The sequence below is a fragment of the Ictalurus furcatus genome, chromosome 1 (assembly GCF_023375685.1).
Source record: "Ictalurus furcatus strain D&B chromosome 1, Billie_1.0, whole genome shotgun sequence".
Classification (NCBI taxonomy): Eukaryota; Metazoa; Chordata; class Actinopteri; order Siluriformes; family Ictaluridae; genus Ictalurus; species Ictalurus furcatus.
This window is the reverse complement of record NC_071255.1, coordinates 21,635,333-21,692,238: the sequence shown is the minus strand read 5'-3', so window position 1 is coordinate 21,692,238 and position 56,906 is coordinate 21,635,333. Positions and strand designations below refer to the sequence as shown.

At 37.2% G+C, this 56,906-nt stretch overlaps 3 protein-coding genes across 4 annotated transcripts in view; 1 reads left to right on the top strand and 2 right to left on the bottom strand.

Annotated features, from left to right (window-relative positions):
* The first annotated feature begins 1,805 nt into the window (after window positions 1–1,805).
* sh3d21 (SH3 domain containing 21) lies at window positions 1,806–19,269 on the top strand. 2 transcript variants are annotated; one of them, XM_053632166.1, is made up of 17 exons: window positions 1,806–1,896; window positions 3,214–3,371; window positions 3,465–3,522; window positions 3,808–3,920; window positions 4,373–4,463; window positions 4,913–4,959; window positions 5,048–5,090; window positions 5,514–5,608; window positions 6,082–6,180; window positions 6,540–6,585; window positions 11,051–11,113; window positions 11,440–11,557; window positions 14,606–14,765; window positions 15,898–15,981; window positions 16,758–16,939; window positions 17,059–17,122; window positions 17,638–19,269. In XM_053632166.1, exons 1-17 carry the CDS (start codon window positions 1,893–1,895, stop codon window positions 17,668–17,670), a joined length of 1,458 nt encoding a protein of 485 aa, XP_053488141.1. In that variant the 5' UTR covers window positions 1,806–1,892; the 3' UTR covers window positions 17,671–19,269. The 2 variants fall into 2 exon arrangements, with proteins under 2 accessions (XP_053488141.1, XP_053488133.1); XM_053632158.1 differs by lacking the exon at window positions 1,806–1,896 and having other exon boundaries at window positions 2,036–3,371.
* Window positions 19,270–19,714: 445 nt separating this feature from the next.
* Window positions 19,715–33,730, bottom strand: eva1ba (eva-1 homolog Ba (C. elegans)). The gene is made up of 4 exons (XM_053632145.1): window positions 33,325–33,730; window positions 24,391–24,505; window positions 22,460–22,552; window positions 19,715–22,366 (listed from the first exon to the last, which is right to left on the bottom strand). Exons 3-4 carry the CDS (start codon window positions 22,524–22,526, stop codon window positions 21,924–21,926), a joined length of 510 nt encoding a protein of 169 aa, XP_053488120.1. The 5' UTR covers window positions 22,527–22,552; window positions 24,391–24,505; window positions 33,325–33,730; the 3' UTR covers window positions 19,715–21,923.
* Window positions 33,731–54,990: 21,260 nt separating this feature from the next.
* stk40 (serine/threonine kinase 40) overlaps window positions 54,991–56,906 on the bottom strand; it is a 17,705-nt gene continuing 15,789 nt past the window's right edge. Inside the window, exon 11 of the mRNA XM_053632132.1 lies at window positions 54,991–56,906. This exon is cut by the window's right edge and continues 6 nt beyond it. Within this exon, the coding sequence (XP_053488107.1) occupies window positions 56,694–56,906 (213 nt within the window). The 3' untranslated portion in view covers window positions 54,991–56,693.

The window sequence follows — 56,906 nt, the reverse complement described above, 5'->3', positions numbered from 1 at the left end:
ATATACTGTACAGCTTGATGAAGCAAGGGTTCAGAAACTAATGAAAAGAAGCTTTCAGCACATGAAAATAGATTTAATGATGATAGACGTATACAGTGTAGGCCTGCAAGCTTGGACAATATGTGTGTAAGTAAATGTCACCTCTGAAAATTATCATATAAGGAAAGAGTGCAGTGGAAACTTCATAATCCATATAGACATACTGTGTAAAGGAATCAGAATGGAACCCCCTAGTTAGGTTTAGACATGGTACAGTCTAGTGCTGGCTGATAAGAGTTACACTTTATTACATATTAGTTCATACACACACAGTGTTATGCCAAGTACAATGCAGATTTTATATAGTTGTTAAGTAGTTTGTCAAAATCCATCCTTCCTCCATTTTCTATACCGCTTATCCTACAAGGTCACAGGGGAACCTGGAGCCCATCCCAGGGAGCATTGGGCACAAAGCAGGGCACACCACGGACAGGGTGCCAATCCATTGCAGGGCACACTCACATACACATTACACACGCATTCATACACTAAGGACACTTTGGACATGCCAATCAGCCTACCATGCGTGTCTTTGGACTAAGGGAGGAAATCAGAGTACCCTGAGAAAACCCCCGCAGCATGGGGAGAACATGCAAACTCTGCACACACACAGGACAGCAGCAAGACTCAAACCCCCAACCCTGGAGGTGTGAGGCAAATATGCTAACAACTAAGTCACCAATGCGCCCTGTGTCAAAATCATGCATAACAAAGATAATATACAATAAACACAATTATATAAGTACAGTATGAACTATGAAACAATCTTTTAGTTTCGGTTTATGCCTTAGCTAGTTTGGTGTTGGGGGTTAACATAGATTTTGTTTTAATTTAATTATCTACAAGGTTCCTGTGTCTTAAATGCCACAACAATAGTTTGAATTTTTAGCACGTTCGCCTCACACCTCCAGGGTCCGGGGTTTGAGTCCCGCCAGGGCCATGTGTGTGCAGAGTTTGCATGTTCTCCCCGTGCTGCGGGGGTTTCCTCCGGGTACTCCGGTTTCCTCCCCCAGTCCAAAGACATGCATGGTAGGCTGATTGGTGTGTCTAAAGTGTCCATAGTGTATGAATGGGTGTGTGAGTGTGTATGTGATTGTGCCCTGCGATGGATTGGCACCCTGTCCAGGGTGTACCCTGCCTTGTGCCCGATGCTCCCTGGGATAGGCTTCAGGTTCCCTGTGACCCTGAAAAGGAGTAAGCGGTAGAAGATGGAGATGGATAGTTTGAATTTATCATGCTGCTGTTAATTAGTGGATATTTTTAAAATTTCCAGTTTTAAATGTTTAAAAACTTATTTCTTAAACAAACTTTTCCCCCCACAAAACCCTAGTTGTTTAACTGAAATACACTGTCAGAGCTTAGATTCAGTTCAGCAAAACTCAGAATGCATTTGACAACATGCAATAAATACTGAGGGTGAGAATATCACAGACCTAGATATCCAAAAAAAACAAACATGGGTAGACTTATTATATCATGTTTCAACTCCTTCTGCTTCTTTTAGCTTTATAGGTACTTCATACATTAATTCCAACAGAAACCTGTTACACCTGTTTGTCTCTCTTCGTTAATCTCTCTCTCTCTCTCTCTCTCTCTCTCTCGCTCTCTCCACCCCCCCCCCCCCCCCCCCCCATGCATATACACAAACAGAATCCGTATTTTAGCTTGTCATGACTAGCTAGGAAGACTGCCTCAGAGTTAATATTTGACTAAAGAAAGGACGACCGAGGCTGCCGTTGGTGTGTTTGTGTATCTTGTGCTATTGGTACTAGCAATTTGACATCACACAGAGCTCTGGCAGTTCCAGAGTCTACTGACACTAAACTAGAGGACTAATCAAAACATTTGGTGCAATGGGTAAGTCTCTACATGTTTATGGGTGGAAATGTTTAAAAGCAGGTTCTGCTTTTGTTTGGATAGAGTACAGTTTTTTTCTATAGTCAGTTCATGGACATTGGGTCAGTAAAGTATGTAAGACAGCTAAGGAACAGATTTTGTGGTCATTTTCAGATTGTTACACAGGTTGTAGATATTAAGATTGATATGATATGTCAATATTATTAGAACAGAATTGATCAATTATGGGTTATGATATGGAAATAAAAGCATTGATATAATGGAAATGTAATGAAAATGAAACCAATATAATGAAAATCTGTTTCTGTGTTCAGGTAAGTTTGTGTTCAGGTAATTTAGGTAATTACACTTAGTTGGACAATTTTCAATTTTCCTTGTTTGTCAGTTTTGTAAAAAAAATAAATAAAAATAATAACCAAACTATAAATAATAGCCAATGAAATAATAATGTTTACACACAGCAGTTAACAACAGCCTTGGGCATAACATAAACATTTGAAATGAAAGCATTTCTCTATGAAGTACACACACACACACAATGATTTCGAGTTTCATAATATTATGGTACCAAGACTCAGGATCTCTCGCTGTTCATATAAACCTATTTAAGTCCTAAACATTCACACTGTCAGAATACCCAAAACCATCTTTAATTAAAAAAGCCCTTAGTTTTGGATTTGTTTGTGAGTAGATTACTTCGAAGAGAAACTTTATTTCTGTCTTGTGGAGGTAGAATACATAAAAGTATGATGAGATTGTTGACTTTGTCCTAACTTCTTCCTGAATTTCACCTCTCCAAGTGACTCTATAAGAGTGGATATTTCCCTATAATGACTTCAATTAATAAAATGACAGCAGATAAGACACTTGCTATATTGTTAAGTGTATATAAAAACTGCCTGTAAAGTCTTTTCAGTAAAGACTACAGCTAGTGCAATCAACTCCTGAGTGAAACTCAACTTGGATTTACATGCCACATACCACATACCTTCTGGCCTGTTGAAACACATTGCTGTGCAAGCTAAACCAGCTACTTGTTTGAGACAGACAGTTTTGATTTGGCTGAAGGCATACTAAGATAACATTATTTAATACACCGGTGAACAGGCTACAACTGAAAACAACCTTTAATATATTGACTGAAAAAAAAAGAAAAGAAAAAAGAATACATTGTTTTTTAACATAGCAGCAATTATGGCCAAGGCATCAGCACTGAACAAGGGACTAAAATGAGCTTTAGCAACATGCAAAGTTAAATTGTTAGTACCACCATTGATATACTGATGGTAAAAACTCTATGCCCTATGTCTATGTCAGAGGTGCTGGTTCTATTAGACTTTGAGGGAACAATGGGGGATGAGATAACAGTGCATGCAGGCGATGTGGTGAAGAATGTGACAGTGTCCAGTGAGGAGGGCTGGCTGGAAGGAGAGCTCCGGGGAAAGAGAGGCATCTTCCCTGCTAACTTTGTCAAGGTCTGATCTGTTTTCTTTTGTTTCCTTGAAATTTTAAAGTCACAGATTCTTTTTGAATCATTCCTTACTAACTTTGAATTTCTGCCAATACAGGAGGTACCTATTTCCTTGAAAGGAGACAGTAAGAGGGAGCCACGAAGCATGAGAAAATGTATGTACTTTTTACAATACCATTTCCTGTATAGCCACAACAAAATACTTAAGCATGAAGTAGGTCAAAAGTGTATGCCATGACAACATGATAAACAGGTTTCCAACCAAGGTTTCACTTTGACCACATCCTATGACAAAAGCCAAGTAAGTGTTATTTATAACTGCATAAACTGTTCTATAAATAAAGTATTAAAATTTGAGACATTTGAGTTTTCTATTTGCTTGACAGAATGCTAGGGATTCTCTAGCATGTTATAACTTCTCTGGTTATTTATCATTCCAGCAAAGATGATGAAGGAGCAGTGCAGGAAATGTGAAGTGACTTATTCCTACACACCACTGCACCAAGATGAACTCGAGCTAGTTATTGGAGAGACTATAGAGATCATCAGAGAGGTAGTGTGCAACATGCTTCTCACTTAGATCATATTTACGAATGTAAACCAGTCTATCACAGGGCACCAGGCATGCACACACACACACACAACACACACACACACACACACACACACACACACACACACACACACACACACACACACACACACACACACACAACTAGCGCCAATGTACCATACAACTACTACTACCACTAACACCTAACACTGTTTTTGTATGGTGGGAGGAAACCAGGGAACCCAAAGGAAACCCACTGGGAGAGCATGTGACTCTACAGAGTAACAGTAGTGCCAATATTACCCACTGTAGCACTGTTTACATGTGTAGATGTTGAGATTTGCTGGTATAGTTGAGTAATATTAAATAAAAATTAAGTAATGAGTAATATTACATGAATATCTTCATGTTTTTTAATGGCTTTCCTGACTTGCTTGTGAATCTGCTCACAGATTGAAGATGGATGGTGGATGGGGAAAAAAGGTGGAAAAATAGGAGTGTTTCCATCAAACTTTGTGAAAGAAATTTTTGTCTGTCCAAAAGGTATGGTTATAGCTTTTGACATTATATGCAGTATGTCATAATGTGTTGTATATTTCAATCAAATTAATAAAGAAATGTAAGAAGCTGCAGGGTGCACGGTGGCTTAGTGGTTAGCATGTTCGCCTCTGACCTCCAGGGTTGGTGGTTTGATTCCCGCCACTGCCCTGTGTGTGCGAAGTTTGCATGTTCTCCCCGTGCTGTGGGGGTTTCCTAAGGGTACTCCGGTTTCCTCCCCCAGTAGACTGATTGGCATGTCCAAAGTGGACGTAGTGTGTGATTGTGCCCTGCGATGGATTGGCACCCCATTCAGAGTCTCCCCCACCTTGTGCCCAATGCTCCCTGGGATAGGTTCCCCCTGTAGGATAAGCGGTATATGTGGATGGATATAAGAAGTTGATATAAGAAGTTGCTACAGTATGTCTCCCTAAAGCATTTTTTATGATATGCAGATGTGAGAAGCAGAGCTAAACTCTCTGAGGCCATATTCATTAAAGAGGTACAGCACAGCACAGCACATTGTAGCATTGTCTAGAAGAAACTGTGGCACTGAAACAAACTTAATTGATCAGTCTGTTTCTTTACAGGGAGGACAACAGCAGAGAGCAAGTATACGTAAAAAGACAAACAGTAAGTTGATCAGGTACATACACAAAATGCCAGTGAATTTTTAAGATTTTATATAACTCTGTTGGGCCTGTTCTGATGACTTAATGTAATTTAAAATGTAGCTGTATTGTAATGTGAGCATAGGTGTATTCTGAAAACTGTTGGGTGATGCCTCCTGGGATTTCCCCAAATTACTGCATACCATTGGGGTGTTAACTTGAACCATCACACCATCAAATTTAGAACTCACTTGTTATGAACCAGTGCTTATGCATGATGTTGAATCTCTACCTGTTCCAAATGCATGTGCTGGATTATGTCTGCCACCATTCGCCTGGCTTGTGATGACTAACAAGCCATACATTTACAGCAACTGGTTTGGTGTACCACCACAATGTTGACCAGCTTGAAACGCTAGACATTCCTGTTTTTGTTGTCTGACAGTAAAAGAATGTTGCCAAGTCATGTTCGACTACACAGCCATTGCTGAGGATGAACTAGATCTAAAGAAGGGAGACATTGTCACCATCATCAACAAGGTCTGACATCTGAGATAGATTTAATTGATTGCATTACTGTCTTGGCCTGTGTGTCAGATGTTCAATTGTCACATTGCTGCCTGCCTCACTTCCTTGTTCCTATGAGTGGAAGGAACCATTGACTGCTAGTAATAATAAAAATGACATATATATATACACACACACACACACACACACACACACACATATATATATATATATATATATATATATATATATATATATATATATATACACACATACATATATATATATATATATATATATATATATATAGACATTTCATGTTGTGCTGGTTCAATTTATGTAATAGATTACCAAAGCAGTCAACATTAAATTACATTCTTTTATTACCCAATGTACTCCAACAGTATTGAAAATAGACTATTTCTTCATTCATTTGTGCTTCCTTATTTCCAGAGAAAGTGTATGTGTCTGAGTTTTACTTTTTACTCTTTTCTTCTATGCTGAAGGTCAGCGATGATGAGGGATGGTGGGAAGGTGAACTGAATGGCCGAAGGGGCTTCTTCCCTGACAACTTCGTCATGATAATCCCAGTGGAAGCTCTCCAAGTGAGTGGGTGGAGAAGTTCTCAGGCTAGCCCTGTGTCCAAGAATGGCAGTGTATCAACATTGTTTATAGGTTTTTACCAAAGTTTGTAGATTAGTTCAGTGTGTAGATTAATTCATTTATACATTACATTTTAATGCAAGTAAAAGATAGCATGCCACTTGTTTGTGTTCCCACAGTTAACTTTACTGTGGACTTTCTGTGATTGCATTTTTTCCTGTTATTTTAAACTTGTTTAATGGGAATGAATCAGAGACATCTGTTATAAGGAAAGCGGAAGTCAGTAACAAAATGTTTCCACTATGGAAAGAGCATTAAACCAAAATCCTCTAAATCCATTTTGTTGTATTTCCCTTGTCAGGAAAAAATCCAACCACCACTGAGACGTGGCACAGAAAAGCATCCAGGTAAGACAATTGCCACACTTCTAAATTGCAGATCTGGGAGGTTTTTTTTTTCTGGAATTATATGTTTTCATGTAGAAGTGATCTTAATGTTGAAGACTGAGTCATGTTGAGCTGTGTGTCAAGAAACAAATTTAATTCTCATAGGGTTTGATGTCATCTTATGGCATGTAGAGTATATCTTTAATTGTCTAAGACATGTTTACAGTGAGGCAAAACTATTGTAAATAACATGCTTAGAACAGATGCCAGTGTCCTTTAGAAATGTCTTTGTATGTGGTTAATGCTTTATTCAGTACTCAGTCTGTGAAAATTTCAATCAGTGTTAATTTATCATGTTATATTATACAATATTAAGTAATATAATATACAGAAAACACATACTGTATATCTTAGTATGATATAACTGCAAAATCAGTCGTTACATAAAATTAGGACAATCTAAAATATACAGAAGTATATAAAGATGAACTCAAACATGATCATCCCTCACAATCACTCACTCATTTGTTGCTGAGTTGTGGAGCCAGTAACCATTTAAGCTTTATTTATGGGACCTCCAGTTTATACTGTAAATATAGGCTCAGTCAAACAATTGTTTTTTTTTTTTGAAAATAATAAATTTTGAAAATTATTAATTACCATGCCATTTATGAATCAACAGTAGGCTTATCTGTTTCTGAATCTTGAACACAATGTTAAGTATGCTCTGTAATCACAGTATTGGAGCACATATGTATTTTTTTTATATATATAGATGCCTATTTGTGCACTCTAATGCTATTTAAACAACACCTTCAACATAAATATCATAAATGGACTCTTTAAGACACAATTCAGTATTTAGTGTAACCTAATATTTCTTAAGACACCTGACAAACTGGTTTAAACTCTCAGTTTGTCAAAAAAAGGATGTGAAATGCTCAGTGATAGCTGACACAACATGTACAGGAAGTGGGTTTTGTTTAACGCCGATAAGCTTACTAAAATTGCTAAGAACACCTGTGATTCTGAAGTTGTTTTTCTATTCATTACATTTGAAAAAGCAGGACTTCAAAAAGCTCATGCATTATAAACAATATGTCTACATTAACCTATATTTCAAATCCTCAAAATATTCCCTATTATTATTATTTCTGGAACATGCAGCTGTAAACAAACCAGCATTTCCTGCATTCTGAAAAAATCTGAACATCTTTTCTGAAGTAGCTCACAGAGAATCGCTTCACTCACGACAGTTTGACAGGAAGTTGTAAGCTTGTCTTAGGTCATATTATCTGAGTATAGGGGAGAAGAAGGAAGCATTTACAGGCATCTCTATGTTTAGAAGGTCAGGACAGATGCTGGAACCAAGACTTTGATTTCTTTTAGAGGGTATGTACAGACTGACTTATTGTATAGTATTTCTCTAATTTTATTTCAGTGCCTAGCTCTTACTGTTTTAATATAACTTGGTTAAGACTTCACAACACACAGAAGTGGATGGGATTGTGCACTGCACTTCTAAATGGTATTAAAGCTTTGATATTGTATGGATAAGTCTAACTAACTAGCCTTAAGTAGAAAACTGATGGTGTAAAGTACTTCCATGATATTATAAAATTATTTTCTGCATTTAACCTGAATGTATATCTGAGTTAAGGACAGACTTTCAGTAAATTGACTTTACTTTACTTTTGTCTAGTAAACTCATTATATATATATATATTTAGATCTCCAAACGAAATACAAAATAAAAGGCGTAGGCAAACATAGGCAACCTGAGTAAACACACAATACAGTTTTTATTATTATTTTTTTTTTATTGAAGCAAAACAAAGTTATCCTATACCTATCACCCATGTGAAAAAGTAACTGCCCCTTTAAACTTAAAATCTGGTTGTGCCACACCTAGCAACAATAACTGTGACCAAACACTTCCGATAACTGGAGATCAGTCTTTCACAGCACTGTGGTGGAATTTTGGCCCACTCTTATTTGCAGAACTGCTTTAGTTCAGCCACACTGGAGGGTTTTTGAGCATGAACTGCCTGTTTAAGGATAAAGGTGTATTTTGGCAAAATTCAAATGAGCCTTAATGTTCTTCTGTGTTAGCAGTGGTTTTCACCTCACCACTCTTCCCAGTGTCTTTCTGATAGAGGAGTCATGAACAGTGACCTTTATTGATGCAAGAGAGGCCTGTAGTTCCTTTGATGTTGTCCTTGGCTCTTTTGTGACTTCCTGAATGAGTCGGTGCTGTGCGCTTGGAGGAATTTTGGAAGGATGGCCACTTCTGTAAAGGTTCACTACTGTGCTGAGTTTTTCCATTTGGAGATAATGGCCCTCACTGTGGTTCTTTGGAGTCCCAGAGCCTTTGAAATAGCTTTGTAACCCTTCCCATACTTATGTATTTCGATCACCTTATTCCTCATAATTTCTGGAATTTCTTTCGATTTTGTAATAGAGTGTTACTGGGTAAGACCTTTTAACCAACTTCATGCTGTTGAAAAAGTTCTATTCAAGTGTTGATTTGATTGAACAGGGTTTGCAGTAATCAGGCCTGGTTGTGTCTGGTCCAACTGAACAACATTATGAATGCAGTTTCATAGATTTGGGGAATTAGTAATTACAGGGGCAAATACATTTTCACACAAGCCCAGTTGGTATTGGATAACTTTTTTGCTTCAATAAATAACATTATCATTTAAAATGGTATTTTGTGTTTACTCAGGTTGCCTTTGTTTTATATTAGTTTTATTTCGATTTCTGATTTATTTCAGAAACAATTTAGCAAAAAGTTTTTTAGTACAAACTTTGTTACAGATTTTTTATTTTATGAACTCTACATTATTCATTACAAAAAAAAAACCAAAAAAAACATTTAGATTCCCAAACATTAGTTTTCTAGCACTAAATTAAATGTTATAGAAAAATGTTTGTCATTAAAGAAAGCAGCATATTATGTAAGACCACTTTTCAGACAAAAACACAATGAAGGCTGCTGGGTTTTGCTGAAAAAATAAGAAGCAAGTGTGACAGTCAAAGTCTACAGAAGAACTGTGGCTAGTTCTGCAAGATGTTCAATAAAACTTACCAACTAATTTTTTTTTTTAGAAAACTGCACAGATTGTACTGGAGACTAATATTTTAATTTAAATTGAATTTTTCAAGCCAAATAATTGAAGGCATCTTTGCTCTACAGCATTTCTTTGCATGTGCAAACACATTTGCACATTTATATTTATATATATATATATATATATATATATATATATATATATATATATATATATATATACATACATACATACATACATACATACATAAATATGACCTAAAACATCAACAGATTTTCAGACAAGTCCTAAATGTAGACAATGAGAACCCACTTAAACAAATGAAACAAGCATAATATACATGGTCATTTATTTATTGAGGAAAATTATCCAATATTACATAATATTTTTGTCTCATTTGTTTAATTGGGTTTTCTTGGTCTACTTTTAGGACTTGTCTGAAACTCTGATGATGTTTTAGGTCTTATTTATGCAGAAATGTAGAAAATTCACAAACTTTCAAGCACCACTGTACACACCATAATGAAGTAGAAGAACAGTGTATTATACCACATAGTACTATAATAATTAATGGCCTCAGGTAGCATATTTATTAAGGAATCAAGGAATTAACAATGACAAATGAATTTAAGTACTTTTACTGCTTCATGAGAAATTATTAAAGTGTGGCTAAAATGCTTATCAGATCACAAATAATTATGAGCACAGTCACAAAGCTTTATGAATGTGGCAAGTGTCATATTGTTTTCTTAAGTAATTTCACCTTTCTGCTCTTTGTTTGCAGAAAGGGTACCAACATTTTTTCTATGGGATTTGAAGAAAATCCTGAATACAATTGAACAGAGAATGTTAAATTATCCATTAGCTCGACACAGGCTATCATTAAATCACTACAAATTATTTCACAGTTGACCTGTGAATAGGACCCCCAGTGGCCCCACTTTGGGAACATTTATTACCCTTGTAACTACAGACATTTCCTATCAGTGTTATTGTAGTTACTGATTAATTAATAGCAGTTATGCTAATAATCTTGAAAATGAATAATGGAATCATAAGATGGAACTTTAAATGGTTAAGGTAAATTTAACCATACACAGGAAACAGTGGGCCTCTTCCTCATTCAGGCACTCTGATATTCCCATGCTATTTGGAGACCTCTTGTCATTTTGAGAATGCTCTAAAACAGCGGTTCTTAACCTTTTTTTGAGCACGACCCACTTTTAAGAATGATAGTGTTTTGTGCCCCCCAGTTTAAGAATCACTGCTCTAAGATTTATTTTTTTTCTTTTTTTTCTTTTCTTTTCAGTTTAACACTGTTTGAAAATATGTTAAACAATCTATGGGATTGATGCTTAATCGTGCTATCATGCAACCCCTTTCACACTAACATCTCTCTTTTGGTATAACAGTAAACCAAGCTTCTGGAATGGATAAAAGCAGTATTGAAGTCCACACAAAGACAGAAACCAAAGGTAAGAGAACTTGGCTTGGAAGAAATTTATGCTTGTTTTGATAATTCTATTTAAAGCAAACAGACTATAAAGTTTAAACCTGCCATGTCTACTCATTTATTGCCCATAAAACCTTGAGATAATTGTCTCCAAATAGATGTATTCATTTTCACTTATTATGATACACATGCAATGCAGATAAATAGCTAAATCTGTCAGTACACATCCTCAGCATAAGTAAGCAAAAGGGACAGAAATGTAATAGCCGTGAGATTGTCTTTTGCCATAAGACCTTTTGCTTTAATTTCGCTTAGAAAAGCAATCATATAATTTATTTCTGTGTGCAGATGAGAAGTCGGAAGCCAGAAATCTCAGAAGTGATGTTCCTGGTAAAATAAAGCTGCCTAGTTTGTTCAAAGTCCCACCGCCTCCAGTTAAAGATAAACCACAGAAGGTTACATCCAAGTAAGTCAACAAAACTAAATTTCCTCTTTGCAGTAGAAACTACATTTGTCCTTTTGGAAATTATATATTTAGAAACTGGTAAATATGTCAGCCCTCCAAGATTTATAGATATAATTTAGCTTCCTTGACTTGCATTGTATTAAAGGTGATATATCAGTGGATATGGGCTAAATGCCAGGCCCACAGAAGAGCCAAATGGAGTTAAATAGACACTAAACGAATCTGAAAATAAACAAGTACAGTGAGGGAAAAAAAGTATTTGATCCCCTGCTGATTTTGTATGTTTGCCCACTGACAAAGAAATGATCAGTCTATAATTTTAATGGTAGATTTATTTGAACAGTGAGAGACAGAATAACAACAAGAAAATCCAGAAAAACGCATGTCAAAAATGTTATAAATTGATTTGCATTTTAATGAGGGAAATAAGTATTTGACCCCCTCTCAATCAGAAAGATTTCTGGCTCCCAGGTGTCTTTTGTACAGGTAACGAGCTGAGATTAGGAGCACACTCTTAAAGGGAGTGCTTCTAATCTCAGCTTGTTACCTGTATAAAAGACACCTGTCCACAGAAGCAATCAATCAATCAGATTCCAAACTCTCCACCATGGCCAAGACCAAAGAGCTCTCCAAGGATGTCAGGGACAAGATTGTAGACCTACACAAGTCTGGAATGGGCTACAAGACCATTGCCAAGCAGCTTGGTGAGAAGGTGACAACAGTTGGTGCAATTATTCGCAAATGGAAGAAACACAAAAGAACTGTCAATCTCCCTCGGCCTGGGGCTCCATGCAAGATCTCACCTCGTGGAGTTGCAATGATCATGAGAACAGTGAGGAATCAGCCCAGAACTACATGGGAGGATCTTGTCAATGATCTCAAGGCAGCTGGGACCATAGTCACCAAGAAAACAATTGGTAACACACTACGCCGTGAAGGACTGAAATCCTGCAGCACCCGCAAGGTCCCTCTGCTCAAGAAAGCACATATACATGCCCGTCTGAAGTTTGCCAATGAACATCTGAATGATTCAGAGGACAACTGGGTGAAAGTGTTGTGGTCAGATGAGACCAAAATGGAGCTCTTTGGCATCAACTCAACTCGCCGTGTTTGGAGGAGGAGGAATGCTGCCTATGACCCCAAGAACACCATCCCCACCGTCAAACACGGAGGTGGAAACAATATGCTTTGGGGTTGTTTTTCTGCTAAGGGGACAGGACAACTTCACCGCATCAAAGGGACGATGGACGGGGCCATGTACCGTCAAATCTTGGGTGAGAACCTCCTTCCCTCAGCCAGGGCATTGAAAATGGGTCGTGGATGGGTATTCCAGCATGACAATGACCCAAAACACACGGCCAAGGCAACAAAGGAGTGGCTCAAGAAGAAGCACATTAAGGTCCTGGAGTGGCCTAGCCAGTCTCCAGACCTTAATCCCATAGAAAATCTGTGGAGGGAGCTGAAGGTTCGAGTTGCCAAACGTCAGCCTCGAAACCTTAATGACTTGGAGAAGATCTGCAAAGAGGAGTGGGACAAAATCCCTCCTGAGATGTGTGCAAACCTGGTGGCCAACTACAAGAAACGTCTGACCTCTGTGATTGCCAACAAGGGTTTTGCCACCAAGTACTAAGTCATGTTTTGCAGAGGGGTCAAATACATATTTCCCTCATTAAAATGCAAATCAATTTATAACATTTTTGACATGCGTTTTTCTGGATTTTTTTGTTGTTATTCTGTCTCTCACTGTTCAAATAAATCTACCATTAAAATTATAGAATGATCATTTCTTTGTCAGTGGGCAAACGTACAAAATCAGCAGGGGATCAAATACTTTTTTCCCTCACTGTATAAGCAGCTTGTTTCCTGTTCTGGATATGTGTTCATATATAACGAGTGTCTGTGAGCTCATGTATGCGGTAGAGGGTAGATAGTGCTTTTTTATGAGTGTGTTATGATGCCTTGTGACGCAGCATGTGCACCAATTTGAAAAGACGTGGTTGGCTGGCTTCAAGTGTCCTGGAGGAAGCAGAGGTTAGCCTTCATCCTCCCAAGTTGGTAGTTTTCAAATGAAATGAGGCTGGTGGGTGGAAATAGTGACCAAGGTTACCAAGTTGGGGGACAAAATGGGGGGGAAATGTAATCCAAACATAATGTTAAACAATGTGATTTAAAACAATTCATTACTAAAACATGTGTTATAGATGAAGCAACCACCAAACTATTTTGCCGCATGTAAAATGGATCATGCATACAATTTTCAGAATAGCCCAATGCCTCTGTTGTTGAACAGATATTGAGTAATAAAAATAGAATGGAATACAATACAATTACAAAGAACCCACAAAGCACAAAGTCCTTTCTCTTAAAGATTCTCCAGTGGCAGCAAACTAAACAATTGTAACAAAGTGCTGAAACTTGAGACTCCCTCCATAAATGTTAAATGAACATATACTCGCAGAAAGCTTCCTAATATCAATGAGCAAAATTTTTCTTTGTTAAATAACACATTTGTTTTGATCTATTTATAATTAGCATTAGATTGTGTAGCTTATCTGCCACACAAGTCCCTGTGAATGAGTTGTTAATATAGAAACAATAGCACATCAGTATGAGTGCATTAATATAAATCTGTGATTTGCTTTACAGCCAGAACTATGGTCAGAGCTGCTGTTATAGAAATGTAATCAACTGCTTCTGATCAATAATCTAGAATACAACAACACTGCAGTATAAGAATATTAAAAAGGAAGCAACTTAAAATGGAGTGTTGTAGAAGATGTTGGTGTTCAGAATTGGTAGCTCTGGGTTGGTTGAGCATGACATTTACCTCATCACTGCAGGTCAGCACAAAAAGATTAATGGCACAGGCCGAAACCACACACGTTTCGTCATGCGAAGAAAAGTCCTCTGGTGTTCTGGTGTGTCTAGTTTTACCACTTTGTGTACACCTACAACATTACTAACATACGTTATGTAGGTGGGTCATAGCATGTGGGCAACTTTCAATTCCACAGTTTTTTTTAGACAAAGATACACTTTCTTTTTTAGGCCAAGTGATGACCAGCCTCCTGCCTCACCAAAACCCACAGATAGTAAGCCTAAAGATTCAGACCAGTTTGATGGCGTCGATGTGTCTTCTGCTAAACTCAACCATCCCACAGCCAACAGGGCCAAACCTCCACAGAGGAGACCACCAACACACACACCTGTAAGTGTTTCCTGTACACATTAAAAACTGTCATTTGCTGTCATTTACTAAAATAATCATTCCTATTCCAGGGCCTCCTTTTCAATAACTAATGATATTTTTTTCCCTGGATTAATCAGGTGTATTAGGGTCAATTAAACAGATCAGTTCAGCACAATTTGTTCTCAGGAGAATGCCAGTGTTACTTGTGAAAATGTGAAAATGTTTGCGCACAGAGGACATGGATAAATGTTAGATTCATTTGGAGTTTGCGTCTTGCTGATATTCAGTACAGCATGCAGAACAGCAGGAAAGCCAATGTCATTTGTGACCATGCTTTTAATCTTATTTCCAATACAATTAAGAAAGATTACTAGCCATTATTAATAAAAGTCTAATCAGATTATTTAAAAATATTTTTTGGTCCGTGTGTCCATGCATCCATTAGATATTTTCATTAGTGCGATATCTCAAGAATGAATGGTTGAATGTTTGTAGGATTTATGTGAAATTGTCATTGTAACCAGCAGATGAACTAGTTAGATTTTGGAATTGATCCAGACAAGTTCTACTTGTTTTTAGATTATTATTAGATTAGATTATTAGGTTATTATTAAGTGTAAAATTATGAATAAAAAATAATTTTCTCTCAATAATAAAACAATTCAATGATGTTACATTATAGTATGTATTTTGTATTCCCAATATAAAATGAGATACACTGACATTTCAAAACATAAATCATATTTTGTGCAGTGGAAGTAAAGATGCCTTTCATTATAAAAGCTGAAAACACCTTTGAAAGGATGGTTAAGTTTTACAAATATAAGTGAAGTTACACTTGTGGGTACAAGAAGTCCACAGGTCTTATAATTTCCATATGAGATATTATCTTAAAACACATGGTATCGTGTAGTTGGTAAGTCTGATTTAACCACCAATTGCTTAGTGTTGGGTGGATGTTAGGTAGATTTTAGGTCTGCACACTACTATAGGAGGCTCTTTAAATACAGGGAGTATAGCAGTATTGAGAATATGACAATGGTTCCAAATGGTCAAAATATTTTGCTAATGGAGAGTATTTTATCATAGACCTACAACTGCAAATGTAAATCTGTTGGAAATGTGACTACTCCCTTATTTTTCTCCAAAGCCATCTGGTGACACCAACCAAAATGAGGCATCAGCATCAACAGAAACAGATGGAGCTGATAAAAAGCATACAGTTCATCCCAAGGTTTGGAATCAGAATTTTCATCCACAACAGGAAATCTATTACCTGCAGCCAAAATGATTACAACTATATGCATAAAATATGATAATCTAGCAACAAAAAGCATATCATGGTCAGTTAGGCTGTATTTTTCCCACATGAGGCCCTCATCCCAGTATTTTGAGAACATTTTCAGCTGAAAAACAAAACATTTTCCATTTACCTTGATAGAACACTGCATCAGTACATGTTACAAGCTCTGTGAGCACAGGCAAACATTACTAGTGTGAAATGGGGGCAGATTTTAAACAGCTCCTTTGGATATGTTGGATATGTTCCAGCAAACTTGGATGTTTGGATACTTGGAGCTCTTATGCAAAATGCATAATGGTTGGCAAGTCTGATACTGTCTTTTAAAAAATACATTTTGTTCTTTTCCATCTTACCCCTCACTGGCACCCCCTTGCAATTCCATCCCCCAGTTTAAATACCTCTGCCATACAGCATGCCAGTGTAGTTTTAGCTATGACAGTGCATCTGCTTATATCAAATCCCTTAAAAGCTGGGCAAGTATTAATTTATTTAGTTAGAATAATTAAACATAATAATAGAAATACTGATTTCTCTATTTTTCTGATTTTTGGTATGAATTTAGCATATATTACTAGACATGTTATCTTGTCAATGTCATTATCTATGCCAGATATTACTATTTCAGATTTATTTATCATGTAATGATATGATCGCACTTTTATATTGTTAGCCCTAATTATAATTAAGAAAAAAAAAATGTCTTGCAGGACACAGGAAATAATTTACCATTGAACAGCAAGACCTCCGCTATTTTAGCACCTCAGAATCCCACTGTGTCTAAAACTGAGACAGAGACAAAACCAACAGTGGAGAAACCAACACTGGATCAGGTTCTTGCTGAACTGAAAGAACTGCGCATGGAAATGGAGCTGTTCAAAACCCGGCACGAGTGAGTATCTCCTACACACTAGCAAAAGTAGCCATCGGATTTTAGTATTCTAATACCAAACTGCAGTATATAGGTCATGTGTAATAATCATGATATAAAACATGTTATTCTTAAAACAGTACAGACATGAAAGAGCTTAAAGACGAGCTAGATGAGGAAAGGAGCAAACGAATGAAATTACAGGTAAGTGGAGTTCTGGATTCATGTCAAAATATTTAGATCAAAATATCATTCTGTTATTACAATATTTAGAAAACATTCTTACCAACCTCTAGGTCACATTTATGCTCACTCAGCTATGCGACTGTTCACCTTTAACAGGGCAATAAGACTTTTTTAACATTATGAATGGAAACAGCTTATCAGGAGTTATGATATTTTATAACAATTCCAACTCAAAACACCATTATCTTCAACCTTTACATTTGTGTCAAGATTAATGTATTCCTAAAGCCTAAATAGCATTCATATCAAAACATTATATTGAATAAAGTTCATATTTGCTGTTTAATTATACACAGTTTATATATCTATTTAATCTAGATTAAAGAAACCCTTAAAAGTTCTTAGTGGACTCTTGTAGAAAGCTATATCTATTTACTATCCATCATTCATTGGGGAACCCTTTTCTTCTCTATGTGTCTGCAATAAGTCCAGCTATTATATTGTCCAGCTATTAAAATGATCACTGTTTGCAGGATGAAGTACAAGTGCTGAGGAGGCAGAAGTAACTACAACTCAGCAAAGATTTGGACTTGAGATTGTGTTTTTAATGTGCCGAGCTGCTCTCAGTGGAATGCTGAATCAGGATACCATGACACACAGTATGAGTGAAGAGACAAAACAGACTGACCTGGAGACCCACACATCAGACCTCACAGCAGTTATTGATTCAATCGTTCTTTTATATATATATTGTATTTACAAGAGGGAGAACTTAAGTGCGCATGTATTCTAATGCATCTCTGAATAGCAGTTATTGGTTATAGGAAAAGATAAATGTCTCTACTTCATAGAGCATTTCTATGACACCAAGAACCTTTTTTGTGTGCGTTGAGTCCTCATACTATGTGTTCCAAAGATCATAATGTTCTAGTTTAATATCTGATGTCTAAGCCCATATTTTAAATGGTATTTTATCAGTTATCTTTAAATCTCATCACAGCTATTAATAACTTTGCCATTTTTCCAGGCACACATATCATTATCGTCTTTGTTTAATACATTCGTTAACATGAACGAATTGTGTACTGTACTTCAGCATTAATATACCATAAATAACATTAACCAAGTAACTAACACCTGTATTGATTTTTAAAAAATAAACCAAATACTCAAAATTATCTATCTGTTAACCAATGTTCATACCATTAGTGAGTAAAATTAAGCCCATAATGACTAAATGAAACAACATCTTAATGAACATGTTTGAGGTTGTTAAGTGAGACTGAAAAGCAAGTTCTAATACTTACACCTGTAAGCTTCAGTTAATATTTTTTATAACTTGATTTGTTTTTTCTTGAAATTACTTTTGGTATATTAATGCTGAAGTTTATAGTTTGTTAATGTTAACTAATGCATTAAATTATGTCAGTTAAGCGAACGTTGATGTATAGTATCACCATTTTTTTTCTAGTCCTATGTTTTCCAAGGTGGTAGATGGCTCATTAGTGTATTTGACTTAAATAAAACAAAACAAAAAAATGTATATGTAATGATGTGGTACAGAATGATGAGAATAATTTAAAAGTACTTTAAAATGGCTAAGATGTACTTGGTTGAAAAAGCTCCTGAAGCTCAAAGGTTATTTTACATGCTGGCTGAACCAGTGTTATATTTTCCCCCATTTCTTATCTGCCTCACTTTGAACTGAGTTATCTTAAAGCTGTGTCTATTTAATTGTGTACACCACAAGGACCACAAAGCTTTTTTATGTTAAGGATTATGCTGTGTGTTATTACAGAACTGCAATGTTTCTCAGGATTTGTACACTAGAGCTTCACTATGATTTGTGAATTTAAGGTGATGGAATAAAAGTGGATGTATTACAAATAACTAATGTGACATAGAATCAGCCATGTAATATATTTTATTATTTATACAAAACATTTCTGGGTACTTGGCATGGTGGCACAGCGAGTACTATTGCTGCCTCACGGTGACAGGGTTGCCGGTTTGATCATGAGTTTGGGTTGCTGACTGTGTGGAGGTTTTTTGTTTTGTTTTGTTTTGTTTTTAAAAGCTGCTAATAGCTGCTTGTGAATAAATAAAGTTTTGTAAAATAGCATGCCATCATTGGGCTTGCTTATAAATAAAAAAGTGGAAAGTGACATTTTAGTAGCATTTATGTTATTTTTTTTATACATCTCTGTGGCAAAGGGACTGACTGCTTTACTGATGTCCTTCTGTTCAGCCTTCATTGTGATTGCTGTGGTTAAACTTGTGCTTGCATACTGTACATATTCAGCCCCACTGGTGTGAAACCCATAGATTAATCCTCTGCCCTCCTGTCCTTCTTACTCTTTCACTGATTTTCGGTGGACAGTCTCCTTTAGCCAGAGTGATGCTTGTACCGTATTCTGTCCATTTTTTTAAATTATAGATTCAGTGGTGATCTGCAGAATGTTATATATATATATATATATATATATATATATATATATATATATATATATATATTAGATATTACAGATTAAAAAAAATACATAATAAGATACAATACAGAATAAGAAGAAATATTATGTTTCATTACCTATTAATTTACTATCAATTATTTGCAAGTAACTTATAGGACAGTGTCATGTGCTGTTGAATTGTTTATGCAGTGCACAGTGAGATATCACCTTTATTGCCTATTACAATATAACACATGCATAAAGCAAAAACCCTTCACTAATGGTTCATAAATACTCAGTGTCCCTGCTTGCAATTAACTAGTCTAATAAAAAAATAGTCGAATTACTCTGATTTATTGGCACACTTCCTAAGTGGCTTGTTGATTTATCAACGTTAAATATTGCAGATAAGTCTCAGTTTATAAAGATTGTATTACAAATACATTACACATTGAATATATCCATCTTTTCTAAGTGACTTACCTTCTTTTTATGGTAGGCACATATGCCATGTAACAAATGTTATTTGGGTAGCTGGTACTGCAAACTTTTATTCAGTTGTAATACTTCTTGTTCACATCAAGAGGGTGACATTTATCAGTTATTTTGTGTTGTATTATTTTGTGTCTTAGGCCTTGTTCAGATCTGAGCATCTGAGACATAGACATTCACACCTGGTATTCTCATATATCTCAAATGTGTCTTTTGTGACCAATTGTGATAACATTTCCTGACTAAAAGGGTTCACAAATTTGCCAAAAGCAACTCATTATCACTTCAAAACTACCACCAAATACCAAAGTCCCATCCCCATCTTCCCCTTCCAAACCTTTTACAAAACATCACTGCCAACTGTATCAACTGTATCATACAGCTCCTGTTCACCCCTGTTCAGACATTGCTGTCTGAGACAGATAACACCGTATATTCCAGCTCTGAATGGAGTTTGGTGCTTTGACATACAATTACGACATAATTTGAACCCTGCGCTTCAGTCTAGCCAGACATTACAATTCATGTCCATGATCCTCAGAAGGGATTATTAAATGATTATTATTAAATAAGACATAACTGCATCTTGTTCTTAGCAAGAAACATGCTGTTATTTTTTATTCCTAAGATAAATTAAAATCCACAATATTAAATGGTTGAACTTGAGCATGATGAACACAATAATAATTTCTGTACTTTAAATTTAGTTTAATATATTTTATATTTTATTGCAGTATTGCAGAAAAAAATATTTGCACTACACAGATATTGGACCTAGCAAGAGCTTTGGTCTCTGTTCCTCATCAGAACACAACTGTATTTGGATATGTTATAAAACGGGCTAATATTTCAAACTCTGGTGTGTATTCTTGCTCCCACTGTTCCCGGCACAGGCTTCAGATCCATTGTGACCTTGAATAAATGAATTAGTGACACTCTGTACAGTAACTCATGAGTTACTCATGTACTGGACTATGAGTTGCAGGTATGCTTTACTGTATGCATTTATATTTATATGCATTATATTCACAACATGTGAATTATAGACCTTTGTAAACAGATTCCTTTCATTTCCTGGGACTATAAGTAATTGGATTTTATGGTTTCTCACATGCTTCATGCAGAAAAGAGCAAACATAAACTATGGAGTGGATACTATAACAAATGGTTAAAAGTTGATTCTTAAATTACTGTTTAGTCTGTAAGTTATCAATGTTTATTGGTCTGCTCACAATGAGGACACTAATTTTGGCCCATATAAAAATATAACTTAAGCAGTGTCTGATCTTTTGATGGAATAAAATGCAACACCAGTGATAGAACATTTGGTATTTGATAGACTAATTGACAAACCCAATTTCCTAAGCCTAGTTAAAAAAAAGATATATATTGAACAACAAAAAAGTAATGCCAATGATAGGGCTCTGATGTCAGTCTAAATGTACTGATGTGATATAAGAACTTACTGATGTAATATAAGACTTTGCATAATACTAACAACACTATTTATACAAAACAAAAGGCAAAAGGTATTTAAAAAAAAAAAACCCAGAACAAAGGGCATAGTGGAGTGGTGCAACTGGCTGACCACTAGAAATCATGATAGCATCATTGTAAAAAACCTGATTCTCAACCCTGAAAAAACTTTAAGGTGAATGTGACTTTTATGAGTGCATTTGAAAACAGCTATCTTACCTATTAGGATATTCTCCTCAACATCTGCGCAGTCTCATTGTACAATATAGCACCAAAGTATGCTCTTGTGCAGTAAGTATGATTGCCACTGTTCTACATGTGGGCTTGAACACTCTAAATACATTAGTCCAAGATTTTCTTTAAAAGTCTTGTGCTGGGACTACATTCAATTCTAATGAGTGTTAATAGTAATGCACCCTTCCAATGGTGCTAGTTCCTGTGCCTAGGATGTCTGGTTGTCCATTTCTCCAGATCTCCCTGATGATCCTCTCTCTCTCCTCCAGGCGCTGGGCTCGTTCCAGCTCCTCCGCTGAGGTAAACACATTCACATTTCCATCCAATGTGCTGTGGTGGTTGCCCATGGGGATCTCTGTGCTGCAGTGGGTAATAGTAGCCTCCACATCTCCTACTTTGTCTTCATTTTCCTCCTCCTCCTCCTCCTCATCATCACTATCTTCATCTTCATCATCTTCACAAAAGTCCTTCAGCTGTTTTCTCTCTGGAGTGGGTGGCGCAGTTGTAGTTCGAGGCTTGCAGGAAATTCGTATTACTAACAGACAGAGGGTAAGCACCAGGCCAAAACACACACCAATGACAAAGTAGAGGCCAAACTTCTCAGGATTATCTAAAAGGTGCAAATATAGAGATTATATTGATAATGTGCAATAAATCATTTATTGAATAATAATAATAGTAATAATAATAATAATAATAAAACCTTTTATGTGAGCATAGGCAGCAATACTGTTGCTCAAAAGGTCCATCTCTTTCCTTTTTGCATCCATCCTGGCTTTGTCATGAGTTTTTACACCTGATAGGTCAATACATAAACATAAACACAAACACATTTTTAAAAAATATTATATCATATTGGAATTTATGCTATTGTTTTGGCCAAGAGAAAATCCTTGCCCAACGTTACTCATTCACTTATCTTCAGTAAAGGACGGGTGGAGCCTATCATGGAGACACGGGGTGTAAGTAAGGAATACACCCCTGTTAGGATGCCAGTCAATCACATGGCACCCTGTGCACACACACGTGCACCTACAGGAATTTATCATAGCCAGTCTGCCAACCAGCATGTTTTTGGGACTGGGAGGAAACTGAAGAACCCAGAGGAAACACACATGTACAGTACACAGGGAGAACATCTGCTGATCTGCTTTGATCATGACAGACTTTTAATATGTGTTTATTTGAATCATTAATTTACTGCATGTGTATGTCTCATGACATGTAGACAAGAACATGTATGTATACAAGAACATACAAATGCACAGTTCCTCTTTTACTAAGTGTATTTAACTGATCTAAATGATGGCTGAAAGAGACACACAGAGTGTTCTGGTGTGTCTTAAACACTGTGACCATCTCATATAGAGCATATGGGTGTGGAATTTGTGGATCAGGCATTTACAGACAAAAGGGACTTTGTCAATTCAGATTTTCCGAGTATACAATTCTACAGACCAGAGGACATGTGAAACATTTTTATTGTGGTCATGGGGGTCACTTTTGGCAGGAGCCAAGAAAAGTTCTTTCCTCTGCAAATCTCCATGAATTGTAATCTGTGTATAGAAGCCAGACGAATGCTTGTTTGCTGGCTGCATTTTTATTTTTGGACACAATCCACAGACTCATCCTCCATGACATACCCCTGATTTGTCAATGGATTGTTTGGTTCCATTGTGTTTTAATCCTGTCCAGGCAGTGAATAACTTTCCATATTGTAAACATGCTTGAAAGTGTCAAGTTTCCTATTAAGAAAAAAAACCCCTGCATAACCACACCCTCTTGTGCTCTATGAGTGACAAAGTGCTTACAGAGATTTTAGTTTAATTGAGTCAACATGTCTCTATTCCTTTTCCAGTTCTATGATGGGAAATTTGGCTACAGTCCAAGCACACTCCTAGGGAGATTGCGTCACAGGATATGCAGCTTCAGGTCATGTGGTCTTACTGGCAAAGCTTTTAATAGGGGGTTATCGAGGACTCTGCTTGCTGGGCCTTACCAGACTTCCTCTGCAACCCTCACACACATTTTTCCCATCCATCAGCGTCACATAGCATTTCCTACTGACTTTGGACTTTCTAATCCTACTTGCTCTTGTTTTCCAAGCTCATCGTTGCTGTACATGGACAGCGAGGAACTGGGGCTACATTATTAAGTCATACAAAATGTAATGCAATACGGTCAGGACAACAAACACTCAGTATTGCATCTAAGCATGTAATCATCATGCTCTTATTACATAAATTTACTCAGCAACTTTTCAATAAAAATACATTATTTGTTACAAATTACATTTTTTTTATTTAGCAGACGCTTTTATCCAAAGTGACTTACAAATGAGGAAATACAAGCAAAGCGATATATCAAGTGGAGAACAATACAAGTAGTGCTACCATACAAGATTTATATTTGAGTTCTAGAAAAGATTTTTTTTGTGTGTTTTTTTTTTAATGTGGGGTTGGCATTTTAGGGGTTAGTTAAGTGTTCACGGAAGAGGTGAACACTTTTTATAGTAAAAAAATTATTTTACTATAAAACCGATGTGTTAGATCAGGTACATTTTCCCATATTATGATTATCAAAGAAAACACAAAAACGTCAGAAGGCATCATGTCAGCAGGCAAAGTGTCTTACCATAAACAGATGCCCTCAGATTATGTTCATGATATACTGGTTGGTTTGGTTTAAACTTGGCCTTTCACCCTGTCTGGATCTGCTCCACCAGCCTCTGATTGGTCAGGTCCTTTGGCTGCAAATAGAAATAATAATATAAAATAAATTGCACAAATTGATGTCTGACCAAGCCACATTCAAATCCAGTGAGACAAGTGCAAAGCAAACAAATGACAGGCTCAGTGCTAGACTTGTGGACACAGGAAGTCAGAATAAGACTAAACCTAAACTTGCACTGAGAACTTACAGTAATGTGAAAAAGTAAGTAAACCTCATGGAAATTGTTGGTGCTTTTTTTTTTTTTTTTTTTTTTTTTTTTTAAACATATTTGGAAAAGCAAACATTTGATCATCTTTGAAACAATGCCTATCAATGAAGTTGATATACTTGAATACACAAGTAAAATTAACATTTTTAATTATTTATTCAAAAGAAATATCAATAGATGCCATATTCATCTGTGGAAAAGGTAAGTACACCCTTGGCCTCAGAAGCTAGTATTTCCCCCTTTAGCAGAAATAACTTCTGTAGGTGTTTTGCATAATTGTCCACCAGGCTTGCTGGAATTTTGACCACTCTTCCATGCAATATTCTTTCAGTTGCAAGATGTTTGAGGGTTTTCTTGCATGTACTTCCCATTTCAAATCCCCCCACAACATTTCAATGTGATTCAAATCTGGGCTTTGACTAGGCCATTCCATAACCCTCCATTTCTTCTTTTTGAACCATTTCTTGGTGGATTTGTTAGTGTGTTTAGAATCATAATCCTGTTGAAAGGTCCAATTTCTGTTCAACTTCAACTTTCGGACAGATGGCCTCACATTATCTTCAACCACTCTGATATAATGCAGAATTCATAGTTGAATCTGTCCTGTCCCTGAGGCAGTGAAGCAACCCCAAACCATAACATTTCCACCACAGTTGGTATGAAGTGCTTCTCCTGAAAAGCTGTCTTTGGTCTGTGCCAAACATGTCTGCTGTTACTGTGGCTAAACAACTCTATCTTTGATTCGTCTGTCCAAAAGGCCTGGCCTTTGCCTATATGCTTATTAGCAAACTGTAGTCTTGCAAAGGCTTTTCCTGGCACGCCTCCTATGCATATTTTTGCAATCTCTTTCTGACTGAAGCATGCACTTTGACACCAACAGTTGCACTATTTACTAGCAGATCCGGTGATGAAATTTTGGGGTTCTTGGAGACTTCCTTTTGCATCAGAAGGTTTGCTCTTGAAATTAATTTGATGGGATGGCCAGTCCTGAACAAATTGGCAGTTGTTTGAAATCTGCTCCACTTGTAGATTATCTTACAGGGGAATTATGTATTTCAAATAATTTGGAGATCTTTTTAAATCCTTTGCCAGATTCATAGGCATTCACAACCTTTTGTTCTGAAGGCCTTACAGAAGGCCTCTTTAGATCTTGGCATGATGACACAACACACCTTTTTGTTAATTTAAATTGTGAAAATTGCTACAAAATGTTAATTTTATGTAATTTGATGGAGTTTATCAACTTTATCAATAGGCACTGTTTCAATGAGGATCCAGTGTTTGCTTGTCCAAATATGTAAAAAAAAAAATTAAAATAAAAAAGTCAACAATTTATATGGGGTGCACTTATTTTTTCACATGACTGTAGGCAAATGAATATAAAATGCTTGGTTTAAACAACTGATCCATATTTTATATTGCAGTATGAATAAAATGGTAGATGAAAGCTTACTGAGTAACATTTTTAATAATGCAATGAATAATAGTACCTTTGGCACCATTAACATATCAGTGCCTCTGAACTACTTTCCAGTTGCCAGCAATCTGGACAGAAATATAAATCATAGAGCAGCAGGTTCTGTAGAGAGTCTGATTGATGTTTTATGGTCATGAGGGGAGCTGGTGGGAGCTGCCAGCACAAGTTGGTTTAACTGAGCCCTTTGGCTGTACTATTCAGATTTGGATCCTGCTGACTCTGAAAATCCCTTTGTCCCAGTTTACTCTGTGTTTACTTGAGTGAGAGGTCACCATTGCAGCAGGAGAAGTGGAAATTCCAGGTAACAGGAGTCAAGTACTTTCTACCAACGGGTACATTGTCATAATTAGGAAGGTTAGCAAATACACTGAAGTAAAAATAAAACACACCACCAGTTTTTGGACTAACATTTCAATTATAAATAGAAAAAGAGCATGAACCAGAAATCAACACCAAATGTCAACATTTTACAGTCTTTCAGCATCCTGTGTGAGTGTGTCTTGCAGCCATACCTGCTTGATACTTCTGTCACAGAGAACCACTAAACCTCTAAATCTGCAGTCATGACATGTTCTCCCATTTTTGTAAAAGGGCCAGATGAAGTTTCTATTCATTCCCTGGCACCATAATGCTGTTTCCTGATCCTGATGCCTTCTGAGGTAATCTATGGGGTTGTAATGGGAATGAACCCTATAGATGACATCAGAAGAGTGTGGCCAGATTATGCTCATCTAGTATATGCTGGCACAAATACTTGCCTACAACAGTGACATGAGAGGCATTACAGAATCCACAGGAAACTGCACGTCGCATTTTTCAGTGGCTGAAGCTTTGAATTAAGGGATTTCTAAAGGTTACCTGATTAGACATTGTTCCATCTGGATTTTCTAAGGTAAAAGGGAACTTGGGGCCCTTGCTTAAGCCTCATACCAGAAGCTTTATTCGTGGTTGTAGTGCTTAAACAAATTGCTGTTCATTTATTCTTTCATTCATTTATCTTCAGTAACCACTATCCTGGGCAAGATCACACTGCATCTGGAGCCTATCTTGGGAACAGAGGGGGGGGGGGGGGGGTTCACCCAGGATGTGACATCAATATAGCGCAGGGCACCAGGCATGCACATTCACTCATTTGTTCACATCTACCTAATGGCATTTTAGTGTAGCCAGTTCACCTACTATGTTTTTGGACAGGGAGAGAATACCAGAGAACCCATGTGGACATTGGGAGAACATGAAAAAACCTCCACATGGACATTAACCCAAGCTCAAGATTGATCAGGGAACCCTGGAACTGTTGGGTGGCAGTGTTACCTGCTGCACCACCATACCAACCGATAAACTGACAACTTTTTGCAAACGAGCTAATTATAATTTAACTAACAATAGTCATAAAAATTATGTACAGTGTTGTGAAAAAGTATTTTTTTTTATCTGTTTTTGTGTATAACTCATAATGAATAGTTTTAGATCTTCAAACAAATACAACATAAAACAAAGGCAACATGAGTAAACACACAATACAGTTTTATTTTTTTTTACTGACACAAAAAAAGTTATCCAACACCTATCACCAATGTGAACAACTAATTGCCCCCTTAAACATAAAATCTGGTTGTGCCATCTTTAGCAGCAACTAAATGCATATGATAACTAGAGATCAGTCTGTCACTTAATTCTAGGACTGGGACTTACTCCTATGCTTTGGATCATTGTCTTCCTGCAAAATCCAGTTGCTTGAGTTTCAGATTATGGACTGAAGACCGGACATTCACCTTTAGGATTTATGGTAGAGAGCAGAATTCATGTTTCCCTCAATTTTTGCCCAGGCCCTGAAGCAGCAAAGCATTCCCACACCATCACACTTCCACCACCATGCTTGACCATAGGTATGATGTTCTTTTTGTGGAATTCTGTGTTTGGTTTACTCAGGTTGCCTTTGTTTTATCTTAGAATTTGTTTTAATTTCTGAAACAATTTAGTATGAGATATACACAAAAACAGAAGAAATCAGGATGGGGCAAATGTTTTTTCATAGCACTGTATTTATTAATTAATTTTTTTCAGTTTGTATATTTGTTTTCCTACATGCCTTTTATCCTTACTTTTTTTTTTTTTTAGTGTGAAATCAAATATAATGGCATTAGATCATTCACCCAACTTGCATACATCCCAGTTTATATGGCTGGCTAGCTTGACCAGACTGTGATTTTACACACACATAATAAGGGAATGCAGTTGCACTCCACAGGTCTATTAATCCTGTCATATTGTATTGACTGGAAACCTTAGCTAGCAATCCTGGGTGGTGCCCCGGTATCTGTAAATGAAAGATAATAGCAGTCAGAGCATTGTTTAAAGCCTATCAAAACACTCATTAACCTGCCCTAAAGTTTTGCTTGAATTTTGTTTTTCCCATGGGCAGGAAATTATTAACAGACCCCCTGCTGCCTAACCTTCAGCTGCATAGCAAATATAGTTGTGCATTTGTCTTGGTTTGACCTAATTTGCTTATCCAGTGAAGATGTTGCTACAAGGTTGTATAAAAGATTGGCATTCTAATGCAATACTCCTACTCTGATTGGCAATATTGAAAAGACAGAGAAATGAAAAACTTCACTTCATCTACATTGAGCTTGAGCTACACTACTGGTGAGACCACTGTCAATTAATCAATCAATGGAAACTATTTAAGCAGGCAATTATATTTGCTAAGACTATCTTTACAAAATGAGTTTTGCTCATAACAGCAATATATTAAAAACCAATATGAAAAACAGCTGAGACCAGGGTACTATCACTATTCAAATCAGTTCCAAAGCAAACACAGAAGACGTCTGGGGAAAAGGCCAGTCTCTGTTTTGGATACTGGGTTGTTTGCTTTGTGTGTGAAAGGAGGAGCAGCAGGGGAAGTCCTGGGACCATCATATCAGGTGATATTTTTGCTGCTTCCCACAATAAGTAGACCACAATAGCATTTCCTTCCACTGTCTACATCCAGGTCTACATGCAACACAGTGCTGTAACTTTATTTGTGTGCTGTATACAAAACTAAATATATCTAACTACAGTTGTCTTTTATTCACTTATCCTTACATTGGGTGTGGATTATTAAGTTGTCAATATAAGAAAAAGCAAAGTAGACCATTTTCACCCATAAAATTGTTTGTGGCCAACCTCTAAAGAAGAAGATTTCCTCCTCTAAACCACAGAACAGAAGCTCCCCTTTTTACAGAGGCTTATACAGAGGGCATAAATCATTCAGAAAGGATCTGACCACAAGACTCCCTCACAAAGTCTTACTAAACATAATAACTGTGAATAAGTGGAATTTACTCAATGAGTTAGAATGGTAATAGAATTTAGGAATTATGGAGATCGCTGGTGTTTAGTCATTCTTGGCATTTCTGATGCCGTGAAATTACCTTGCAACTACAAGGAATTCATTTGCTTTATGACTTCAACAATTGAGTTGCATAAGACTTGTCATATTCCTACTGATCTATTACAATTGTACATTATGTTTGTCTTATTATTAGAGTTTGACCTCAGATAAATATGATCTGGGAATCTGTATTGAACTCTACTATTCATTTTCTTTGCCTAACTTAAAATACTGCTGAACCTGAACCTGAACTTGATCTCATTTTTTAAAAATCATGAATTGGAACGTACAAGGTCAATGTGGCTGAGATTTCATTCAACCTCATTAGAATAAAGTAATAAAATTTTTATTTCATTTATTTATTTACAAATGGTGTATGAATTGTTATGAATTGTCAAGCATGAGATTATTTGTAACCATGTCAGCATGTAGTCTCTAATGACTACAATGACGCAAGCCAGTCAGGATCATCTGACCACCAACCGAGTCCAGAAGCACTCAATATGTAAGAAACAGTATAATGGAAGTTCAAGCTTTTGCCTGAAACCACAGTGGTGCTGAGGGTGACTTCCCACTCAATAAACCTGGACACATCTCTGCAACACAAGGACATACTGTTTTACCTGCAAAAACATTCAGTGGAGGCCCATGGCAGAAGCATTAGCTGTCTGAGTTTCATTAGAATTCCTTTACAGCCCTGGCTACCACTGACTGGAGAGAAGATAGATCATTCTGTGCTGGTGGTTTGTAGTGGTTCCCATACTCTGAGCTCTGCCACTGACTCTGTTCTGAGGGTGGTATTTCACTTGGAACCAAGTCAGACATGTGGTTGCCATCAGCTCCTTGACCCTTACACACAAAATGGAGCTCACCCTGAAGCTGCATGCCAGCTGGGTGAATAGACACCAAACTAATACTATGAGACTACCCTACTCTTAAATATGCTTCTCTTCAAATGGATTTGCTTGCATATAACTCTGGATTATTAGCTCTCTTTATTTGAAGATGAAATAGAAGATCTAGTCTAATATCAAATTACAGCAAGTCTAGATGAGTACATATGTATTTTCATTGCATACTTGTTCATTCATTTGACTTTTTGAACAGACACATTTATCTTTACATAATTTTATATAATTAAATATGGAAAAAAAAAACCAAACTGATAATAAGAAGCAATACACAAAATATTGTGATACATTCATTCATCCCTCTTCAGTAATCTTGGTTAGGGTTACATTGGATCTGGAGTCTATCCCAGGAGCACTGGGGAGTGAGGCAGGAATACACCGTGCGTTGGACAACATGCACACACACATTAACATGAATGGACACATACACATTCATATCTAGAGGCAATTTAGCATAGATAACCCACCTACAAGGATGTTTAGGAAAGTGGGAGGAAATTGGAGAACTCAGAGAAAACCCATGTGGAGAACAAAGAAAAAATGTACAGAAACTCAACACAGACATTGACCCAAGCTCTGGGAACCTGTGAGGCAGCAACTCTGTCCACTATGCCACTCTGCCAACCAATTGTGATAATTTTTTCCTGATTTGAAGAATTATTGCAAATCTTAAATCTAACAGATTTTGGTCAGTGAATGGCTCCATCAATAGTAGCCCTGGCAGTCTGACATCCTATTATCAGTTCTTTTACACTTCTAATGAGAACATAAAAACACATTACTCACTTTTCACTCCATGTTGGATAGCTATGGATATTAGCACATCTTGGATAGACTTTGCATTCCTCAGTTTTTATATCCCTACAGAGACTTGTAACCCAAATACAACATCAACATCAGGCACATAAATGTTTGTATTTTCCCATCTATTACACACATGCAAATGGAGAACAACAAATATTACGAAAAAAGTTACTTTGAAAAGCATGATCTTGCAGACACATTTGCAGAGTGAATATCAGGGGAAAATAACCTTCAGGTGATCCCTAGACTCAAATTCCACAAATAGAGCATGATGTGATTTGAAGACCATTCACTCTACAGGGGCCACAGCAAGCCACAATAACATACTGGCTGTATTATGCAAACCTTCATATTAATGTACAATGCAAAACATGTGGTCTGCCTTTCTCATGGGCATTATTAGCTTTTTCCTGTCCATAGAGAATGTGCACATAGTACACTACTGCCCTCAAAATTTGACTGAATAGAATTCTTAAACAGCTTAATGATGTATTGACAAAACAGTGGCTATGAATGATTAATAATTAATTCTGTCATTTATCATCAGTAACTGTTTTATCCTAGTCAGGGTTGCAGTTGACCCAGAGCCTATCCCAGGAACACTAGGTGCAGGGCAGGAACACACCCTGAATGGGACGCATCACAGGGCACCATGCTCACATATTCACACAATCATTTTAGGGGAAATTAAGCATAGCCAAACAACCTCCAGCCCCACTATAGTTTTCGGGAGGTGGGAGGAAACCGGAGAACCCGGTGGAAACCAATGTGGACCAAGTTTGCACATGCAAAACTCCACATAGACAGTAACTCAAACTCAGGATCGAAGCAGAGACCCTGGAGCTGTGAAGCGGCAGTGTAACCGGACCATGACCAATCATTTACTGTATATTTGGATTTCGTGTAATGAAGAAAGCCAAAGTTTGGGGTATGCTAAAAAGCCAGCTTCAGGTTCAGAACATGCCTCAAGGAAACAAGGAAGGTTAGGGCCCAAGGTGATTTTAAATCTATCAAATGTTCTTTCAGTGAATGATTTTATGGTTGTATTCCTCTTTAGACCAGCACATATTATGAAATGAGTTAGACAATGCTGTACAGATGTCAAGATCTCTGCTTCTGTCAACATTGGTTTGTCACATCATTGAAATGTCGCTCACTATGTGTATAAATGTGCGGGGGCATTAGCAAGAATGGTGCTACTGGAAGGAATTTAGACAAGCAGTTCAAGAATAAGAACTGATCTATGGCTTACCTAAATTTGAAGAGCATGTTAACCTCTAGAACCAGAAACAGCTAGGGCAGGCAGAGTGAATCACACATGATTGGGGTTAGGATATGGGTGCTTTCAGAGAGTTGATTTTGGTATGTCAGCCATTCCAAAACAAAAAGCAGATGTAGAGCTTATCTTGATTTTTTTTCTCTCCATGCAATCAATCAAAAAAAACATAACAAAAACAAAAAAACAAAAAAAACAACGTGTCAAAACAAATGTGGCCTCTCTATCACATTCAAATTAAATAAAAGTGTAAAAAAAAAAAAAAAAAACACAAAAAAACCAATGCACATTTTTATATCGGCACAACTTCTGATCGTCTGTTCATATTACCGTATTATCAGTTCAAATAAGTTCTGGACAGGCAACAGGTTTGTTTCATCAATATAGTAAAGATGCTGAGCACACATACACAACTAACATTTTTACTAATTTCTACCAGTTCATATGAAATGCAGTGCTAAAAAATAACTTGTACATGTTGTTCTGTGTACTGAACTAAGAGAGCCATTGAAAAAACTACTTGTAAAAAAGGTCACCTCTTATACATCAGTTGCAATTCCAGATGTGTAGATTTACATCATAACATGTTTTATGAACAGAAGTGTAATGTCTCCATGGAATGATGTTCTTCCATCCAGAGCAGCAAATATAGTTGGGAAAAGGATGTTACATTCATACTGAACTACCACTGAATACATACAGAATTATCAACAACATTACACTGCTGCATGCCACCAGAGCCAGAACCAAACATGAAGATTAAAAATCACTCACCGTGGAATAACCTTATGATAAATATTCAGCAAATAATTTTTTTCATAAAGTTTCTGAAGTCCAGATTTGATTCCACACATGTAGCACTTCATCCAAATACTGCAGTGTTGCTAATTGCAACCATCCAGCACTGTTGAATACACTCCTAGTGGAACATCCAATCTATGGTCTTCTCAGTAGTAAGTATACTTAAAAGACTTAATTTTGCTGTCCAAGAGCCCAGAGCTGGTGACTTCCTCTAGCAGCTAAACTGTAATGACAGATTTCTCTCCTTCCAAATCGTGCCTTACAAACAGCAGGAAGAGTGTCACAGAGCCAGTGAGACAGCAAACAGGAGAAAAGGGGGAAAAGGAGGAACGGTCTAAAATGGGAAGGGTTTGAGAAGAGGGGGAAGGAAAGCAGAGAAGGGGGGAGGCTTTATGTGTTGTTAAGGAAACAGTTAGAAAAAGAAAGCCAGAGACCAATTAACTAAGATTTTCCACACTGAATAAAACTTCACAGTACAAGTGAATGACTAAAGCACTGACTAAAATGGGTGTGTTCATGTTCAAATGTACTCTGAAATGTAAAAACACAAGCTTTCTTTGTTTCTTTGTTGTCTTTTTAACAAAGGCTGCATGTGTTTTCTCTGCATTTGCTTCAAGCAACAAGTATGTCTCCGTAATGAACATTCAATATAAAGATGAAAACACACTAACCAACTGGACTATCTTTAGGCGGACACAGACATTATCACTAAAATATCATTTGTATAATTAAAAAAAACCTATGGCATTCTGACATATATTTAAAGGCATTTAACTTGAATGAAAACCTACACAGAAGTGTTAATCCATGCAGATCCCCTATTGCCCTCCTGATCCTCGATTGCCCCCTATGTAGGTGTGAGTAAGATATGAAACCCGACCATTCTTGCCTGAAGTAAGGAGCATGCATGCATGCATGCATGAGCAAGTCCATGTTTGCATCAATCTGAGCTATCTTGCTACCATAATTTTAAGCGCCACCATTTAAGACAGCCTATGAAGGTCAGGAATGATTCAATCCATACTGTAATCAAATGGTTCTCATGAAGGCCATTAATTATATACTTTTATTCCATTGATGACTAAGTAAGAATAAAGTGCATGATTTTATTGCTTGTATGCAAATAAGGGGTGGGGGGGTGAGGGTGGGGTGGGGTGTTACTATATTAGGGCAAACAGACCAGGATACTAATAGAATGGTCCAATCAAAATGCCTTCATTTCTTCCTCAACACTTTATTTACAGGATATAAGAAACAGCAGCAGGACCCTTTCAGTCTCTTTGGGATTATCAAGGTTGGCCAGAGAAGAAGAAGGAAGGACCATGAATTTTGGAGGGCTGAAAAAGTATTGCTCCATTTGTTCTAGGAGCAACATTCTAGATTACTAACTTCTCAATCTGAGTTAAATCTTGTCTTGGCTGGCAGATGTCCACTTGTCCCCACGGCTGATTTACACTCCAGTAAAAAGCTAATGGGGAATGCGGGGTAGGGGAGAGAGGAGATAGGCTCAGGGATTTGTGGGCTGTCATGGCTGACTTATCATAAACCCAATGCTCCCTTTTAGAGTCACAGAATGATTGCTTGAGCATTCCTTGTATCATGACTCAGCCGATGAACATGGTGATTTGCATTTGTATTCAGAAAGTGGTTTCTGAAAGGAGAAAGGAGAAAAAGTAGCATTATCTTTCAATACTGTCTACCTGTCTCTGTGAGAGATATAATGAGGGGTGGAGGTGGGAGGTGAAACAAGACAGTACTTGTCCAGAAGGATCAAAAACCAAGGTGAAATGAGGTAAACGCTTAACAGGTGTATAGGTCTTAGGTGAATGTTGGATTTAGTTAACACTTTCAGTGCAGCAGCATATAACGTGTATTGGCTAACTCTCTCTTTCAATGTGTGTCCCTGCCTCATGCCCAGTTCCTGGAATAGGATTCATATCCCCCACAAACCGTGACAAAGATAAAACCATTATGAAACTGAAGATGAATAACATAACATAACATTGCAGTGAAAATGCTGTTGATTAATCTAAATGATCTGGGGCATAGAGAACTTCTAAAGATGGACAACAGTTTATATATTAGGCATGTGGTTGAATATGCCAGAAAAGCTAAAGCTAAACTAAATGCTCTGTGAACCCTAGAATTGAAGACAGTTAATATTTCACAAATCAGCTACTAATCTACTAATTTACAGCACAATTGCATTTGCAGTGCAAGCTGTGAAAGTGAAACAGAGGCATAATAAGAGTAGGTTAGTAATCTCTACAAAATGCCATATATTTAAATAGCAGGGGAAGGCATTTCATTGCTCTATTTAATCAAGAACTCAAGCACTTTGAAACAATAACATGTTCTTCATGACTCGTTTCAACTGATATCAAAATTTCCGCACTATTGCTAATGATGTGGGAGTTTTGGAAAATTCTACTCCACAGACTATTAGTACACTGGAAGACTCTTGGCTCTTTGAACCTACTTATTAAAACAATCCCACCCAAAAAAAGATATCTTCTTACAGGTACAGCCCAATACATCTTACATAAAAAAAACTAAAAAAAACATGTCTCTGCCAGTTAACCTCTCTATCTCTTAAAGTCCACTCTTTAAGAGGCATTTGGATGGAACATGTTGTATCTGGAAGGGTTCCTGAAGGAGGGATGAAACCTTTCAGTGGAATTCATGGCCTGGTGTTCTTAAGAACACATAAATATGTTTTCCACTCTCATGGAACCCTTGTTATTGTAGAAGGAGCGTGAGCTAGTTAAGAGCTATGTGCTGATCGCCTCTCCAATGTTGTTTTTGGTGAATGTGGAAAGACTTCTGGCATGACTGCTAGGAAAGCGAATGCAGAAGGAGAAGTCTGTTTGGTATTAGATGGGAGGGCTAAGACAAGAAATCTCTTGGGGGGACCAATGTGGTCTGTCCATGTTCAGCAACGCTCCCAGAGCACCAAGACTGAACCAATAAAAGGCTTCAGTGTTGTTTCCTTAAATGAGAGAGGAGAGTAAGGGGGGGGGGGAGTATAAACTTGAGTGAGTGTGATGATGGACTTGGAGGGGCAAGGGGCAGCGGGATTACTTAAAATGTTCATCACCTTTACAGGCAGGCATGCTCCTCCCATGCATTGCACTGTAAATATATAGTATCTGGAAAATATATATATATATATATATATATATATATATATATATATATATATATATATATATATATATATATATATATATATATACATACACTAACTAATTGTGCATGCAAAATGAAAAGGATTGGGCAGTGAGTAAAAAGAAAGGGCATGTTAGAATCCTTGAAAAATGAATGTCACAATCAATAAACAAACAAACAAACAAAAGACAGAAAGGGTTATTTAGCTAATTAAATAACCCTTAATTAATAATAATACTGTATAAATGTGTAGTAATATAAATGTTATGCTGCTGTTGAAAAACCTTTTTGCTGGTAGGCCTTGAGTTTACAGCTGAGTCATTAACAGAATTTACTGGAAACTGGTGCCAAAAATTCACAAAGCTAAAACAGTAATTACACATGAACAAAAAGAGATGGTCCAGTTTCTGTGGAGGATAATTGCAGACAACAGTGGCCGCTATGTTCATTACTGTCCAAAGCCACAGACTTATTTAAACTTTGTTATTTTTACAAGGTCCAATAAAAATTCCAAAATGAATCACACTAAAAACTCAAGCTTATTCAGTGTGTGGATAGACGTAACCATTTTTTGAAGAATATAAACCAAGCAGGTCTCTTGAATCTATGAAAGCAGGTCTACTAATGGTGCCTAGAGGCAGGACCAAACAGGGAGAAGCTACATTGAGCTATTATGTTACCCATAGCTGGAAACAACTTTCAGAAGACCTAAGATCCATCCCAAATTTTGTTATTTTTAAGTCAAGTCTTAATATTTTGCACTGCACAATATCTGGTCTATTTTACTGCATGCTTTTCTTTTAATTTTTCTTCCAACTTGTTTGTATATTGCTATTTTAACTATTTTATTATGTTTGTTGTATTTGCATCTGTTTTATTCCATTATATCTTGTCTTTTTGCATTGTGAAGCATGTTGAGTTGCCTCACTGTATAAACTCAGCTAAACAGATAAATTTGACTAGTCTTTTTGCCTTGCCTATTTAATACACTGAATATCCTCACAGAAGTGTCTGTTTAGCTACTCTACTTTTGAGAGAAATGTTTAAGATTTTATGGAAACCTTCATGTTTGTGTATCGTTCATCAGTAGCTAATATTGATACAATAGTTTAAAGTTCCTGAACTGAAAGAAATTGTGTGTTGACCATGTCCTATTTTTTTTCTCCCCAACCCAGCTTCCAAAAAAGATTATTGAGCAATGCCTGAGGCTGGTGACATTTGCAGATTTATATTTAACAAACATTCAAACATTCCTTTATTTCAAAAAGACACTGAAAAATCTACCTCCAGATAATTTTTTCAGTAATATAGCTTAGGGAGACATGTCTTCATGACAGGAATAATAAAGTGCTTTAAAAATTGGTTACTTTTTAGAGAATATGAACGTCATTAGAGAATTCTCTAAGGCATAAAATCTTTATTTGGTCTCCATGATGGCCTGCACCGTACATACCAACAATAACTTCTTAAATCATGTCATATGTTAATACAATAGGGACTGGCAAATGTGTTAGTTATTATATATATTACAGCTTTGTGGTTAGAGGCAACATTTGAACACTTGGTTGTAAATTATGTTTAGATCCTGAAGAGAAAAGCAAACATAATTGTGACTATATGACTATATGACAATTACTATAAAGGTAAAAATGTATATATCCACACCCAAGTCATATGAAAAAAATACACCAAGGAGGATCTAAGTTCTGCAGGATAAAGAGATGAGAGTGGTGAAGAAGTAACATTTCACAACAGTCACATGTGCATCCATAAATGATCATGTTTTCTAAGCAGACAGTGGTGCTGCAGTGAGTTGGACTCTTGTGAGGTTGATCCATGCTGTAGGCCACCGAAAAAAGAGAACCCTGATTCACCCCCTCCTGCATTTTAACCACAACTGGGAGTCACTCTGTCTCGTCCAAATGGAAATCCCAACAATACTGTTTTGTACCATTCTGGTTTGGTCGACATGTAAACATGGTGGTCTACCAACAGGAAATTAGTCCATGTATGTTTTAAATCTTCAAGCATTCCCATTTGTTGAAAACAAAAAGGCCAATGTAAAAAAATATATTTTTAAACTTATCACGGTCCACAATCAAGAATTGAGTTTTTATTGGCCTTTCACCTTTTGTTCATTGTCCTCATTTGTTCCTTACTACAGCTTAAATGTGTCTTTGAATGCCTACATGATGAGAACCCATTGGCTGTCACTGCTATGATGGACAGAGGACAAGTGAACTTGTAAATACCCACACATCCTAATGACTCAGTTCTGCCTCATATGACTTCATAGCTCAGTGATCACCCCCCGAGGGACACGAGTTGACATACTGACCATTCATCTCTTTCATTCCTCTACTCTAACCTCTTCACTTTGCTGAACTGCTTCCTGGGTTATTTTTCTTCTCGAAAGGATATTGGGCTTTACTATATTTGTCTCTTTATAAACACACAGATACAGTTTCCTGAGATACAATGTACACTGGATAAATAAAGAGATAAACTTTGTAGCTGTCTTAGTTTATATGCTGAACTGTTCTACAGAGTGCAAAGTTGCAGACTGGTTTGTCTTGATTATTGAGATTCTTTGATGGTATATAGAGTGACCTTAGCGTTATAAGTTTCTGGCACTTTGGTTAAAAATGGGTTAACCACGGCTGCTGAGTGGTGCAACAGAAAAGCGTCTGTGGCCATGAGACAGCAAAATTAGCCATGCTTAATGGGTTGGAGGGATGGCATACTCTCTCTCCCCTGTCTATCAGAGCGACACTAGTCAGTTGTGGGTATCTGTGAGTTCATGCATGCAGAATAGGGCTTTCCTCCAAATGTGTTACACTGAACTGTGATGCTGTATGAGCAACAGTGTGGAGATGTGATGTGAAGCACATGCTAGCCCCACCCTCCCAGGTTGGTAGATTGTTTGTGAAGTTGTGGTAATATTTTAACATTAAATGTCACAGGTAAACTTTTTTTTTAAAGGTTTATAATGTTCTGCTGCCAGCCAATCATCATCCAGGATGAAAACAGGATGAGAGACCTGTTTAAGATTATCACTAAACCATTCCTAAGTTATTATTCGCAATAATCAAAACCTTTTGAAAGCCCCCCTGGTGACAGATTGGATCCTTCAGACATCTTTGCACTAGTGAAAGTGCTAAATCTTCAGATAATAAGTGCAGTGTATCACATCTATTATTTTCCTATTTAAGTGTTGCTTTTAACACAACACACCACATGTACTCCATTATTACAAGATCCCTTCTACTAGATCTAACGTATTAGAGGAGGAGCTAGTGTTCTGATTTATATCTTATCTTTGAAGCAGTGGTGAGAGCTGTGGCTGTCAGATCTGTGATCATGGTAATAACAGGGACACTCCAACCTGAGGATGATAGGGGAGAGTGAGAGGAGCAAGGCTAGCAACTTCACTGCATCCATAACACTGCCTTTCCCCCTTGAAAACCAGACAAGTTAGACAAAAAGCAGTGCATACATTCACACACACACACACACACACACACACACACACACACACACACACACGGCTGTGAGCACCTGGAACACCTCTGTGTCAAGCTGTTCTAGTGACCTCGCTCATCACGCTGTCAGATGCACTGCCGGCCTTGATCCCTCCCTGCTGACTACCTCTTCATTAAAACAAACACGCTGTTGGAACTGGATCCTTCCCCTCCAGTTGTTAACCCTGTACAAATCGATAATGTTGAGGTTAATGTCCCTTGGGTCCTTCTCCTTAATTAAAACATAAAGACTCATTAGTAATGCTTGGCCTGTTTCTACAGCCAGATTTGCCCAGGGACTAGCTGATAAGTGACAAAGTAAATGCCTTCTGGGCAAGCCTGGAAATCTATGTTCTAGTCAGTACAGGAACAAGACCAACACCATGACACATAATGCCTATTAAAAATGGTGTAAAACTTCAATAAAAAAACAAAACAAAACAAAACAAAGCCACATCAACTATCACAGAGTCAGCCTTGATGGACTCTAATTTCTTTGACATGCATGTGCTTTTTAAAAAACATGTTTTGCACGGTTGCAGTAAATTTTGAATGGGTGAACTGTGCAGTTGAAATGCTATGCAATTCAGTTAATTGTAGGGAGTAAGCAACTGCATTTGCCCTGGATACAACTCTAACTTATGATTATAATTCTAAAGGAGGAGTAACCTCAGAATGAGGAATTTTGGGGAATTTTGTTGTGTTACGTGCTGGCACAGCACCAAAATGAACATTATGCCCCCAAAAAACCTTCTGTTTCTAACGTTCTGTTTCTAACCTTCTGTTTCTAAGTACTCCTCTGCTCTCTCTTGCATGCAAAAACACTGACACTATGTGTATGTCTACAATACCAAGAATGCTTAATCGTTAGTTCCCCTGCATGCAGACCATGGCTCTCAACTTTCCCAAGCAAGCGCTAACATGTTTACCACTGTTCCAATTCTTCCAAAGTTCATGAAGTTCAAGAGATAATACTAATTTGTGCACAGATATATGTTGATGATTTTTATGTTACAGTTTGTGGTTTGGGAGAGGCCATGCTTGGAAAATTATTTATATTAGCATAAGAAACGTACTGTATCAACAACTAGGGCTGTTGGTGATTTTGTGCTTTTTTCTGACAACATGACAAACAAATTTTTTCTATAATTGATTTTAAAGTTGACTACATAGTAGCAAGTGAAAATGACCATGTTTGTATAACAGTATAAGGTGTGACGTTGCAATAATAACTAGCAATGAAATATGTAATTATGTAGTACTTACAAATAATAGATGATGCACAAGTTCAATATGTAAGTAGATAGTAAGAAATGTAAAAAAAAAAAAAAAAAAAAAAAAACCTGAATACATCATCATCATGGTGTAATGCTAACAAAAAAAAAAAATTAGTAAATGTATGCATATGTGAGCTAACAATAAAGTTAACACAAACACATTCTAAACAAAATACTAAACAAATACTAAACAAATTCTTGGCATTTGGCAAGTATTGTATTCTATACTTTTTTTAATCATTAGTTATTGTGTACTTACATTTCCATCTTTCCAAATTATGCATCAAGTGTTATTTATATTTGTTCCTATCACTTTTTGATATGCCCAAGTGAGTAGTCAGACAAAAGCACTTTGTAAAAATACCAGCTTAGCTGTATTCACTGTGCTTTTGGGTGGGATTCTGTAATAAAATGTCTCCCTTGTATAAAAAAAAAAAAAAAAAAAAAAAAAAAAACAACTATAGTATCCAGACTATCTATAAATTTACCCCATACAATACCAAGTACTGTTGTACATATCTAGTACTATTCTTATAATTTACTACCAGGTGAGGTATGTACAAGGCATTACTTGTCATTATTACATTTTTTTCTTTGTTACTGAATAATGTGATACGATAACTATTCATATAAAATAATTGTGTCGTTATGCATCTTTTTACAGGTATTTTTTTTTTTCTAACAAAGAACAAATACATTTTGACCTGTTTTATTCACATTAGAAGCATGCTGTATTTTAAAGTTCTGAATTAGAAAATCCACTGGCTAATGCAGTAAAGCTTGTGACATTGGAATGCGCAAGTACAGCTCCCATGAAAAAAACTCATCTGTTTTGTGTATAATCAATGTTTGTTGTGCCAGTCTGTTTACACTACTTCCTTGGAGTTTGGAACAAAACTATCACGCCATAAATAACCAGCATTGTGAGATCTCTTGAGAATTTTTTTTCAACATAATGGTATGTTTCTCTGTATGCTTATGTACAGGGATACAGTAATCAATAAATACATTTGGATGAGAGTTTTCTATCAATTTAACAATCATTACAATAAACACCATATGCTATTTTATCCAAGCACATTCTTTAACACTCAACACAGACAACCTGAATTTCATTAGTTACCTCACTCATCTGAGCCAAGAACAGTAATCGGGTTTTAGGTCATGCTGCCAAATTGGTGGGAATTGCAGATTCAGCACTCAGAACTGTAGACGGCTCATTAAACTCAATGACCTGCAACCAAATGTACTTGGAACAGGGTTGTGTGAACATAAGAAGTGGTGGAATTTGATCATCCCGTTAGTCAGTGCAGACTTTTTTGCTCCTAAGCCAAAGCAGGCTCTTTTTACACTTTGCATTCCAACTATGCACTTGTGGTTTGAGAGCAAGCGAAGCAGGAGTGTAGAGCCCCCAACGCACTCTTACTAAAGAACCCTGCAGATGGTTCCACTCACACACTGCCGATAGAAGTCTTCTCTTATCATCTGTTACACATCATCATGACACACTATTATACAGGCGTAAAGAACAACGCTGGTATGAGTATGGAGAAAGAACTCATTCATAAGTGGATTATTTGTGCTGGCTGTGCCAGCTTTTAACAAAATGATGTTGTCAATAGAATTTGCAGCTACCATATAAACAGGCTTGGTTTATGAGAATGACAGAATGAATATGATAAAGGGTAAATGCATGTAGGAATCCTGAGAACATTCAGATGTTTTGCAGCCCTAGTGCTGGTAGCAAGAATGAAAAAAATAATCTCTGAGCCAGCTGGAACACAGACAAACTCCCTCATGCGTCACTGATCCCCAAACTCACTGGCCCAGCACAGCCCACTGCCATGTTTCCTCCTGAACCATAACATTCACATGCTTATGACTAATTAATTATGAGCCACATGGGGAAATTTGTGTGTCTGTGCTTCTCTGGAAGGATTAATATAAAGCTTTAAGTAAATGCAAATGCAAAAATAGTATAAACAACAATTAATTCGTACTCAAACCTCAATGTTATGCTTTCTTGTGAAGTTCGTAAAGATGTGGACTTTGTTTTTCTTGTTTAAACTAAACTTACCTTTTATATTCTAAAGCAGATATTAATGTATGAGTTCTATGTAGCTTCAAAAGTTGTAATTTACTCTTTCTTGCTTATACATGCCTTTTTCATGATTTGTAATTCACTGTGTAAATGCTGCAATATGAATGCTTCATATTGGCGACTTATTTAATGCTTGCTGAATCGAGTTTAAAATGTAAAAATATGGAAAATCTCACAAATTTACTAATTTCCCAGAGGTCTTTAGCTCAATAACTTTTCAACTGGATTACAAATATGAACACCACAATAGGGATAAATCAGCTGACCGTCATCTATCATTCATAGGCTTCCCACCAAATTAGACAACAAATAAACTCCTTACCTGTCCTACAAAGAAAAAAAGAGAAAGCTCAGTCCTAATTCCCTTTCCCTTGCAGTATATCAGACTATTTCACTCTCTCACTCACATCTGTTTACCTTTCTCTCTCTCTCTCTCTCCCTCCTGATTGGCGGCCAGGTCCCATCTGCCACTTTGTACTTGGAAATTGTTCATGCCTAAAACTGAGGCGTGATGATATTGGGTGTGTCTGAGCTGGAGTACGATGTATAAGTACAAATTTTCCACCAATTATGATCCAACCCTTCATACATTCGACTGGGAATTACTATTTACTATTTTTACTGTACTGTCACAGCAGCTCAAGAACATCATCTTTAAGCATTTTTTTCTTCCCTAGCACAATAATCATATTAGTCTTCATATTTAGCAAAAACAATCCTATGTACTGTAGCTTTAATATAATTCACAATTGCCTGATGTAAATGAAAACCTTTGAAATATGAGGCAATAATCTGTGGATTAAATATTTATCAAAATTCAAAAGTAGCTGGGTGAGTGTCTGCTTTTAAAGGAGATGTGTAAACACAGCTGACACTTTGTCTAAGTGAAAAAATAAAAGGAAAACTTCCTCCCACCTGCCAAAGCTTTATTGACTCTGGCAATTCTCCAGACAGGGAAAAAAGTCATCTCTACAAGCCAACAATAGTTAAGTGATATTCCAGAGATGTTTAGTTATGTTATTATAATTATATTATATTGTTTAAGCAAAAGTACATATTCCCAGGGTTGACATACCATAACAAGACATGCATACACAGAGGGAGAACAATCCTCTATTATATAAGTTATTATAAAAGTAAGACTCCAAAAATCTGTTTCTCTCTTAGTCATGATTGGAAATATCTGGAACAAAACAGAAATAAAATCTCTTTCCAAGTAACCTTTGATTGTAACAGTTTATAGAAGGATGTACTGCATGTGTAAAGAATATTTAAGGTGTGTCTTTTGTCTCTAAACAGAGTTTCATGTTCACAAACACTTCCCTTCTAATCTGGCTCAGTGTAGAGAAAGTCTAGCAAGGTGTGGAGGCTCTATATGTGCTGGTTAATCCAGAACAGAAGCTCCTCATATTGCCTTTAAAGCATATTTTACACCCGGACCGTCTTTCAGCTCCAGATCCCAGGCAGAACAATACAGTTCAGGGCTGGAACCAAGACATAGAAGCAGTTTAACAAATGTTAAAGTTAAATTATTATTGCTCTGGCTAACTTCAGGGGGGCGCTGCTTTTCTTACTACACAATATAAGATGAAGTGTTTCCATTTTTGTCCCCGGAGGCGTATTATGGTCCAATCCTGGTATTTCTTTTTCATGTGCTGACTAATTGTTTGTGCATTTGCTCCAGCAATATATATAATTCAGAACTTTCTGTTTGATACTGATTTACGACTGTTTCAGCTTCCAGTCTGGATCTAAATTCTCTTTCCTGGTTTTCTAAAATCTACCTAAAAACACTCCATATTTGGTAACTGGATTTAATTATGGCAGGAAGAGATTTTATCAAACTAATACTGTAGATCTTCAACAGATGCCTTACCGTTGTTATTTTTTGCTTCTTAAGTTGAACCATCCGTGACTTCCAGAAGTTCTTTAAAGATATATCGTTCCCTCTGCATATTTCAGATATGTGCAATAACTCAGTCAATGTCCCGTTATAAACATAAGCATAAGCCTAACAGTGCATACATAAAGCACTCTCACATACACAGCTTACAATGAATATAAAGACATTCCAAATATCAACACTAATGCATTGTATCATCAAACATATATTTCAATCTCCATTCTCACTGTGGTATTAGGCACTCTGCCCAGACAGGGGGAGTTTACAGAATACAAATGCTAGAATATAATTCATGTATTATCACAAATATGTACTTTTAGATGAATTTTACTGGTCAAATATTAAATGCTTTTTCTATGATATGATCACACAGTTGTACAGTGGTGCTTGAAAGTTTGTGATTTTTTATATTTCTGCATAAATATGACCTAAATCATCATCAGATTTTCACACAAGTCCTCAAAGTAGACAAAGAGAACCCAATTAAACAATTGAGACAAAAAATATTATATTATGGATAACATTATACATAAATATGAACTAAAATAATTTCAAGCACCACTGTATTTACAGGAAACCACTGTGTTTTGGGGAAATATGCAGCCTGTGGGTCCTCAGCATCATCTCAAAGACATGTTTTTAATGAATCACACCAGACTGTGAGTCCAGTATCCTCAGAGACATGGCCTTTATGACAAAATCCTGAGTTCTCAAGCTGAGTAGGGACAGGCTTATCCTCTTGTTATAATTACATGCATTCCATAATATTACAGAGACTCTGAGTTCTACCAAGTTTCTCTAAAGTACTGTGTGATTATTTAATTATTAATAATGAATTATTTGCTATATTTCACAATAGATAAATGTCAAACAAAGATAGTGAACACCAAATAACAGAATCATAATGACAGTGAAAATTTAAGAAGCAGAAATGTTTCTCTGAAAGCACAGTGAATAAGAGGGTAGAATTGCTTCTGCTATTAATTACTCACAGTCATAAAGTATCTCCATCTTTTCATACATTTACCCTATAATCACCCCAAAAATCATTATTCATTTAATGCTCATATTCATAGATGATTGATTTGGATCAGAGCTAACTGGCTATCCTAGCATTTTAGTTACATGATTTTTCTGTTGTAGTCACCTTATTTGGGTATATCTCCAAATATACACTGATCAGCCAAAACCTTAAAACCACCTGCCTAATATTGTGTAAGTCCCACTTGTGCTGCCAAAACAGCTCTGACCCATCGAGGTATGGACTCCACAGGACCTCTGAAGGTGTGCTGTGTTATCTGGCACCTACAATGGGTACATGAGCATCAGAACTGGACCATGGAGCAATAGAAGAAGGCGGTCTGGTCTGATGAATCACATTTTCTTTTATATCATGGGGACATGCTTACTTGGGGAATACAGAATAAATGAAAATGAATGAATATACAATAACACTGATGAAGTCAGTACCCTATTTGGTCCTCAAAATGATGTGACATCATCACATGAAATGCAAGGATAAAACAAAAAACCTGATGATCCTTTTGCACCTGATAAACCATCTCTCTTTGCATAGCAACAAACTTGCTGATGTGACCCAGTGATCCTAAAGACAAGTTACACATTCATGTGGCAAGCCACTGGAATGCCCACAGTAGATTTTGTCCTGGCAGTCCCCAACTATATCGGTCTCCTTTGTGGCTTCTAAGGATATGCTAGCATCTCCCTCCAAAACAGCAAAAGTGGCAACAAATGAGGCCACCAGCACTCCACCCAAGCTACATTGTGGTGAAGCTGAGAAAATAAGAGAGAGACAATTACACCCAGTGAGGCTGTCCATCACTGTGCCTCATCCAGCCAAACCCACACAGGGCCCGTCACCATTTAGTGTAACCCACAGAAGACCATAATGAGCACATAGCTGTACTTTTCGCTCTGTGGGAAGACAACAGCACCAGAATGGGACCAATAAAAATAGCAGCTTTTGCCACAGCACTGTGCAAGTTGTTATTCCCAGCTAGGCTGCAGTAACTCATCTTCTCCTTGACTGGAAACTAAGATTCATCTTTACAGTCACAGGATCTATGGATTGATCCATGCATTTTTACTGTCATCTACTGTGCAGCTTACATCTCATTCTCTCTTTCTCACACACACACACACACACACACACACACACAAGTTTGATGGATCCCACAGTGAGATTAATGAGGTTAAGTGGCACTTTGGCTCCTTCATTAAAGACACTGTTTACTGCTTCAAATGACCAGAATAAAGTGTGTTTGTATATTGAGAACAATAGAGAAAAAGAGGAAAATGTTGGTGCTAATACAGTTGAACATTCCACTGCACTAGTTTACACTGTAATATTAATACTCGCATACAAACTCACATAAACGCTTTTCTGCATAAAAATAAAAGCCAAGGTCTCTAGGGGTCCTGAAATCTATCCATTGCTGCTGAAGACAAATGGCTGCAGACACTTGGCTTTGCTGAAACACATTCCAAAGTGTCACTGATTAAAACATTATTGGATTTCACTTGAAGGCTGTTGTTCATGTCCCATATGGAAGGAATGCAATTTTCTCAGTTGGCCAAAGTGTTATTTTGTTTAAACTCCCAGTGCTGAAGAATTGACCTGAGTGGAGCTGCTGTGCTGAGCATTTCCTGCCGTTTTTTCCCTGCTGGACTCTCAGTTCTCCTGGAAGCTGAGCATAGTATTTCCTCTGGCTCACTTTGCACATTGCTGCTTGCATGAGGGGGGACAGCTGGAATCATCACACACACACCTCATTCTTTAATTTTAATTTTAGCCTCTTTGTAACCTATTTAGTGTGTTTGTGTTTGATGGAGGAAGCAGGTGGGGTAAAACGAGGAAGAAGTTGTTGTGCAAAAACATACATTTGCATAATTATTCCAATTAGGTGGATAAACCCAAAAACAGTTTCAAAGATAATGATTAAACTGGTGGCACAGCCAAAAGTACTAAAAATGCTAGTAAGAGAATGCAAGTGAAATGATGCCAATTGGTACTACTAGCAGTCATTCATTATTAGCAACATCCTGTTTAGAGAAAATGTTTTTAATGAGAATTGTGAAAGCTTTGCTCCAAGATCTGCTACCCTAAGATCTTTAGTATACACTAAATGGCCAAACATTTGTGGATATCTGACCATCATATCCATGTGTTTTTTGAATGTCCCATACTAAATTTAGTCCCTCTTTGATAATCTCCACTCTTCTGTGAAGGCTTTCACAATTTGTTCATTCAGCCACTATAGCATTAGTGAGGTCAGGTACTGATGTTGGCCAAGGAGGCCTGGAGTGCAGTCAGCATTCCAATTCATCCTGTTATTCAGTGGGGTTGAGTTCAGAGCTCTGTGCAGGTAACTCAAGTACTTCCACTGCCAAACTTGGCAAACCATGTCTTCCTAACTCCTCTCTTAATGCACATGAACATTTTTAGGCCCGTTAGTTCCAGTGAAGGGAAATTCTAATGCTACAGCATACAAAGACATTCTATATAATTGTGCACTACCAGATTTGTGGCTACAGTTTGGGGAAGGTCCACACACTTTTGGCTATATAGTATACACACTATATAGTATATACTCTACACAAGCTTCATGAAGATACTGGCTAAAATATCTTAAAAATACACATGCAGCCATACATACTGCAATAGAACACCATCCAAGTCCACCTCCCATGGTGTTGGCATAATTTAGTGTTGACAGTAGAAACAAGGGCACCTATTGAAAGAGTCAACCTGTCTCCCCAAAACACATGTTCATAGTTAGTAGGCATTTGGAGAAGGGCAGCCTCACTTCTGCTTTGTATTAGCTTTCCCAAATACACAGAGATACAGTGAGGTAAAAAAAACAAAAACAAAAAACAAACAAACAAACAAAAAGAAATCCCAGATGAATCTACTGACTCTGAAGACTCAGGGATACGAGTCACAGATGATTACTCTCAATAACTGCCTTTTTTTCTAGCAATGAAAGGAAGAGTGTTTTACAGACTAAGAGTTAACTACTGTGACCTTTTTAGATTTTTAGGATACACTCATGATCAGTCACTTGTGTCTAGACTCCTCCCCTCACAATCAAGTTTTGTCAATGGATTGATCAAATTTATGATCAAACAAGCAAATCACTTGCACTCGGAATGCCAGCAGACAGATAAATACACAACACATACACACACACACACACACACACACACACACACACTGCATATGGCATATCTGTAATTATGGCAGCTCAGCCACAGCCCTCCGGTGATAGAAGCAATAAATCAGCACATGGATCTCCTTAGAGAACTGAGGACAGTCATATTGTACACATATACATTGTTGGAAGCAGAAAAACCTTGTAGGCAGCGACATAGAGGACAAAACAGCATGGACCCTACAAAGACAGGAGGCTTTCATTGACTGAATCTGCATCTGGGCCTCTGTATAATAGAATCAGTGAAGCTTTGGGGTTGAATAAAGGATAGTGCCCCAGAATGGGGCACTGAATAAGCCGAATACAAAGACAGTCCTCTACAGAAACCCACAGGGAATAAATAGCATTTAGTTCTAACGCTGATTTGTTTGTCAATTACACAGAAGATGATTCAGTTTAAGAGAGCTGTGTCCATTGAAACTGGAGTCTTTCTATGGCTGGTGGGCAGTATGCATCACAGAGCTAATGGGTAAAACTAGCTTATTATTGTCTTGCTGCATAATCTAGTTGCGCTTGAGTTTTAGCTTACAGACTGAAGACCGGACATTCTCCATTAGGATTTTTTAGTACAGTAGAAAACAGAATTCATGTTTCCGTCAATTACTGCAAGTTGCCAGCAAAGCATCCCCACACCATCACACTTCCACCACCATGCTTGACAGTAGGTATGATGTTCTTTTTGTGGAATTCAGTATTTGGTTTACACCAGATGTAACGGGCCCTCTGTCTTCCAAATAGTTCCACTTTCAACTCATCAATACACAGAACATTCTCCCAGAGGATCATCAAGGTGTGTTTTGGCAAAATTCAGACAAGCCTTAATGTTCTTCTGGGTTAGCAGTGGTTTTCACCTCGCCACATTTCCACGGATGCCATTTTTACCCAGTGTCTTTCTGATAGTGGAGTCATAAACAGTGACTTTTATTGATGCAAGAGAGGCCTGTAGGTCCTTTGATATTGTTCTTGGCTCTTTTGTGACTTGCTGGATGAGTCGTTGTTGTGATCTTTGAGGAATTTTGGAAGGTTGGCCACTTCTGGGGAGGTTCACGACTGTGCCAAGTTTTTCAATTTGGAGACAATGGCTCTTTGGAGTCCCAAAGCTTTTGAATTAGCTTTGTAACCCTTCACAGACTGATGTATTTCAAACACCTTCTTCCTCATCAACTTCATGCTGTTGTAAATGTTCTATTTAAGTGTTGATTTGATTGAACAGGGTTTGCAGTAAATCAGGTCTGGTTGTGTCTAGTACAGCTGAACCACATTATGAATGCAGTTTCATAGATTTGGGGAATTAGTAACTACAGGGGCAAATACATTTTCACACAGGCCCAGTTGGTATTGGATTACTTTTTTGCTTCAATAATATCATTTAAAAACTGTATTTTGTGTTTATTCAGGTTACCTTTGTATTATCTTAGATTTAGTTTTATTTCTGAAACAATTTAGTATGAGTGATACACAAAAAAAAGAAGAAATCGGGATGGGGAAAATACTTTTTCACAGCACTGTATTGCGTATTATATAATCTGACTTGGATTGTTGCACACAAAAGCACAGAATAATGAAAACAACATGCGAACAAATGAATTCAAACTTTGTCTGACAGGATGCAGTGGAGTCAGCGATATTTAGAAAAAAAACACTCCGGCATCCTCGCATCCTGCCAATTTTCAGTTAAAAATAGAATTCACATTACATCCGGACAGGCTGACAACAATTGTTTAGGCCATTGGAGCAAAAAATAATAGTGTTTACTGATTTAAGACCTGCTTTATGGGCTCTTGTACCATGGGTAAATTTGGAAAGCTTCCTGCTGATATTGGAGGAGTTCCTGATGCTCTGGCATCCAAGAAAAGTGGGAGACAAAGCAATTAAAACCCATCACTGCTAAATATGTTTCTTATTTGGCAGAAAGGGGGTGGGTGAGTCACAAATAATCCTAGAGGCCATTTTGTCATGGATGTTTTTTTTTCTAGCCCTGCACATTCTTTCTCACCTTTGTAAATGCTTTAGATGAACAAATCAAAGATTAATGCCATATGCCAATAAGCAAAGACTGGGCTATTGGGTAATGAGTCCAAGTAAAAAAGAAAAACAAGCAAATATAAAAGGTTTAAAGTCATATCACAAACTATACTGAGAGTAAATTATTTACCACTGCCCCACAGCAAATTGATATTTCAGATAAGAGTGACTTATCTATCTGTGTGGCAAGGCATTGGAAACTTCCAGGTCAGCAATTTAGAATAGATTACCAAACCACAACAAAGCATTTTTTTGCAAACATGTTGAACTGAATAACAGGACAACAAGTCACTGACAGATATTGCTGATGTCTGTCTTGAACATGGGGAGAGCAGCAGGTGGAGGAGGGTGAAGTGGGTAGAGCGTGAATTTAATTCAGGAACATCTGCAAGCATCATGGCAGCAACTCCAACCAAGCCAACCCAATCTCCTAATATTTGTAGGGATTTTAGCAACTAAGAGTAATTTCTAGGAATTTAATATGAATTAAGTTGAAAAGTGATACAACCAATAAAGCTACAACTAATGACCCCATAATAAAAACACTGCACATCCTAGAATTAATTTCAATTGCATATTATTGCTAGGGATTTGTATAGTTATTAATATAATACTATTTGCATGAAATACTCTGATTTTTTTGTTCCCCCCGGATTTGTTCACCTGCCATTTCCCTCCCACGAGCCAGCTCTCCCTGATCATACGGGAGCTACCAACCAGGGAGGGTGAAGGCTAACACTTGCTTCCTCTAAGACACATGAAACCAACCAACCACAACTGCTTCCTAAATAATTTATAAAAATTTTAATTATTAAACAAATTAATTAGTGTGGTAAATTTCAATTTTACTGAACAGTGTTGGAAATACTCAAGCTTTATATATGTTTCAGGTCATTTTCCTTATTCTTTAGACCACTTTAGAACATGTACAAAGTGGCAATAATCTGTAGTGAGGTTAAAAATCTTTACAGATTTCCCATACATTTAGCACAGATGTCTTTTCATGTGTTTGCACATTTTGTAAGTCACATCTGCTAAATTACTAAATATATATGTAAATTTATTATCTTCACTTTCATTTGGAAGGAAAAGAAGAAACTATAAGCAATCTTATCTTGATTGATGTACTTGGATTGGGGAAACTGAATCCTTCCGGTTGGAGTGTTGGGTACTTAACAGTGAGGAAAGGGCATTCGTCTTTAAGTCCAATGCCTATAGATTAGTGATTAGGAAAACCATGATAATGCGATTCATGTAGAAAATGGCACTCAATTAGATTTGCATGCGAGACTCCCCCGCTTCAATTTGTTACTTTTATTTGCTTGCAACGATAGATCAGTAGATCAATAGGCATTTTACAACTTAATGAATATACATTTTTAACTTTTGTGGCTCTTAAGGGCCCCAACAAAATTATTTTACCATGACAAAGGGCAGACATCCTGCTTATGTTAACAGCAAGCATGTCCTGTAGATGCACTCTGACTTCATCCTGTGTGACATTAGTATTCCACTAGAGGGCACCCGAAAGATTTAACACATTTGTTCACATTGAGAACTGCAACATCAATTAGTGTCCAATACATATTATCTGCTGATTGGATCAGTCTCCCCCAAGAAACCCAAATGACACATTCTGAATATGTAACGCCTTGGTTTGTTGGCATGCTATTCTAAACCGATTAGTTGCTCTTACATGATCACATTTGTACGAGTACATATTTAGGCCAAGCTTTTATGCTTCAAAAACTAAACTTGAATTTATAACAGTTTGATAATATTGATAATAAAGAAGCTTGTCACCACTTCCTCAAATACCTCAATTTGACCGCATACGGTACATATACACATGTTCACAATCAGATAAATATCAAGTAAGCCGGCATGTTCCATATCAAATTTATTGCTGACATGCATGTAGAGATTTTATGAAGTACAAAAATATGTCATTTATACAAATTTGTTTTTAATCTCTGTACAATTACCCAGTTTCTTCTTTGATATCTATCCAAACAAGCAGCTTACAACACCGAACATTTAGGCTTTTAACTAATTTCACCATCATCTCATTTTACACCATTTTCCAGTTAGCGGACATGTTTATACGACAGGACGAAAGTAGAAGAAAAAAAATATTCATCATACCTCTAAACAAAATTACTGACTTCAAAATAAATTCTCCCAATTTAGCGCCGCTGAGTTGAATCTTCTGTTTTTTAGTGTATTTTCAACTGGATTACAAATGCAATTTACTTCTTAAAAGACACCTACAGCCACAAACAAATTTTCTGGCAATTTAAATGCAGAGATCTTGTGGCACATCCTGCAAGTCCAAGTCATGCATTGATTACTATACAAAAACAATATAGCTCAACAAAAATGTGTCATGCTGCAAACACACAGCTTGGTGCTACAAGAGGGGAAAAGGGGGAGGGGGCAAAAAAAATAAATAAAAAAAAAAATTAAAAAAAAAAAGGATGCAGAGAGGTTCTGTTAAGACACTCACATGGGGCATTCAACAACAATTATGGCCTACATTAAGGTACTGACTACACAACCACTCCAAGTCACATTGTAAACCCACAAATTTGTGGTAAGATGATGGAGATGTGGGGTCACTACACTGCCTTTCTTCAAGAATTATGGATGCAGTGATGTTTTAATTTTCGTGGGGACCTAGTACTTGCCCCTGAACTGCCACACACAAAACTCACAAGTCATCTACAATACTGCAATATATTAAAAAAAAATATTCACATTGAGGTGGGAGCACACTAATGCTTTCAATAGTGGCAGGCAACATTACTTTGATAAATACTCCTCATGTCAATGCCTTGGTGTACTAGTACAGCTACATCAGGATGGAATTTGCACACTGGCCTCTGGAGTGTGTTGTATTAAACTTGCAGGATAAACTCTCCATAATTCCTTAATGTCAATGTGCTATAATTTCATATGTCTAAAAATAGAGCTATGCAAAGTCAGTCTTGTTATTAACATAGCTTAATAAACCATCAGGATTGTGACATTTACTCAGACAAAAAGGGTCATTTAAAAAAAAAAAAAAAAAAAGGAAGCCTTCACTGGGATTACTGGGCAAAAAAAAAAAAAAAAAAAAAAGAGAATCACAGCAATACTTTAGAACTGGATTATGTGATGATCTCATGATACTTCACACCTGGAAGCAAGACCATTTGTACACAGTGAATAAAAATGAAATAAATATGAAATATATGAAATAAAAATGAACACCCTTGAAAAATTAAAACCAAGCAAAGTTAAACAGTTTCACTCATGCTTTCTGTCAAATTGCTTTGCACTTTAAAAACTGAGAGCACAATACAAAAAGAAAAGACAAACTACCATTGAGAAGCTCAGAGGCCTACAGTACTGGATTACACCCCCCCCCCCCCCCCCCCCCAATATTAGTGAATCAGGCAGGCCTTCACAAGCTAAGTCACAGGTTCAGAGGCTGATGCAAGATGACTGCCTGTTTACTAAAATATACTAGACCACCAAAAGGTACAAAAATCACCACTCACTGTTGAAATCTGAATCTAAGGCAAGATATTCTGTGGCAATGATTTATACAAGTAGCTTAGACTGGATTGGTGAACAGTTTGACAGGATTGTAAATATTTATATCCGACTACTTTCAACAAGAGTGAGGAGAAAAACATAAAAATGTTATTAATGTATCAAGAGAACTGCGCTCATAATCTTTATATACATGATGAATAAAGACAATGGCACTAAAAATGGAAGATGGGGATTAGGGTATGTTATATATGCCTACCTTCCTTGGTTTAGTTTTCGTGACCATTCCACAGAACATTGACCAGAAGGGCAGCCAAGGTTCCGGCTTGATGTGGTGTGGCTGAAAAGGAGTGCTGGCTTATTTTCAAAAGGGCAGCTCAAGATGTTGGCTGTGCTCACCACAGGGGCGGGGAAGAGATTAAAGCCTGCACTTCCGGGGCCTAATGGAGCTTAAACTTCCACATGATTGCAGCCTCAACCATCCTGCTTCTGACAGCTTTACATCATCTCTGGTTGTTCTAGGACCTCAGATAATAACAGGCAATCATAAGAACAAAACCCAGAAGGCATGTACTTGAATTTCAGGAATTCACACGTACAAGACAACGCTCTATTGAAGTGTAATAAAAGAAAAGCAAAAGCATTTTGTCCATTGCAGCCGACTGCACCTTTAGCTGATCAGGGGAGAATATCGTACCTCACAGGGCAACAGGTTGCAAAGCAACAGCTTTTGGGACTATTTTTGGCATCTAGGTTTTGAGCTGTACAAAGCTAGCTGCCTGTGAATGCCCAATCAAGCAAGGAAGGCCTACAGAGTCCTTGTGTTATACTATAACTTAAGAACTTAGGCAAACAAGAATAAACGAATAAAATGGCAGGAGAAAAAGAACATGTTCTTAAAATGCTACCTTTCTAACAGGAGAGGGGAGCAAAGCTTATTCAGATTATGAAGAAAACTTTATCGCTGGTTTTGACATGCCAAAACTCTGAAGAAATAATAATAATAATAATAATAATAATAATAATAATAATGCTCTTCACCTGTGCTTGTGGTAATATCCCCACATTTGGATACCTGTTTTTCAAAAATATTGAGAGCACAGTTCTAAACGGACTGAGAGACAGAAACAGAGACGTTAAGAGGTAGATTTGCAATTGTGGATGCAGATGGAGCTCAGTATGGATGGGTGTGGTTGACTGAAGGACCAAGGAACACATGGTGAGACGACAACTGAGGTCAGGTGATCTGAGCTGTTCCCCTTGGAAAGTGCTGAGAGTAGAAAAGGAGAATGAGAGGGGTGTGTGAGATGCACGTGTGCACACCCATTTGCTACATGATTCAATTCCGGTATTGCTGCTAATGTCTGTATGGCAGAGTGACAGGGAGGGGGGTTTGGTAGGGGCTCAGAACCCATAAGTCTTGTGTGTTGCCCTAACTAGAGTCACCTTCTTTAACCAGTGAGAGAAGCAGACGAGAGATAATGGTCCAAAATGCTGCATCTCCTCACCCAAATGCTCTTTAAAGCAACCACACGCACATGTGAATCCGGCTGCATGGCACGGCCTGTGCACAGTGATCTACTTCCTGAGGAAGCGCTGGGCCAGTATGGCTGCGTCTAGAGGGCTGACAGGCTGAGCATCGTGACCCAGGCGCCTTACTGGAGGCACACTGCCAAACTGTCTCTTGGTCAGGAAGCTCTTGGCCTCATGGATAGTGTTCTTCTCCTCAGCTAAAAGCAGCTGCTGGCGCATGTAGTTCTCAAACTCGTACTGTGACGACTCTTCTGTTAC

Bases quoted from the DNA above. Each gene is read 5' to 3' on its own strand.
- sh3d21 (XM_053632158.1), top strand. From the start codon at position 3,180: ATGGTAAAAACTCTATGCCCTATGTCTATGTCAGAGGTGCTGGTTCTA. The intron at 5,091-5,513 runs GTAAGTTGATCA...GTTGTCTGACAG, and splicing joins TATACGTAAAAAGACAAACA to TAAAAGAATGTTGCCAAGTC. The intron at 14,766-15,897 runs GTAAGTGTTTCC...TTTTCTCCAAAG, and splicing joins GACCACCAACACACACACCT to CCATCTGGTGACACCAACCA.
- eva1ba (XM_053632145.1), bottom strand. From the start codon at position 22,526: ATGGATGCAAAAAGGAAAGAGATGGACCTTTTGAGCAACAGTATTGCT. The intron at 22,367-22,459 runs GTTTTATTATTA...TGCACCTTTTAG, and splicing joins TGCCTATGCTCACATAAAAG to ATAATCCTGAGAAGTTTGGC.